Source organism: Eublepharis macularius, chromosome 5, assembly GCF_028583425.1.
Source record: "Eublepharis macularius isolate TG4126 chromosome 5, MPM_Emac_v1.0, whole genome shotgun sequence".
Taxonomy (NCBI): domain Eukaryota; kingdom Metazoa; phylum Chordata; class Lepidosauria; order Squamata; family Eublepharidae; genus Eublepharis; species Eublepharis macularius.
In genome coordinates this window covers 143,059,017-143,131,105 of record NC_072794.1, presented here as the reverse complement: position 1 = coordinate 143,131,105, position 72,089 = coordinate 143,059,017, and the positions used below count along the sequence as shown (strand labels likewise).

At 44.1% G+C, this 72,089-nt stretch overlaps 1 protein-coding gene across 1 annotated transcript; it reads right to left on the bottom strand.

Moving 5' to 3' along the window:
• Positions 1 to 40,882: 40,882 nt before the first annotated feature.
• On the bottom strand, positions 40,883 to 68,900 carry SDC4 (syndecan 4). The gene is made up of 5 exons (XM_054980849.1): positions 68,738 to 68,900; positions 47,996 to 48,137; positions 46,870 to 46,910; positions 45,255 to 45,438; positions 40,883 to 43,777 (listed from the first exon to the last, which is right to left on the bottom strand). Exons 1-5 carry the CDS (start codon positions 68,810 to 68,812, stop codon positions 43,626 to 43,628), a joined length of 594 nt encoding a protein of 197 aa, XP_054836824.1. The 5' UTR covers positions 68,813 to 68,900; the 3' UTR covers positions 40,883 to 43,625.
• Positions 68,901 to 72,089: the final 3,189 nt, after the last annotated feature.

Genomic DNA, 72,089 nt, shown 5'->3' with positions numbered 1-72,089 from the left:
ATAAAACATTGTTCAGGTGAGATAGATGGAGAAAAAGGCTCTCCTTTGTGCCCAGGCAAAGGGAAGCTACTCAGTTGCTTGTTTATGCAGAAAGATGAGTCAGAAGTTCAAGGCTGACCATTCCAGTAACTGCGAACAGTAATTCCCTCTACGGAAATGTGAAGCTGACAGTAATAAGAAGGGGCTTGGCCTAATTTATCAGGTACTTTCCAAAAGAGATGAGTGGGATGCATCTCTCCAGCTCATATCTGCACAGGTTTATGTATGTTGTTTATCTGTTGGGCTCAGTCCTCACAGTTCCTCCAAAGAGCTCAAAGCAGCTTACAAATGCCATACCTCCTTAGCTCCAGCCCTGGGCACTCATTCGCAAGCTTCTCCAATCGTCCATCTGCCTAGCCAATAAACGTGCAGAAAATAATAGGCCAGAAGGAGAGCTGTGGCCACAGTAGCAGATGGTGTGACACTTCTTCTTTTTCAGACATGCTGCTTCCTGTATGTCACTTCCATAAAATCGCTTCCATCTTTAAGGTAACACAAGACTCCTTTGGGTCCATGTTTCCATTGTGCATTCCGCTGGAGGTGTAGGCACGCTTGAGCAGAGGAAAGGAATTGCTCAGGATAAAAGAGGAGAAAGTAGTGCTGGGTCAAGTATTCGGGAGACTCTCGGAGAAGCCAGTCGCAATGTGCCCTCTTTAACCCAAAAGCAGTGAGCCGCACAGCCACAAACTCTCTTGCATTGCCTCTGATCTTCCTAGGTGCTTTGAGAATAGTGGGACTGCTGGAGACTAGTGGGGCTTTTGCCAGCCTTTGGGCACCAGTGAATGATCAGCTTCACAGCTCTGGGAAAAGAGAAGAGGCGGTTGCTCTGGTAAGTACAGAGGGAAAGTTAGTGGTATGCTGTCTCTATGACATGAATTCCCATTAAACTGATTTACCAAGAACACGCCGACTCACAGATGTCTTTAAGATCATTAAGACTCCGCTTTATTTTTTCCCATATTTCTGGTACTGATCCCTGGAAAACTGGAGTGGGGGTGGGTAGTGTAAAATGTCAGTACAATGCTAGAGCTGTCATTTTTCCGGGATCAGCTCCATCTCTAGAATTTCTGATACAGCAAGAGAAAGGTCCTCGATAGCTCCTTCTGAGGCACAGTGGAATGCGTTTTGTATTCATGCTTGTACATGAACATGGAGGCCCTGTGCAATGCACCATGTTCAATTACACACCTTGCTGCTGCAGAGTAGATTTTTAATTGCTGATAAGCTATGCTACGCTAGGAAAATTACCTTTCTCTAGTATATCTTTAACCAAAAGAACAGGCACGCTCTTGTCTGTTAAATCAACACAGGACAGGCTATTGCAGAATGAGTGAATGGAGCATTCGGCGAAATGCTGCCTTCAGAAAAGCGTAACAAGAGGAAGAGGCGGAAGCAGCAATCCTTGATGTGACAATACACGTATTACGAGCAGGTCCCTATTTTCATCTGTGCAATGTTGGAAAGCAAGCAATGGGTTTTTCCAGGAGATTATTTGCATCTCTATGTGCACACACACGCAAAATGGAGTAATCACTTCGCTACAGCAGAAGATCCAGGCATTTCCAAAAAAAGGTCCGCTCTGGATGGGATACACAAAATCTAGTAATAATCATAATTACTAGTGAATGGTGGACTTCCTGTTTGGGATCCATGGAGGTCTAACGCAGCTCCACTTGCGGAGCTGACCGGACTGCCGTTTTAACCGGCCGGCGGGGTGAAAATAGCCCGCGGCCGACTGCTCTCAGGCGGGGAGCAGGCAAAGAACACTCAAGACCCTAGGGTGAGCTAGATCTCGGACGAGGGGGGGCTCTACACAACGAGTCTCCCCCCGATCCTTGAGGTCCCACCTTGCGACGGGTCAGCTATAATCTCTGCGGCAGTTTTGGGGCCAATTCGGCTGGCATAAGACCTACATACCCAAGCATCGATTGGGGGAAGAAGCTGAGAGGAGAACTTAAAATCGAAACAGCGATTACAACCCGAGAAAAGTGAAGAGAAGGTAAAGATCATTATCTTCTGAGACGGGACAGATTGATAAAAACAGAGAGGAAAAAAAGTAGATTTTTAAACTGCAACAGACTAGTGAAAAGGAGGGGAAGACTCGGCAGGAATCGAATTTAAAAAGAGACTAAGTTTAAAGAAGTTATTAAAGAAATGGGACTATTGTTTTGAATACCTGTGGCTTTGGAGCTGTGAGAAAAAGACACCATCGCGAGATCTGCTGTGGGAAGACGGGAGACAGGAAGTGCGTAATAACAATAGAGTGGCTGGAGAGAAGCGGCCCTTGCTGGAGGGCAGGAAGTAGGGAATCGCCATTTTTGAAAGGGGAAGGGTCGCGGCTTCAGCGGAAAAGGAAGTAGGCCATCTTGGATTACAAAATCATAGAGAAACCATAGAGAAAAGACGCCCGACATTTTGGACTCTTTAAAATTTAATTTCTATAAGAAGACCGGGACATTTAAAATAGAAAAACGTTAAATTTTACGCCACGGAGTTAAGGAAGAGAGCGGATTCGTGGGAGCGAGCTAAAGCAAGCCCCACGATGTCAAAAAAAGAGTGGCAATCGGCAATAGAAAACCTGGATAAAAACCTGGACAAAAAACTTTTAGATATGATTAAAGAACTTAAGGACACGAAATTGGAGCTGATAAAAGAGGTTAAAGAGGTTACACAGACAGTAAAATCGGAGCTGTCAGAAGTGAAAAAAGGTATGGAAACAATACGAAGTGAATTACAAGGAACGCAGCAGAGAGTTAAAACAGTAGAAGACGCGATGGAGAATTTAGCAGACACGCAACAAACAGAGATGAGATTGGTGAAGGGGAGAATGTCAGTTGCAGAAACTAAACATATGGAGAAGCAGCTACGTTTTCGTGGCTTGCCAGAAGTGGAAGGAAAGTCAGCGCAAGAACAGATGACTGAGGTGTTGGCTGAGTACCTGGGGAAGGAGGAGGAGGAAGTTGTGGCTATCCTAGATGTGGCATACCGTGTGAATTCGAGAATAGCAACCCAGAGGAAACTACCAAGAGATGTGATTGTGCAGTTTACAACACGAAATATGAAAGAGAGGATTGTGACAAAACAGTTTCAAGATCCATTGGAGATTGATGGCAAGACGATTATTATAATGAAGGAACTGCCCAGATCAGTGTTACTGGACCGGAAAAAATATAAAGTGCTAATTCAGATTTTGAAGGACATGAAAATCAGGTACAGATGGGAGTTACCGGAAGGAGTGTCCTTTGAGTTTGGAGGGGCCAAAAAACGCATCAGATCTGAGCGAGAGATGGAGCGATTTATTAAGGACAATGAAAAAGACTTACCAACAAGATCATGAGTATGGAGTGTAAAGTATTATCTTGGAATGTAAATGGACTAAACTCAACGAATAAGAGGAAAAATACTTTTCACTGGCTACTAAAACAAAAATGTGACATTGTTTGTTTGCAAGAGACCCATATCAGAAAGCAGGATGTAAAATATTTAAAATCTGGAAAATTGGGCAAAGAATATGTAGCGGCCTCCAACAAGAAAAAAAGAGGAGTGGTGTTGTACATAAAAGAGGAGCTACAGCCAAAATTTGTTATGAGAGATGTGGAAGCTAGATTTGTAGCAGTGGAATGTATTTGGAATTTAAAGAGAGTGTTGGTAGTCGGACTTTATGCACCTAACGGTGCAAAAGAAAGCTTCTTTGAGGATTTAAGGAAGCATTTAGACGATCTTGCATACGATCAGATAATTCTTGCTGGAGACTTCAATGGAGTGACAGACTTGGAACTAGACAAAAAGACTACAACGGCACAAAAGAAAAGAGGACTATTACCAAAGCTTTTTTTTGAGTTGATTCAACAAGAGACTCTTGAAGATGTATGGAGGAGAGAATATCCTAAAAGCAGACAGTTTACTTTTTATTCTGCAAGGCATTCTACATTATCAAGAATTGATATGATCTGGGCCTCAAAAGACTTAGCATTATGGACTAAGGAGGTAGAAATAATGCCTATGGTAGGCTCAGATCACAACCCAATTATGTGGAAATTTGGAAAAAAGAGAAAAAGGAAAGCATGGAGAATAAATGAGGACTTGTTACAGGAAAGAGAGAATATGGAAATACTGAGAAGAGAGACAAAGTTTTTTATACAATACAACGTGAATAAAGAAGTACCAACCAATAAAGTTTGGGATGCTTACAAGGCGGTTGTAAGGGGCATACTAATGGACTTAAATGGTAGAGCAAGAAAGAAGAAAGAGGAGAAAAGACAAGAGATTGAGGAGAAAATAAAAGCCAAAGAAATACAGCTAAAAAAGAGACCAGGGAAAAAGAAGGTATACCAGGAAATTAAAATACTTCAAGAACAGCTAACAGCAATGAGCAATAAAGAATTGGAGTGGAATCTCAAAAGACTGAATCAAAAAGCGTTTGAGGGTGCTAATAAACCTGGGAAGTACCTGGCATGGCAATTGAAGAAGAAAAGGGAAAAGAAGATAATAAATAAAATTTGCGAAGATAACAAAACGTATTTGGAGCAGGCTACCATTAGTAGAGCCTTTTATAAATTTTACGCTAAGCTGTATAATAAAAAAGAAGTAAACAAAGAATCAATAGCGTCATATTTGGAGAAAACCAAACTTCCAGAAATCTCGGAAGCTTGGAGAAATAAGTTGAATAGTGAAGTAACTGACGAGGAAATAAGTAAGGCAATACAATCTGCAAATCTAGGAAAGGCGCCAGGGCCAGATGGACTTACGGCTAAATTCTATAAGACAATGGCTAATGAACTGGCACCATTCCTAAAAGAGGTGATGAATGGGGTTTTAAGGGATCAAAGGATTCCAGAAACTTGGAGTGAAGCGAATATATCATTGATCCCAAAAGAGGGCCAAGACCTGACTAATGTGAAAAATTATAGACCTATATCGCTACTCAACAATGACTACAAAATTTTTGCGAAGATATTGGCGGAGAGATTGAAGGGGTGGCTCTCGGAAGTCATAGAGGAGGAACAAGCAGGCTTTTTGCCAGACAGACAAATAAGAGACAACTTAAGGACAGTGATCAATGCTATTGAATATTATGACAAGCGTTGTGACAAAGAGGTTGGTTTCTTCTTTGTTGACGCTGAAAAAGCGTTTGACAATTTAAACTGGGACTTTATGTTTGCCACTATGGAAAAGCTACAATTGGGAGAAAGATTCATCAGAGCAATTAAGGAAATTTATAGAGACCAGACTGCAGCAATTGTGGTGAATGATGAATTGACCAAGAAATTGACGATAAGTAAAGGAACAAGACAAGGTTGCCCGTTATCTCCATTGTTGTTCATTTTAGTATTGGAGATTCTGATGATACAAATACGTCAAGATGATGAAATTCGTGGAATAAAAATAAAGGATTATTCATACAAGGTCAGAGCATTTGCGGATGACATAATGTTAATTGTAGAGGACCCATTGGAGAACATGCCAAGAGTGATAGATAAGATCAAGGAGTTTGGAGACTTGGCAGGTTTCTTCATTAACAAAAAGAAGTCAAAGATATTATGCAAAAATATGACTAAGCAGAAACAACAATTGTTAATGGAAACAACGGATTGTGAAGTAACAAGTAAAGTGAAATATTTGGGAGTCGAATTAACTGCAAAGAACATAGATCTATTCAAAAACAATTATGAAAAACTATGGACTCAGATAGAGAGAGACTTGATTAAATGGAATAGATTGAATTTGTCATGGTTGGGCAGGATTGCAGCAGTTAAGATGAATGTGTTACCAAGAGTAATGTTTTTGCTACAGACAATACCAATCATCAGAGACTCCAAACAATTTGAAAAATGGCAGAGGAAAATATCAGATTTTGTTTGGGCAGGCAAGAAGCCTCGAGTGAAAGTGAAAGTTTTACAAGATGCAAAGGAAAGAGGCGTAATGCAACTGCCCAATCTGAGACTTTATCATGATGCAATCTGCCTAGTTTGGTTGAAAGAATGGATGACATTAAAGAACAAGAAACTATTAGCCCTAGAGGGATATAAAAAAATATTTGGATGGCACGCATATTTATGGCATGACAAAGTAAAGGTCAACTCGATGTTCCTGCATCACTTTGTTCGGAGAAGTCTATACATAATCTGGAAGAAGTACAGAATCTATCTACAAGAAGGAACCCCTTTGTGGGTGGTTCCATATGAGGTGATAGACCCGAGAGCTGTTGATAATGAACAACAATGTTTAACGTATAAAGAAATAACTAAAACTGAAGCATCCAAACTTAGAATAAAGACACAAGAGGAACTATCACCTAACTACGATTGGTTCCAGTATAGACAGATCAGAGACTTATATAATTCGGACTCTGTAAAGGGAGGTATACGAATAGAGAATTCGGAACTAGAGCAGACCCTTCTTAAAGAAGATAAGAAAAGAATATCCAAGGTATACCAAGTACTGTTGAAGTGGTATACCGAGGATGAGATAGTTAAAACACAAATGGTGAAATGGGCTATAAACTTTAATAAAGAAATAACAATGGAGGCATGGGAATACTTGTGGAAAACTACAATGAAGACAACGACATGTATTAATATCAAAGAGAACATTTATAAAATGATCTATCGTTGGTACATGACACCAAAGAAGATTGCGCTAGGGAATTTGAATACTTCTAATAAATGCTGGAAATGTAAGAAGCATGAGGGCTCCCTCTATCATATGTGGTGGTCGTGTGAGGTAGCCAGGCAGTACTGGGGGGAAATAATAAGAGAAATGAGTGAAATTTTACAACTTCAAATTAATAAGAACCCAGAACTCCTGCTACTGAACTTGGGAATGGAGGGAATCCCAGCCCAACACAGGACGTTGATATTTTATATGACAGCAGCAGCTAGACTTTTGTATGCGCAAAAATGGAAAGTACAAGAAGTGCCAACTATTGAAGATTGGACTTACAAATTGCTGTATATGGCTGAAATGGACAAGATGACAAGAAAATTGAGAGATCTGGACTCAGGGCAGTTCAACACAGACTGGGAGAAGCTGAAACAATACCTGGAGAAGAAATGGGAGGTGGGAGGAAAACTGTGGCAGTTTGAGAACTACTGAAGTATTGAAGTAGAGGGGGGAGACTTTACCGGGGGGAGAAGAGATAAATGTGAATTAATAAGCAGTCAGATTAATAGATTGACATATATATAGATATATATAGGTTAACAAACAGAACATAGAGAAAATAATTAATTATAAGGACTAAATATAAGGAGCGATTAACTAACAATATTTTCTTTTTTTTTCTGACAAGTTTTGTACCAAACTGAATGTCTGAAGATATAGATGGGTCAAATTGATTGACTACGTGAGGAGAGATATATAGAACTATTATAAAAAGATAGAATGAGTAATATATATAGAGAATAAGTCAAATTGTTTGATATAAACGAATGTATGATCTATATGGTTTATGATATATAGAAATACCTGAAATTGAAAAATTGGGATAAATTGTTTATCTAAGATGGAAACAAAGGCTTACAGTTTGGGCATATAATGTTAAAAATAGTTAAGGATGTACTGCTTAGAATAATGGAGAATATATATTTGTTTTAGATAGAGGAAGCTAATAAAAGTAAGGGAAAGGGGACAAAGGGTTGGAAAGCTGTTGGAAGTCAACAAAAAGGGGGGGGAAAGGGAGGGGGTTAGAGATGAAAAAATTGGGGAAAATTGAATGTAAATGTGGAAATAATGGAGTCTAACCCAATAAAAATTTTTCAAAAAAAATAATAATAATCATAATTACTAGTAATAATAGTAATAATCATTAGTAATAATAATAATTACTAGTAATAACTACTAGTAATAATAATTACTAGTAATAATTACTAGCAATAATAATAATTACTAGTAATAATAGTAATTGTAATGCTCTAGTAATAATAACCACCACAGTGTATAACCACCGCTCCAGGAACAATAATTACTAGAGCGGTGGTTATACACCGCTCTTCTAGACAGATTAGTGACCCACTCAGAGTGGTGTCATTATTATCCCCACAATACAACTGGAGCTGAAAGGAGTGGCTTACCCAAGGCCGCCTACTGAGATCGTGGCAATAATGGGATTTGAACCAGCAGAGTGCTGACTCACAGTCCAACCACATAACCACTATGCTACAGCAAGTAATTTTAAAAACAAAGTTCACACATCAATTAAAACATTAACACCAAATGCAAAAAAACAAAATTTAAGAAACTCTCCCAAATTACTGCTTGTCAAAAATCTTGGTAAATTAAATAATTTTAACCTGGTATGTAAAAGATGTCAAGGAAGGTGTCCAGTGAGTACCTCTGCAGCAGGCATGTCACAACTGAGGGCTGCAGTGGAGAAATGTGGTCTATCCACCTTGCCTCCTGATCAGGGCTTCCCCAGAAAGTCTTAACAATCAGGCAGGTTCATTTGGAAAAGGGCTGCCCTTCCCACAGGTAAAGCCAGTGTTTACAACCTGCCATGTTTGCAAGTAATTTGCGGCATGTAGCTGTGCAAGAGAATGTAGTTTTGCAAGCATCATCGCCCCCGTGACATCACATCTGTAAAGAGTGACTGACCCCTCATGCCATTAGCCTTTTGTAACCTTCCAAAATATTTGTCGTTTTTAGAGATTGTGCAATCCTCTTTTGCGGGTGAAAAAAGTGGTTAATGAACAGGGATGATATACTTACCCTTGCTGAATACAGGAACTTATTATCCAGGTGGTTCTGTGACATCTGTGAAGAAAAAGTACTGGACAGCTTGATTTTATATTTTCTGGCCAGGTAGTACTGTATTTTATGGATTGTGTATTTACTCATATTTATTGATGGTACTCATATTTATTGTGGACTGTGTATTTATTAATAACTCTGTATACTATTGGTATTCATGTATGTATTCCTGTATGTATTGTTGTGCGGTTTGATCAAGTTGTTTAACAAGTTGTTTAGAAACTTTTGTTATTGTGTACATTGTATTTGTTTCCATTCCTCGGTGAGGTTCTCTCTCGTTTGTGTTTCAGTTAAGTGGCCAAGACAGGACTGTAAATGTCCTTGTTGCCTAACAGAATAATACTTCCCTGTGAATTCTATAGGATATATCTATATGTCACCTTTTTAAAAAAATCTGCCCTTCCTCCGAGGAAATCAGCTCCCCATTTTATCCATACAATCACCCTGTGAGGCAAGTTAGGCTGAATGGTCCAAAGTCACCCAATGAACTTCATGGCAGAATGGGAACTTTAACCCAGGTCTCTCAGGGCCTTGTTCAACATAAAAAAGCCACATGGGTTCTCACAGTAACAAACGAACAAACAAAAACACCCCGTATCTTTATCCCCAAGGCCCTTTCAGGTTTAATAGTGGAAAGAGGTGTACGGAAGAAGGAGGCAGGTGTCTTGGTTTGGGGGAAATGGATGGAAGACTCTCTAATCTTCAGCAAGTCCTACAGGTGCCTCTAGGTTCAGAAGAGGGGGGACAACAGGGGGCACTTTGGCCTCTATGTTTGCTTTCCAGGGAGCATCTGGTTAGCAGTTGTGAAATCCTGCAGGTTTCTTCTTACCATCTTTAGCAATCATATCACTGGTGCTAAATGGAACCTCCATGTTCAGAGGCAGTATATCCTTGAAGTCAAGCAGAGGGAGCAATAATAGGAGGCTCTGGTTTGAGTTTCTAACTGTGGGCCTGGCACACGTGAAGCTGTCTTATACTGAATCAGATGATCGGTCCATCAATGTCAGTATTTTCTACTCAACATCAGTACTGTCTACTCAGGGACTTTCTCATCACCTACAACCTGAGCTTTTTAATGGGGGAAATTCAGAGGGGTTGAACCCAAGTCTCTCTGCATACAAAGCAGATGCTCTGCCACAGGCCACCTTCCCCCATCCCAGGTTGGTCACTGTGGAAAACAGGACGCTGGAATAAATAGTCTGATCTTGTTGCAGGCTAGTTCAAGGGCCAGACGGTGCTTTTCTTCGGGTTTTTACCGTAGGGAAAGGCCCTCCGTCATGCCCAGTGTTCTCTGAAACAGAAAAGGAAAGCCAGCATTTCTGCATTTCCACCAGTCTTCCTCATTTGCAAAGGGCATAGCTGAGATGTTCATTAGCCGCAGCCTGGAAAGCCCCCACATACCCCACCTTCTCCTTCTTCCTGTTTTTTAGAGGTTGGAGAGGGAAGAGGGAAACAGACCGCTCGTTTGCAAAACATGTGGGACAAAGGAATTTGCGTGTAGAAGCAAGCCGTGCCAGGACGTTGTTGCATTCTTATCAGGGGTGATCTGGATCCCTCCAGGTCGGCGGAATAATTGGCCACTCCCGTCCCCGCCCCCCCCCTCCGCCCCCTCCGAAGATGACGTTAGGAGCAAGAGTAGAAACCAGACACTTTTCCCGGAACATCTCCCGCGTTGGGATGCAATTCGAGAGTCCGACCGGCAGGTGGCAGCAGATTACAAAACGAGCCCCCGGGACTAGTTCAGTCCAGCAAAGGTTTAGAATTCGCAAATAAATCTTTTTTAAAATCTTTCTTTTTGTTTGCTACTCTTTAAAATCCTGCGCTGTGAGTCTACCATGTGCCCAGTGCGGTTTCTAGAAGCACAGGGTCAGAACTACAAGTTCTAATTGTTTGTTGAAATGGTTTTGAAAGTGACTATACTGGCTCACGCTGTGTAATCCACCTTGAATCTCAGTGAGAAAGGCGAACTATAAGTAAGGTAAGTAATAAAAAAATGATCATAAATAATAGCATATCTCATCAGCATCTGCTGGCTTGCCTAGAAAACACTTGCAAGAATGTATAAAGCTAAATAAAGTAGTTTGGGGAAGGCTCAGATCTTTCCCTGCTGCTACTCTTTCTTCCAACAGCATCTCTCTCTCTCTCTCCCCCCCCTCCACACACACCGTTTTTTTCCTAGCAGACTTCTATTTATGATGAACAGACGTATCTGAAGCTCAGCAAGACACTTTGCAGAGAAGGTGCTGCCCTCCCATTTCCTTAGCTACATTTTTGTAGCAACTCAAAGAAAGACAAGAAGCAGTTTGGTCAAGCAGCTAACTTTTGGAACTCATTGCCACAAGATGTGATAGCCGTTAGCTTCTATAGGTTTGAAGGGGATTGGACAAAATCTCAAAGCATCTATCAATTACTAATTGGGGCCTCCATGAATAAAGACAGTGTCCCACTGAATCCCAGGAACAAGAGAGGAAAACTGTTGCCTTCATGCTCTGTTTATAGGAACCCCAGAGGCATCTTGTTGATGTGGGAAACTGTGATCCAGCTTAGCATCTTCTTATGTTAATATTTATTTCAGCCTTAAAGGAAAGGTGCTGGTATTCAAACTCATAACCCTTCTTCCAAATTGTGGATGAGTAGGGGCTGAATGGTCAAGACTGGATTCAGATACTTTGAGGCCTAAACTATGTCCAGTTTGAGACCCCATAGCCCATATGTCTAGTTTGAGACCCCATAAATGGTAATTTAGTCATTTTTCTTGGGGATGTTTTTGTATATTAGAGGCCCCTCATAATCTGCACCCCTAAATTGTAGCTTTCTTTGGTAACAACAACAATGATTTCCTGGACACCACAGTACAAATACATGAGGGACACATAAGTACCACATTATATGGGAAATCAACAGATTGGCAAACATCTCTCGAATTGGCAAACATGCCTCGAGCCACCACCTCAGCCACATCAACCAATCCATTGTGTATAGCCAAACCCTACACTATAGTCGGATCTGCTCCAACCCCTCAGAGAGAGAGAGTGCCTTGAAGGATCTCAGCAGACATTTTTGCAATTACAGTATCCCCCTGACATAGTGAGAAAGATGATTGGGAAGGCCGGAATGACACCCAGGGGCAGCTTGCTACAAGACAAGCCCAAAGAAAATAACAACAGAACACCCTTGGTTGTCACCTACACCCCACACCTCAAGCCAGTCCAACACATTATTAATGACCAGCAACCTATGCTGGATTGTAACACTTTCCTCACACAGGCACTGGGGGGGGGGGGCGGGTGTGACCTTTTCTTGCTTACAGACAGCCTGGTAACCTGAAGCAACTACTCACCCACAATGATAAACTACTTAACACTAATACGGACTCTGGTACCAAGGCCTACAACAAACCAAAATGCCAACTTTGCTCTTATATCAATTGGAGCAACATCATCAGTGGACCCAACATCAGCCACACTATCTCGGGTTCATACTCCTGCTCATCCTCCAATGTGATTTACGCCATCACAAGCCAGCAATGTCCCTCCACTCTCTACGTTGGACAAACTGGCCAGTCCCTTCGACAAAGAATTGATGGACATAAGTCTGACATCAGGAACCAAAACATTCAAAAACCAGTGGGGGGTTATTTTAACCTTCCAGGACATTCAGTTGCTGACCTAAAAGTAACAGTTCTCCTGCAGAGAAATTTCAAAGGGAGATCAGAAAGACAGACTGCTGAATTGCAACTGATAACAAAGCTCAAGTCTATGCATCCACCTGGACTGAATCAAGACAAAGGCTTCCTGTCTCATTACCAATGCTAATTTCTCTACACCCACTACCTCTCTGCATACCCCACCCTACTCAATCACGCCTGCCTTTGTCAATGGCTATTGTCATTTGGCTTTTGTAATCACTCCACTCTCCAAGATATAAGGACAGATGGACTCACTTTCTAGCTGTATCTGAACAAGTGAGCTGTGGCTCATGAAATCTCATACCCTACCACTAAATGTTGTTAGTCTTATAGGTGCTACTGGACTTCTGCTCTTTTCCACAACAACAACAACATTCGATTTATATACCACCCTTCAGAACAACTTAATGCCCACTCTGAGCAGTTTACAAAGTATATTATTATTATCCTCATGACAATCACCCTGCGAGGTGGGTGGGGCTGAGAGATCTCTGAGAAGCTGTGACTGACCCAAGGTCATCCAGCTGGTTTCAAGCAGAGGAGTGGGCACTCAAACCCGGCTCTCCAGATTAGAGTCCTGCCGCTCTTAACCACTACACCAAACTGGCTCCCGAAAGCCATTCTGCACATTTGGAAACACTCTTACCTATCCTCATTTCACATACTGCAGGTCTGATTGAGCTCTCAACATTGAATATGTGTTCTGGGTCTCCCAAGTTCTACCTCTAGTTAAGTGCTGCTAGTACAGGACACCGATTAAGCCTCATTTACAGGCCTATAAAAGTCTGCAGCGGGGATGAGCTGTTCAAGTGTAAGGGCAAAGACTACAGCGCAGCTCTTTCCCAGAGACTTGGGTGAAGGTATCTGATGCAGACTCCAGCTAAACATCTCTGGATTTGGCTGCTATCTGGATGCGACTGGCTGGAGAACACAGCCGGAGTCTGACAGTAATGGCTGTTGAACCACACTAGATCTCTATCAAACAGTGAACAATTTGATTCCAGATGCTTCCCTGGCAACAGCTGTGGGGAGGGAACAATCAGGTGAGATGTTGGGCCTGCTTTCTTTTTCCAGTTGAACAGTTTCCAGCAGGGCAGCCGTATTAGGCCATTGCACCACACACAAGAGGGATGTGGCACCCTAAAGCCATTGATTGCAGCACAAGCTTTCAGGGGTTTGAGCCGTCATCACCCGATATGGTGAAAGGAATCTTCAAGCAGAGAGAGGTTTATACTGAATGACAAAAATAACGCATTGTGAACCTTCACTTTAACAGCTTTGATTACTTGTCTTGTTTTATTTACTTCATTTATGCCCTGCCTTCCTCCCCCATATGCTACTTCTACGCAAAACTGAAAAGTATCCGGATATGCACACGGGTCGTTCACAGCCACTGCAACTAGGGATAATAGACTGGTTCAATGTAATGCAGATAAAGGCTAAGCAAGTTATCAAATCTTTTGAGTCCTGGCCAAGGCAATCATACCTGCCGATAAATTCTAATCCAGCCATTTCCTGTCGGGGTCTCCCTTTGAAGTCCCTTTACTGAAGAATGCTGACTTTGAGATATCCAGGCCTACAGTGCAATCCTAAGCAGAGTCACTCCACTCTAAGCCCATTGATTTCAATGGGCTTAGACTGGAGTAACTCTCCTTAGGATATTGTGCTGATGCTTGTACATTTTTACTACGTAACCCCTAGAATAGGCTCCACCCAAGAACCTGCTTGCAGTACGACCATGAGGAGGGACATCGCAAGGGCATCGATCCCTAGACCCAGCCCTCAATAAGGCGGGAAGGAAAAGGTGTCCTCTAGGCTGAAGGGAATTGGCTTGGATTCTGCCAGTGACCATGCAGGCCTAAGACAGAATGGGTGTCCTCGTTCGGTGGAGACAAAGTGCCTCGAACCAGCCCTGCCTGCCATTCTCTCCATGGGTACGGTTGTCAGTAGGGATGCCAGACCCCCGGTGGGAGCAGGGGATCCCTCGCCCCTGCCCCTTACACCCTGCCCCACTTACCTGGCCAGCGGGTGGGGGGGCGCACCTTCTGTGTTCGCTCCTCTGCATCGCTCCGCAGCGGCTCAAAACAGGCCCGATGCACGCCCAAACAGGGCCATTTCGGCCGCTGCAGAGCACAGGAGCGCTCCTGAGCTCTGCAGTGGCTCAAAACGGGCCCGTTTCAGGTGCTGCGGAACACAGGAGCTCTGCGCTCCACATCACCCAAAACGGGCCCGTTTGGGCACAGATCAGGCTCCTTCGTGGTTCTATGTGGCCCTGAGGATAGGAATGGGATATAGCAACGACAGCTACACTGGGATATAACAAAACAAAAATAAACTTTTATTTAGTCAAGAAGCGTATCGGTTTCATAAATGTAGTTCTTGGTTCTTAAAGTTACTTCATTTACTCTCATTCACACAGATCTCTTCTAAGGCTTCACACACAGTTAGCTTCTTTCTCTAACTCAATATTTGTCTCACAGAAATGCTTAAAACTCCTCAGGCAGCACACAGCTAGCCTCTCTGACTCCTATTCACAGGAATATTAAACCTGCTCAGGCAGCACACAGCTGGCCTCTCTTTCCCTGACTGAGTGTCCTTTCACAAACACGCTCAGTTCAGGTTCCACACGGTATATTTCTCTCATGAATATTTCAATATACTCAAGCAGCACAAGTGACAACATCATGCTTGCAGGACCCCCCATCCTCACAGCTTAGTGCCAGGGCCTAATCCCGTGCCGGGAGGCTGAGAGTTGTGTGATGGTATCACTTCTGGAAGTGACATCATTGCACCTGGCGGGAGCATGCCTACTACATACTGGCCCAAGAGGTTTTTTTACCTCCTGGGCCCATTCCTCAGGGAATGAAAGTTCTCCACCATACCTGCTCCCAGACCTTGTTGGACTCCCCCCCCCCCCCAATCTTTTTTGTGGCTGCTTTCCACTGAGAGAGAGAGAGAGAGAGAGAGAGAGAGAGAGAGTAGCTGCCTGCTTTATCCCAGATGAGGCAGCCAGCTGGGAGGGGGGTGCTTGAGGCAGGACAGGCAAAGCAACTCTTCAACTGAGGAGAAAGGGGGGGGATCACAACACCAATGAGCAAAAGTTAACTGTCCACCTTGCAGCACAGCAGAAAGCCTCCATACATGGACATTAAAACTGTACTTACTCCTTTCAGGGAGGGAGAGAAATAGGGTTGCTAACTCTAGGTTGGGAAAGTCCTGGAGATTTAGGGGTGGAGCATGGAGATGGCGGAGTTTGGGGAGGTGAGTATTTCAGTGGAGTACAATGCCATAGAAACCACACTCCATTTTCTCTAGGGGAACTGATCTCTGTTGTCTGGTAATCAATTGTAATTCTGGGAGATCGTCAGCCACCACCTGGAGGCTTGCAACCCTGAAGAGAAACCACTCTGTTGCTTGAGGAGGGGGAGCGTCATTTTTTCCCTCCCACGCAGGAAATGCTAGCACCAGCTACAGTTTGCCTTCCACCAGCCCACCCTCTACAGCCAAGCCCAAGGGTCTGATTATTTTTTTGCTCCTTTAGTTTTCACCTCCTTTCTATTTTAACTCTTGAGTTTCCTTCCTCCAACTCTGCTCCTCTGGAACTGCCTATTTCTTGGAACTCTTAATTAGAAAAAAAAACAGGCATTTGTACGTCCATTTTTTTTCTCAGTTTCTTTCCCAGGCAGCAAGCACAAATACTGGACTGCCCAGTCAAAACTGGACATCTGGCAACCTTAGGTCAGAGAATTCTTTGTGATGAGCCAGATAAAGGTGTTTTGCCTAAGAGATCCTAAGTCCTGAATCTGGCACATCCATGACCTCTCCAAGGTTCCTTCTCATTATTGAGGTTTACCTGACAGCCAGAATGGTGTAGTAGTAAGGCTAGGATCTGAGAGACCTGGGTTCAAGTCCCCACTGCCATGAAAGCTTGCTGATTGATCTTTGGCCAGTCACACACTTGCAGACTAACCTACCTCGCAGGGATGTTGCTGTGAGGATAAAATGGAGGAGGGAAGAATGATCTTGCAAGCTGCTTGTGGTCCTTGCTGGGTACATAAAATAAATACATTGTTCTTCAGTTTTTGAGTTTGTTCCTTTGCTGCTTGCTAGTGCCCTTGGGAAAAGTCCTTGCATGTGTTCCTTTCGGTTCCTCTCTCTTTATCCACCACTGTCTCAAATGGCTACGAGATACTACTGTGATGCCTTCCAAAGTTAACAAAGTTGCAAATGGAGAGCCAGGGTGATGTAGTACCCATTCTGCCATGACCCCATACCCAGTCGCACACCCTTGGGCTCGCCTACCCCACAGGCTGGTGGTGATGTTAAAACAGACCCTGGGAGGACCAAGTATGACCGCAGCACCCTGACCTCTTTGGAGAAAGGACAGTATGTTTTTTAAAAAGTGATAAAAACTTTATTGCTTTGAATCTATCCCACTTAATGTGAAACGTAGCCCTGCTGCTCTTCCTCTCCCCCTTACTTTTATCAAGTAAAATAGTGTCTTATGATGGAGCGGAGGAACAATGGGAGGGAGTGCTTTACCTTCTCCATCCCAGCTGTTTGCCCAGTCAAATATCTCCCTCCTCCGGGCTCCGTTGTTCTGGTTGCAGAGCAAAGAGGGGAAGCAGCCAGCCCAGCGAGTGGTCTTAGAGCCAAACTACAAGTGACGTCTTACACAGGTTGGACACTAGTCGGCTTCCCTCAAGTTTTGATGGGAAATGTAGGCATCCTGGTCTTGCAGCTGTAATGGAGAGCCAAGCTGTAAAACCAGGATGCCTACATTTCCCATCAAAACTTGAGGGAAGCCGACTAGTGTCCAACCTGTGTAAGACGTCACTTGTAGTTTGGCTCTTAGACAGCAGCGCAGCTGGTACAAACAAGTGGAACCGCTTCATGCCGCCTCCCTGCTTTTGTATGGTGCAATCTGCCACGCCCCTCACTTCACCCTACTGCTCTTAGTAATATGCTTCTCCTTCTGAGAGATCTTTTGGTTATTTTCCACCTTCCCGGGATAAGCTGGAGATTTTTTTGTAGCCCAAGGTATAAAGCCTAAACTCAGATGAATTCTCTATGTCTATGGCCAGTTCATTGTATGGTGACTGGGGATGGTGTTGCAGATGCTGTTGGACATGTGCATAAGCAACCTAGAGCATTTGCAAAGAGGAATACATAAAGTTGTTTTATTCTGGGTTGGACCATTGGACTGTGAAGATCAATGTTGATGTCTTGGTATTGTGGTGGCTCTCCAGGTCTCATGCAGAGTTCACCTGCTAACAGATCTTTTTATCTGGATATGCCAGGAACTAAATCTGAGACCTTCTACATACAAACCAGATGATCTGCCCCTGAGCCACAGCCACGCCTCTGCTGATGCAAGCTTGGAACTAACACCAAGGCCGATTCCAGATGGGCACAAATAAAGCGAGTGCTTTCGCTTTTCAAGCGACAGCACTCGTAAAAACCCGCAATTTCCCGTCCCGGCTTACCTGCGGTCCATGGCGCTCGGTTGCGCTATAAAAGCAGACGGTGTGAACATGGTATGGCGGGTTTGGCCACTTCATGACGATTCATCGCGGCGGAGAGGCACTCCCCTTTCCAGACCTTTGCTGGGTGGCCAGCCACAATATCGCCATTTAAAAAAAAAAAAAAAAAACAGGCGCCATTTGCGGACTCGCACATCTGCGAACATAGAACTGCGCAAATGCGCACAGATGCATAATCACCATCAGGACGCGTGGCCAAGGTTTTTTTCGATCCATTTTCTGCATGTGCGCAATTGCATTGGTGTGGCCCTCCTGAAATGCGCACTTGAGGCTTTACTATCGGCCGCCATTTTGTCACCCTCAGAGAATCCAACCCTGAGACGTATCGCTGACCTTTGCCCTGCAGACTTGTGCGCCGATTGCAGGGGCATTTGGGGGGGGGCAATCTCGGTTGCCAAGAAATCACAGCACGCAGGCACAGGCACACACGCTTGTGCTCGTGCAATATCGGCTTGTCGGGAGCAGCATGGCCGGCGGAGGGGAAGTGGCTGGGAAGCGGGGGGTGTCCTGGCGGCATAGAGAGATAATGGATCTGCTACACTTCTGGGGGGAGGACAAGATACAGGAAGCTCTCCGAAGCACCCATAGGAACCTGGACTACTTCCAAAAAATCTCGAGGCAGATGGCTGAGAGGGGCCACATCGTCAACCAATGTACCTTGCGAGACGCTCCCAACCAATCATCGAGAGCATCATCGACGCCGTGTTTTCGCACACATGCGCATTTGCGCATTTGCGCAAAACAAGAAAAAAGACCAAAAAAAACCACCCCGAGATGTGAACCAATGAAGGCCCCCGACGTCAGTTGTGGCGGGGAGGAAAGAACCAATCTCGGGTCCCTCAGTTGGCCGTGCGAACATCCGGAAGCGGGACGGCACGGCACAAAGTGGATGGAGACGAGACAAAGCGGATGGAGGCGAAAATACACGCGTGGCCGGTAAGCGATTATTCCCGCGGAAAAAACGCTATTTCTGGCCGTCTGGAATCGGCCCAAATCAGTTCAGCTACCATAGTCATCTGGAGCTGCCCATTACTCAACAGGGAATTCCATAACATAGTATGCTCTATGAACATTCGGGCTTCCCTGCCTGACTTAAGCACACCGTAGCTAATGACCTTGCATAAGCCCCGAAAGCTGTCAGATCCAAACTCTTTCTATTTTCTTTTCAGATCCATCTTGCCCTATCGAGACCTTCAAAACAAGACTGCTTGAAAAGCCTCACAGCTGATGACAAGTGGAACAGACTAATTGCCCAGCCTGGCATCTTCCCTCAAGATGCTCCAGTGAAGGCAGGCCAAGCAGAGCACTTAACCATTTCAGGAGCCACCTCCCTTTGACTCACAGTTACTTCTGCAGCACTCACTGCCCCAGCAGCAAAATGGAGACGAATAAGAGGAGGTCAGGTCTGAAGCAGGCCAGAAGAACAAAGGACTCGGCAGAAGCAGGGAAATTTGCAAGGTAGCTGGACAGGAGGAAAAAGGAGTACAGGGGCCAATTACGCCTTTGGATAAAAATGGGATTATAAAAACAAGGTTTGCCTCTTGTGATTTATGGCTCCGTCACACCCAAAGGCAGCCTGCCCAGTTCCTTGCCGGAGTAGGAGTTAAACCCACAGAGTATTCGATCTCACCTAATCCCCATCACTGGAAATGTCCCAGGCTTATAGCACTGTTGAAAAGAGATTGTCAAATCCACCCAGCAAGAATAACTGGACGGAGACCGTCAGCTTGAAGCCGGCTGACGGTACAGACTGAGAAATTCTGCACACATCAGACATCACACTTACCAAAGAGTCAATGCTCTGTTTACCACAGTCATCATCCCAGAGGGGGTATCCATGTTAGCCTGTTGCAGCAAAAGTAAACAGGAGCCACGTGGCACTTTGAAAACTAACATGATTTTATTCTGGCATAAGTTTTCATGGTCTAGAGCCCACATGGTCTAGAGCCCAGATGCAGCAGATCCTCACTGTTTTTTATTTTTCATAATCTGGTATGTAAATGTCAGTCTCATTCGTACCCTCTATGCATCTGATGAAGTGAGTTCCAGTTCAGCAAAGTTTGCTTGCTTATTTATTTACTTGTTTATTTTATTTATATCCCCAGTTTCCTCCCCACTGGGGCTCCAAAGTGGCCAACAACATTCTCCTCCTCTCCAGTTTGTCCTCACAACATCCTTGTGAAGTATATTAGGTTGAGAGTGTGTCAATGGCCCCATGGCTGGAATGCTGGAATAAAACCTTCTTGTTATTGTCATCATCATTTTCAATGCTGAAATAAAACCTTGTTAATCTTTAAACTATCACCAGATTTCTGTTTATTTTTGTTCCTTTTACCTCCAGGTTGCAGCAAGTTCACCTCCAAGCATTGTGATCTCTGAACTCTGTCCCAAGGCACAATTGTGTGTTGCAATGACCAGTACACCTATCTGAAGAAGTGAGCTATGACTCATGAAAGCTCATACCCTGCCACAAATTTTGTTAGTCTTATAGGTGCTGCTGGACTCTTGCTCTTTTCTACCGTACACTTAAGTCACCATGTTGCACATATCACCCGCTCTGAAGCAATGGGATGCCCCTTACAGCATCCATCTTCCTTCTCTGCACAAATGTGAGGGCAGAGGCTTCACACCAAAATGGAGATGACTTCCACATGGGTTATGTGCCCCACGTTCAATGCTTTGGGGAGCATTTCCCGACCCCACTGCTTCCTCACAGCATCATGCTACAGTTGTATACCTCCAGGAGGGGATAGATTCCCCAGGTTTTCTCTGATCTTTCTTAAACCTGCTTTGCTCCAAAGTTTTAGGAAAGACTGCAGTAAAGCCTGGGTGACTGCTTTGTGAGTAGGAAAATCCAGATTTTCTAACCCACATGGCAGCCATTTTCCTTGTTCCTGTCCCCACAGAAGCCAGTTTCTTCCTCCTCCCCGCCCCGCCCCGCCTCACATACACACCAAGTTGTAGCAAGTTCTCTCAATATGCAGCTTTCATTTTAAGAAGAACTCTAGCCCCTTTCCTCACAGAACTATAAGGGAAAAGGAATATTTTTGCAAGAGAAGAGGCTAGAGAATTATTTCTTTTTAAATGAAAGCTGGGAATGCAGAGAACTTGCCACATCTATATTTACAATTGCACATCAATATAATGATATTCTAGTGGTGATTTTCTTTTTTTTAAAAAACGTGGTGCCCCAGGGGATGGGGGGGGCTGCTGTTGGGAGATTGGAGCAGGGAAACTGCAGGGAAGCCTGCCGTGTGGAAGGCCCGCTGTGGCTGCATTTTTTCTGCGGCTGCACCATCAACGGGGAAAACACAAAGTCCTTTCCCCATGTGAAAGACACCAGAGAGTAAGGATGTACCTCTATTCCCTGGCAAACCTAGCACCACAGCTAACCATTGTGGGGGAATCCTAGAAATATTGCCATTACTCAGAAAGCAGGGTACCTTCCCTGAGCACCGGCAAGACACAATTGGGCTATCCTAGAGTTGCAAGAAGGATGCTTCCCCTATTGGGGGAGCTGTCCAAGAAGAGAATTTTTTAAAAAAATAAGAAATGTAAGCATGACTCGAGATTTATTCCAACATCAACAACACACACACAGACACACAAAAAAAACCCTGTGCCTCAAATGTTTGAGAGAGACACTGCATGTTAGGGCATGAGCTGTACCGGTCTCTGTGCACCGCTCAATCTGCAGGCCTACGTACGTCTTTGCCCAGGAATGTCCCTGCCACCTCCCATAGCCTCTGGCTCCTTTAATCGAGCTCTGGACCTGAGTGGCCTCTTCTTTGGACAGAGAACCCACCAAGTCCTGCCTACCAGCTCAGAAAGCCAGGGCATGAGCGAGGCCTCTCTCTTCATTCCCTCGTTCAGAGCAGTTCCTCCTTTTGATTGGAGCGTCATCTCCGTAGTTTCCATCTCAGAGGAGATGAGAAGGGAGTACAGCTTGGCAGTTGTGAAACTGACTAAGGAGAAGATCCTAATCTGACGTCTCCCTGGGCTATTTCCCCACACGGAGGCCTGATTCTGGCACCATCGTGAACTTGATTGAGCCACTCTTTTAGAAGCTTGGGAATTTGCTGCGGGGCTCACAGACTCGCTCCTTCCCTCCACTTCCTGCTGATATTGGAACGGGCCGACTAAGGGGAATGCAAATCATTAGTTGAAACTTGGGGCTTTGATGGGGATGTAGGAGCAAGCACAGGCACTAGCTTTTCGATTCAGATATGAAAGGTGAATATTAAGGAGGAGGGAGGATCCAGGAAGTGGAGAAAGGAGCCCATGAGAAAGACGGGAGGAAGGAGCAGGTGAGTTTTTGACACATTGTTTGCGGTGTCCAAATTGAGTCCAACCCTACAGGGGACTGCAGTCAATTAAAGCTCCCTGGCAAATGCACCTGTGTGGTTTGCAAGCACGTCCGGTTCACATGTTACCCTTTTGGTGTGCGTCAGAAAAATGTAAGGTGTGAAGTGATGCTTGCTTTCCCTCCCTGAAAGCCTAGTAAGTCCTCGGCTTTTTATTTTTAAAGAAAGAAATTGAAGTACAAGATCTTAATTTACGGATGCTTAGCTGAAATTTCTGTACTGATAGTTAAGGAACAAAAAAGGAACCCCTCGCAAGGAACAGCCAGTAAGTGAAGAGAGCCCATAAAGGAAGGCAGTGAAGAGCAACAAAAATCCTGCCAAACAATAAGCAGCCAGTGTGATGCAGTGGTTCGAGTGCTGGACTCGGATCTGGGAGAGCCAGGTTCGAATCCCTGCTCTGCCACAGAAGCTTGCTGGGTGACCTTGGGCCAGTGACACACTCTCTGCCTAATCTACCTCATAGGGTTGTTGCTAGGATAAAATAGGCAAGAGGAGAATGCTATTGTAAGCCTCTTTGGGTCCCCATTGGGGGGAAAAGGGTATACCTAAATACATTTTTAACACAGGAAGTTCTAAGAGAGTATTCACACTAAATACTTAAACTGTTTTAATGGTTATTATTCTCTGTAAGAAACCCAGGGATGTGGCTAGGAATGTCTAACAGGGAATTCTTTGGAAGCCTTGCCAAATTGCTCCTCTCAGGATCCTTTGGAGAAACCATGATAGTTCCCGGTGTGAAGATTGTGCTCTAGTTTGTAGAACAGTTATGCCCTGATTCTCCAACTGAGCCAGTCAAACCAATTCAAATGACAACCCTTTAAGTATGGACTCCTGCATGTTATTTCACTTACTCGTTGTTCACAAAGGGCCAAACTAGACGTGATGGCATCCTCGTGGCTGCCACGAGTACGACACCAGCATTTAAAATGGCGTTTGAAAGTCCGTAGGCCCCCAGTGTGGTATTCTTGTTTTCTTCCTGCGTGCCTTTCCAAGTGCTCAAACAGCCACGTGGGTTGGGGGGATGCCATTTCTGTACTTAATAAAACACAGCGGGGTTGAGCCACCTTAGCCCACCATACTGCAGGCTGCATTTTAAACGACTTTAAAATGGCGTCAGTGTCCCTGTGGCAGCCACGAGGATGCCTCCATGTCCAGTCTGGCCCCGAGTGATTTCCTTAATGCTATTCTTTTGTGCACAGTTATGCATGCGTAGATAGGACAGCTCTCCCAGTGTTCAGGCAGCCAACACTTCAGTGATCCCAAACCCTGGGAGTTGTTTTCAACCTCCAGTTAAACAAGACTGGCAACAATCTTACTCATCACTTTACAGTTTTTCCACCTAGATTTTTTTCTCCCCCACCCTCCCAATATTGCTGATTGCTGTTGCATTTCTGTGGTATTGGGAGGTACATTCACTGACGTCTACCCATCCCACTGCAAACCCTATGATTATGTATTATTAGGGCAGTGCCCATAGTCCCCATCCAATATATTAAAACTTTGTTTTGGTCAGTATCAGTCAAAGAAAGAGGCAGTCAGTGCTCTGAGTGGACTTGACAAATAGTAGGAGTAGTTGGGGACAAACTTAAGTAATCAGTAAAGAGTCAGGCAGCAGAATCAGCTGACTGCAGAGGTAGAACTTTGTATGTATGTATGTGCCATTAAGTTGCAACCAGTTTATGGTGACCCCAGCAAGGTGCTTTCAAGGCAAGTGAGAAGCAGAGGTGGTTTGCCATTGTCTTTCTTTGCAAACTCTTCCTTGGTGGTCCCCCATTCAAGTACCAACCCTGCTTAGCTTCCAAGATCTGACAAGATCGAGTTAGATGGTCTCTTCTTCCTTGAAGTAGAACTGGGGACTCCTTAATCCCTGCCAGTAGTCTAAAGCAACCATGTGGACTCTCATTCCCACAGTATCCTCAGAGAGGGGAATAAAGGCTATATGTATGTGCTATATGTCATCAAGTCACTTTTGACTTATGGTGACTCTCTCAATTAATGACCTCCAAAATGTCTGTCATTAACAGTCTTGCTAACTGGAGGACGTGGCTTCCTTTATTGAGTCAATCCATCTCATGGTGGGTCTTCCTCTTTTCCTATATCTTCAATTTTTCCTAGCATAACTGTATTTTTCAAGTTCTCTCCAAGTTCATTTCTTCTGCATCTGAAGAAAAGAACTGTCATTCTCAAAAGCTTATACTACAGTAAAGTTGGTTAGTCTTAAAGGTGCTACTGGACTCTTTTCTATTTTTGTCTTTTCCAATGAGTCTTATCTTTTCAGGATGTGACCAAAGTACTGTAGCCTCAGTTTAGTCATGTTAGCTTTTAGGGAGAATTCAGACTTGATTTGATTTAGAACCCACTTGTTTGTTTCTTTGGGCAGTCCACAGTATTCATAAAACCTCCTCCAACCCCACACTTCCAATGATTCAATTTTCTTCCTGCAGCGTTCTTCATTATCTTAACAGTATTTCCCATACCAATTTAAATTCTGTACCCAAGCAATCTAGATTCTGTCCACAGAGACACAGACTTCTGCATTTTGTATATGTTATGTAAATTGAGCAAATTTCCATAATGTATCTTCTTCTATATATTTATTCTGCTTTTTAAAAACTGTTTTGTCAATTTATTTAGAGAGCCAGTGTCAGATTACTATCTGGGAGTCTCAGGTTCAAATCTCAACCTTGCCCAGGGCACATTGGGCAACCTTGGGCCAGACACTTTTTCTCACCTTGAACTACCACCTAGGGTTATTGCAAAGATATAATGTCAAATGAGAACTATGTACACTTCTCCTCTGAACTCCTCAGTCGAAGGCTGAGGTAAAACTTGATAAACAGATTCTGGTTTTGCTAGTGATAGAGAAGTACAACATATGTAGACAACTGACAATCTTATCCCCTTATCTTTGATAGGCACTGCCTATCAATCATATCTTTGCAGTCCCAAGGACTAGATACTTGCTTCTTCTTTTTTTCAAATAAAAGCCAACAGTCTAACCAGACAATACACAGAGAAATCTATGTACAATCGTGTTTTTTAAAAAATTCACTTACAGGATTGTCAGGCAGAACAACCAGCAGGAAATGGGGGGCATGGGGGCAGCCATAACTGATGGTGTGATATCACTTCTGGGAAAACCTGGAAGTGACGTCACACCTCTCTGGGAATCACTGGAAACTCTGGGTCGAACCCACATTCACCCATTACCCACATGTTTATCGGATATCTTCCATTTGCCTCCAATCCGCGATTTTTTCCTCTTCGTTCACATTCCTGCTTCCAATCTGTCTTTCTCGCACATCCCTCTGGTCACACGGCCGCTCGAAAACCGCTTTTTTGGGCGGGACCTTTTTTTCCCGCCCATTTTTTTTTATTTTTTTGAGCGCACTTTTCCGTTATTTCGATCTTGCCTTATAAAGAAACATCATTGAAGATAATGATGCCTCTCTTTCCCCCACTGACAGCACTGATGGCTCTCTCCCGCTTCTTTTTTGGAAATTTGGAAGCATGTGGGAAGCTTTCGTGGGCATTTCCTATGCAGGACAGTTCAGTGCCTGAATTTTACTGAAGTTTCACTTCCTTGGAGTATCATTATTTCGATATTTCATAATTTCGATATTACAGTAATATAAAATAAAAAAAATAAAAAACAGTTAAAAAGGAAGTTTCGCGAGTCCGTTCTGAGGATGGATTCACCCCAAAATGATTTTTCAAACTACCAGATTTGATTCAGGAACAGCATAATCAATAAATCCAATGCTATGAAGTCAAAAACAGTCTTTTGCAGACTACGGAGCACTTGCAAGTTGAATCAGCCAATAGGAACTCTTGGAACGGCCGGAGAGACAGGAAGGGGGGTGGTTTTTAAAAAAAACGCGTAAATTGCGCATTGACCCATTCACGGCCACCGTGAAACTCCTGTTGAAAACCTGTGACCACATATTTGGGAGAAATGCGAATGAAATGCGTCTGTTTAATGAGGTAATGTGACCGGCACTCGGGATTGCGTGGGGAATGCGGGGAACATGCGATTTAGAATGAGTAATGTGGATTTGACCCTGTTGTAAAATCATAGATTTTCCAGCAATTCTTATGGAGGACTGACATTACTTTTGGGTTTCCCCTGGAAACAATGTCACACTGCCTGACTGCCAGTTTTTAGAAAAATTATTGTCCTACCAGTGTTCTGAGCCAGGGACAGGGGATTTGTCACCCTACTCACTTACCAAGTGTGCAGGGCCTGACTCAGGTTGAAGCGATGGGGGCTGGTTAAGCCTCCCCTCTGCCATTTTCTGAACTAAAATGAGCCCTGGGGAATATGCCATTTCTCTCTTAGGAAGTTGAATTCTGCACTCCTATACATTTTCTGCACTCCTAAAGAACATTTTCTGCATTCCTAAAGAATTGCAACATTATGTTCAGCCTTAGTCTGGATTGTAAGCAGAGGGACCTTAGGAGAAGTTTGGGAGCCTTGCTGTCAGTGTTCTTTGCACTGTATGAATTATACAAAGAGACCATCTGTGAGTAGTTTGGTTTGCTGATGGCTTGGCTTGTTTTAAAATATAGGAAGACCCTGACATGACACAGTGGGGGAAAAAAGGCCAAAGTAAATCTTCCCTGTTGTAACCTCTCCTCTTTCCTTGTTAGTCTCTACATGTTTTCTTTCCATCCTCAGATTGCAGCTGTTTTGTTTCATTTGGAACTTGCTTTGCAAATGAAAAGAAAAAGATTCCATTTGGACTCAGGTCTGCGCTCAGCCCCCTTCCTCTGAACAGCATACCTGCTGCACACCTGAGCAAGCCACCTCCTCTCCTCTACCAGCCCCCAGGGCTTGTTCCTTGCTGCAGTTTTAACTCCTTCATCCAGAGGCAAAACTGATTCCTTCTCAGATCCAATTTGCAGGAGCCTTAAAAGGGCTCATTCGCTCCAGGGAAGGGGAACAGACTGGCTGCATGGGGCAGAGAAGCAGAACACAAATGACATCACCCTCGGCTTAACATAAAGGAGCAGCCTTGAAAATCAGCTCAGCACCTGAAGAGATTTGTCAGGCCTGCACCCCTGGCTTTTCACACCCTGGCTCAGTTCCAGCAAGAACACCTACGCACTGTGCAATAAGGCAACACAGAGTTTCTGCCGGTCCATGAGGAACACAGCTGTGGATTCTATCAAGAGCAAAGTTATATTTATTATTTATTTTACTTATGTCATTTATAGTCCGCCTTTCTCACTGAGACTCAAGGCGGATTACACAGTATGAGATTAGTACAATCAGTATCAAGTACATTTCAATACAGTATCAAGGACATTTCATAAACAATAACATAAGGTAAATAGATACAAGTTTAAAAGACATAGTATTAGCAAGAATCCAATACAGAGTAGAAAAAATACTGAATCAGAACAATCAATTCTAGGACTAATATTAGACAACATGGAGCGCTGGTTGTACATAGGAGGACATATTGAAAGCAGCAGATAATATGTAAGGCAATACAGTGATGAAGTCTATGGTCCCTAACTCATTAGCAAAGCATCTCACCCCATCCCTACAATGCAGCCCTCCCATTTGAGTAAAAAGCCTTTTTGAATAGTTCAGTTTTGCATCGTTTACGAAAAGCCAGGAGAGTGGGGGCTCTTCTGACTTCCTCAGGCAGGTCATTCCGCAGGATAGGGGCCACCACAGAGAAAGCCCGAGTACAGGTTGCTGTTGACTTCACCTGTGTGCAGCCTGGCACCTGCAGGAGACTCTGTTCAGATGAGCGAAGCTGCCGTGGAGGAACACAGGGAGGGAGGCAGTCCCATAAGTATGCTGGACCAAAGGCATGAAGAGCTTTGTATGTAATAACTAATACCTTGAAGTGAGCACGGTAACTGATGGGTAGCCAATGGAGCAACCGTAGGATGGGAGTGATGTTCATGCTTCTACTCGCTCCTGATAACAGTTGAGCTGCAGCATTTTGCACTAATTGGAGCCTCCTAGTTAACTTAGATGGGAGACATTACAATACATTACAATAGTCAAGCCTTGTCAAGATAAGAAGCCATCTTCCAGGCTAGAGTGAGGTTGTAGTAAGCATTTTTTGCCACTGCCTTAACTTGTTTTTCTAGTAATAACGCTGGATCCAATATAACCCCTAGGCTCTTAACTGAGTCTGCAAGGGTCAGACGAACTCCATCGAAAGTGGGGAGCGCAATAGTGATTACAATGCACTAGAATGGCAAAGGTTTTTCCCACAGGCATTCTCAGCTTTAAAAGCAGAATCTGTAGAGTTGCTTGCATGTGGAGATGATTCCTCTTTCCACTCTCATTACCGCTGACACAATGGTGCTTCTGCACAACGATATTTCTTATGGTACCCATGCTACCCACCAATTTTCTCCTGTCATTGCCTGAGTGCTTTTTGCCTCCTTTGAAAAAAAAAATGGTGGCAGCACTATAGTGGAACAAGGCCATAGAGATGAATCTACTATTGATAATAGCTGGAAAAAAGTCTACCAGCAGTGTGGGTGGAGGGAAGGTGGGACAGTAAGCACAATGGGAAATGGAGTCATATGTGGTGCCAGATGGGGCAGGCAGGTGCAAAAATATATTTATTTTATTAATTAAATGTATATTCTGCTCTCCCCGCAAGTGGGCTCAGAGCGGATCACAGCAGTATAAAAAATACAATAATAAAACTTGGCAGCATAAAATATAAAATCAGCAAATAACAATACAGTATTTAAAACAGTTGCACATATATTGCACCACCTGTTCAGCCTAGACAAGCCCGTAGGGCAGGGTGGCCAGTTGCAGATAGACAGAGAGTCGAGGGGACATGTGCTCCGCCATGACAGGAAGCTGGTGTGGATGGTTTAGATGGCTCACCTGCCTCAGTCACCATATGCCTGGTGGAACAGCTCTGTCTTGCAGATAAATCCAAAGATAAATCCAAATGAGTGGCACCTTCCTGTCCACACATTTCCCAAACCCACTTTGGGTACATACTTTTATGAAAGATGGTACCAAAGAAGATTTGTTAAACCGGAGTGGAACTGAGGAAAACCCAGAAAGGAAACAATCCTATGATGAGATCACGTGGAAGCCCCAGACAGAACCGCTTTAGTTTGGAGGTGGGGTGTGTGAAAGCAACCTAGGAGAGGTCAACAGGTGATGAAGTGACAAGGAAAAACTCCAGAGCTCAAAGTAGTAAGAGCCAAGAGAGGACAGTGTGGTGTAATCTTAAGTGTTGGTTGGGGAGACCTGAGTTTAAATCTCCACTAGCCATGACGATGTCCCCTCTTGGTATACTTTACCTCAAAGGGTTGTTGCGAAGATAAAATGGCCAAATCCCCATGTATGCCTCACTGATCACCTTGAAAGAAAAGTGGGCTGTAAATGACATTAACAAAATAAAAATAAGACTTCACTTTGTACTAATTCCACGGCTTTGTTTCCTCTCTGTCAAGTACATCCCCTACCTGTTCTAGACTCAGGGCCAAGCTACAAGTGACAAATGACATTTGAACGGCAAGTGTATTTCTCCCTGTTCACTTGCCCTCCACTCAATCCACTTGCCAGGCAAGTGTCTTTCGTCATGTGTAGCTTGGCCCTCAGTGTTACAGTAGCTAAGATGTTGGATTTCCATATGGGCTGCACTCTAATCCTCCACTTGTTTACTGAGAGGTAAATCCTACTGAATTATGTGGGACTTGTTTCTGATGTTTAGAATGGCAGCCTTGTCTTCCAATCCCTGCTCAGCTCTGAAGTTCTCTGGGTGGCCCTTGGCAGGTTGCTGTCTCTCAGCCTACCTTTCTTGCAGGAATGTCGTGAGGGTAAAATGAGGTCAGGATACACTGCAACCTGCTCTGAACCCTCAGGCTAGGGCAGAAGGGAAAAAAACCCTAAGCTCCTAAACAAATAGCCTTCTGTCATCAGTCTGTGACAATAACGAAAAATGGGGACAAACAGGTCTGTAAAAGAACAACAGACAAGACAGCTAATCAAATACTTACATGTGTAACACAACGAGAAGGGTCTTAAGATGAGCTGATAACAGCCTCTGGGGGATATCCCTCAACTGGTAAGCCACCCAGAGCACAAAAAATGTTGTATACGTTGCTGTAACTGCCTTGCCTAGACTCTCTTATACTGGCCTGGCTTGGAGAAGCTGTGGCTCAGTGATAAACCATTTGCTTTCCTTGCAGAATGACCCAGGTTCAACCTCCCATTAAATGGAACCAGCAGTAAGTGGTGTGAAAAACCTTTACTTGAGAACCTGGTTAGTCACTGCCAGACAATACTGACCATGAAAGACCAATGGTCGAATTCAGTATAAGAAGATTACATGTGCTCAGTATGATCCCATGTTTATTCACATGTTGCATAAGACACAATTTGGTCTGCCTTCTACATGTTACCAGTGTGGTATAGTGTTTTAAGCAGAGATCACTAATATGTCTGCTTGGATGCTATTGTACCCACCAGGGTGTTTCTTGGGACCCACTTCCTTCTTCCCCTGTCCAAAGAGCCAGACTTGGCTTTCTTCCACCTCCCTTGAGCAGAAGGTGCTTCCAAAGAGCCCTGGAGACAACAGGTTGTGCCTACATGGGGAACATCTATTCAGAAACAGATGCCCGCATTGTAAGACAATGCTTCCCTTGAAACTTCCTCATATTCTCTGACTGGCCTCAGCCACCAGGCAGCCATTATGCAGTGGCCCTCACTGCATGGTCTTATAACTCCCAAAGTGTCCATAGGCTGAACAAGGTCAGAAACCTCTAGATTAGAGTGTTCAACTAGGCCCTGAGAAACCCACATTCCAACCCTTGCTTGCCCTGAAACCTGGTGAGTTTGGGCCAGCCGTCCTCTCTCTGCCTAATCTACCTCAGGATTCTTGGGAGGATCTCAGTGAGAAAAGTAGACTACAAATAAATAATAATAATACATGGAAGAGGAGAGAAAAACGCACATTGCCCTGAACTCCTTGGGGGGGAAAGCAGAATAAAAATGTTCTGAATTGTTTATTAATACAAAATGAAGCCGTGGCTACAGAGAAGTGGGTTTGGGTGGTTATCAGGAACTTATGAACTAGGTCACTCAAGGACCTTTGAGACTCTAAATGTTCATCATATGTAAGCTTTATGATTTATCTTCTAGAAATACTGTAAGATCTCCTTATTTGATTTATAGGGGACTGGGACAATTTGATAATTCTGTCAGTATTTTTTTAACGATTGCTCTCTCTCTCTCAAGACTTTGAGACTAAAAGTCTAAATAAATAAACCAAAGATTATTGAACTCTGACCTAGAGGGGGTAAGATTGGGGTGGGGGGATTTGGGACATCTCCAAGGATGGCTCACTTCTGTCGACATGATGGGAAAAAACCAGGGCTACCATCTGGTCTTCTCTGGCCTTGGGGGAGGGTGTTAAATGCTTGCTGAGACTAGGGTGAAGGGGGCGGTGGCCCTGTAACAAAGAAGGAATTTTCCTTTCCCTGGTGAGAGCAAGCTGTACAGGAGATAAACACCAACATTTGTTAACAGTCTGACCGGAAACCGCTCCTCCACCTTGTGATGGGTCATGTTTCAGTGTTGCAATCTTACTGTTTCTCCAGGGACGCAATTAAAAAAGGAGACTCCAAATGAGAAGTTTCTAATAAGAGAAAGGCAGAAGGGAGGGGGTAGCCTTATAGAGTTACACTTCAGTCTTCCTTTTTCTAATTAGGGTCACAGTTTGCTGCTTACCTGGGCTGCTATAAACTCATTGGAAAGAATGGCATAGCTAGGATTGCTGGGCTCCAGAACAAGGCACATTACTGAAAACCTCACTACACCCTCGGCCTTCCTTTGTACATATACAAAGCCAACACAATGCTTTAAATTGCATCCATACATAGATGCATAGCGAGTCTTCACTCATATCCCTCTCCTCTCTTGTCTCCATGAGATTGCAATCAAAATAGACATACTATACACTAAATGGGACACACACCAGTATCCTTGGGTAGATAGCTCTGTGACGCCTCTTTGGGTTGTAAGAGCTGGATGCTGCTTATTTGAGGGCCAAACCATATGAAGCACTGGAAGCTCCAGGTCTGGATAATTTTGGGTGGGTAGCCTCGTTGGTCTGCAGTAGAACAGCAGGATTTTAGTCCAGTGACCCCTCTGAGACCAGCAAGATTTTCAGTGTATAAGCTAAGGTTGCCAACCTCCAGGTGGATCCTGGCGATCTCCCTGAATTATGGCTGATCTCTGGACATCAGAGATCAGTTCACCTGGAGAAAAGTCTGCTTCGGAAAGTCGACTCTATGGCATTATATAGCCTGCTGAGCTCCAGCCCCTCCTCAAACCCTGCCCTCCCCAGACTCTACTCCCAGCAATCCAGAGCTGGCAACCTTTTTTCAAGAGTCAAAGCTCTCTTCTTCGAATTCAAATCCAGCAGGTCTGGATAACGGATCCCTGTTTCCATTTTAGATGAGGAAGCCTTCATCTTGGGAAGTCTGAAACCAACACATCCTTTCTGCCACAGTACCAGTCCAAGCTGTGTGCCTGGTAATGGAATTTAAAAATCACTGGGAGCTCAACAAGGCCAGAGAATATGGTACTTAACAAGGCACTTTGGTCTCACATGTGTTAGTTCTACTCAGGGTACTGTTTACAACCACCTTCTTGCCCCCAAAGAAGTCACTACTGTGTGCTGTCAGAAATGCTGGGATTTGTTACCCTAGTGCACTGCTCAAGCAAAAACAAAACAAACCTGCTTGAGCAGTGGAGGCTTAGACAACCCTTTGTGAAAAGGCCCCTGGAAGGTGCTTGAAGGGAATCTCCAAGATGGGCAACAAGCAAGGCAAGTGGGCTATGCAAGAGAAGGAGCAAAAGCCAACCCGCTCTCCTCACAAGAAGGGAACAGAAGTAGCAGCAGTTGAATCTCATGTTGGCAAGCCAGAACCCCAGGATGCTTCTGTGCACGCTGGAGAAAGCCCTACTTCCTTGGAGTCTGTGCAAGAAGGGCCATTAGCAGGTGATCTAACTAATACACAAGAGGCACCAACTGTTCCTCCAGACACTGGAGTCCACTCTGTTGGCCAGATGATGAAAGAACATCCCTTTGGGTTCCAGGACAGAGCCTGTGATAATAAGATGCTGGTCACTGCAGAAGATGTGCGAGATGAAATGCCCCAGAGTGGAGATGTGAAAGGCCCAGGCTTCCCTCAAGCAACTACTGAAGGGTATTATGTGGCACAGGTCCCCCAGGAACCTGAAATGATGGACAATGAAGTAAACACTAAACTGGAAGCCCAAACGGAAGAATCACTGTGATCTCTGCAGTGACAGGTACCTGAAGTCATGGAGGGTCTTCAGATTCTAATACCAATGAGCTCCACTCTGATGTAAAGTGAACTCTAAAAATTGAACTGTAATGCCAAGTGGAAACTACATATACTTGTCATGTTGCAGCTACTTACAAACAGGACTGCAAGACAGCTGTGTCTTGGGACACTGCTGCTGGAGACCTTATGCAGCATATCCATGAGATGTGTTGGGGCTCTGAGAGAACAGGAAGTGAAAAGGGGTGCATCTGTCAGAAGAGGGGAGGAACTTGATGTGCAGGTGCAAAGGGAAGTGCACTAAGGTAACACATCCCAGCATTTCTGACAGCACACAGTGACTTCTTTGGGAGCAAGAAGATGGTTGTAAACAGTACCCTGAGTAGAAGAGACTTCTTTTCCTGACACTCACATGTATTAGGACAGGTTATCCCCGTCACTTAGACCCATCCCTGGACTGATTTAGAACCCACAGCCCATGTGTATCAATGCATACTCTCGATGTCATAAATAACCCACAGTGTTCTACAGTTGTTTACTATTGTTATCGCTGCACCAGAAGATCATTTCAGAGGATGGAATGGCATGGGCTGCTTGCATAACGCTTGAGTTCTGGATGAAGAGAGATCAATACAGCTGCTTGATCATGCTGATTCATGTGCTGTAATGCTGCGTACCTCCCACACCATTTCTCAATGCCAAATCACTCCCTCAAGAAACAGCTTTTTCTGGAGGAGAGGAGGCCATAGGGAAAGGGGACAGACAAATATGCCTCTTTTCCCTTTCATATATTGTTTTGAAAACTGCTTCCATTGTTTGTGTTGATGTTTCATTGGATTCTCTTCTGCAGTTTTTATGTGCAACATTTATATACCTTACATTGTGTATATCTACTGATGCACGTAACGGTGGGAGTGAGGGAAGAGTGCATTTTACAAGGAAAAAATCAACAGCAGGGGGAAATGATATTAAATTAGACCTACAAGCTCGATTCATGAAAACAAGAAGCAAAATCAAAAGTGGGGATTTTCAAGTCTAATCAGCAGGGATGAGAAATTCAATAATATTCTTAGGATAAAGAAAATTTTCCATTCAGTTTTGAGCAGTCCAAGATAATGAAGGAAGACTTTAAAAAAAAAAAACATCGTAATGGTACCTCTGCATGGATATTTTCTCTTCCTTTGCTTCCAAACAGGAGTGCTGTTTTGTGGAGAAACTGCATACTTGATTCTTCCCAGATATTCCCCACCCTCAATATATTCTCCCTCAAACCTGATTTACTATTATCTTTTCAGAAATAACTCAGTCCGAGCTGGTTCACATGCCATCTGGATGGAAAAGTTTGCATTTTTGAAGGTCTCACCCCCCTCATCAGCCCCATTTTTCTCAGATTAGCCCCTGAACACCATGGTTTTCCCTAATTCACCAACAGAGGGCTTTTAAAAAAACACAATAATTGTTAATGCATTGTAGCAGACAGCCCCCCAGTGGCATGGTGTATGGGGGGGTGGGGATGCAGGAAAAATGGTAACTGATGGAGGAAAATGCACAGAAAACTCCTGTGAGGATGCTCCATTGCCAAGGCGAATGCTTCTGTATTTGCAGTGGTTAGGAATGCAAAACAATTGCTTTGTAGATGCAGCCTCAGATGCAGAGGAAGCAGCATGAAGTCTTTGGTATCCAGAGTTAGGAAGGGAGATACAAGAATACAGGAAGCTGAATCAGAGCATTGGTCTAGCATGGACAGTACGGTCGATTCAGACTTGCAGTAACTCTCCAAGGTCTCAGGTAAAGGTCTTTCACATCACCTATTACCTGATCCTTTTTAACGGGGGCCCTCTGTGGGCCAAACAGATGCTCTGCCACTGAGCCATGGGGAGGAAAAGAATGGCAGCCTGGCCAGAAACAAGAACCAAAGCAACAGTGGGAAATAAGTGGTGCAGGGGAAGGGGGATTCGTGGACATTCTTGGCCGCGCATCATTTCTCATCCAGAGTTAAAGAAATGTGCAGCGGTGGCCAATCCACAGTCCTCTCCTTATACTTGTGTCAACAGAGCCTCAAGTGGGTGTTAAGTTATGTGGAAAATCCTGCTGGGTTTTGTGAATATTCAGCATTTTTCATAAAGACTCATGTCTGGGAATAAGCGCAGCTTGACTCTGCATCAGCCCCTGTCAGATGATGCTTTCAGGACTGCAGCCCTAAATGTCACTGTAGCTTCTTTTGCAGTAGGACAACAGGCATCAGCATTCATCCTGCACCCTTAAGGATTCAAGCATGTCCTATGCATTTTGTAAGCAGTCTTTACAATCCTATAAGGAAGGTCAACCCCGTTTGGCAGATAAGACCAGGACTCGTGCAAGGCATTTTGTTGCCCGAAGCAAGGTACACCTGTGATGGTTTTCCTGGTGAGCTAAACCCCACCTCAAAGGACTTTCCCTGTCACTAATATTTCCTGCCTAGCTCAGTATACTGGAGAAGGAAAAAAGTTTGAGGGAATAGGATGTGAGCCTGGCCTAAACCCATCCAGGCCTGGAATGATGACTGAAGGATAGTACAGTAAACTGACAGGCACAAGTTGGTTTGCTTGTCAAAGGAAACAAGAACAGCATTTATTCAGAAAGAATCACAAAACAGGAGTTGTAGGCTGTTAAGTTTCAAACAGTGCAGTATGTGGAAAACCTTCTCTTAGGCATTAAATATAGCGTTCTGCTGCAACTAAGTTATACTCTAGGCTCAGCACATGGTCTTGGGTCTGCTTTAACACCTCAGTATACTCCGTTCCCAAAGCATGGGGACCTTAAACAAAGCTCTGATCTCTCCAAAGACCTTTAGTTCACACTCATGTTAAACTAACCCCTCTCCTTCACAGCTTCCAGCCCCTCTCTTCCAGCTCTCAAAACCTGCCTAAACTGACTCCCCCTATCAAATTTTAACCTTTCCCCATACATAGATCCCATTGGTTGATTGGTCGAAGGCACAACTCTCATTGGCTCCTGTGTTTTTGGGGTCCATCTCTGTGCTTTTCCTGTCACTACACGCAACACCTCTTTGGCCTACCCTGCTGTTACCTATATTCAGGCTGCAGGGGTCTGGCTTGGATCCAGCTGGGGAGGACATGGAAGAATCCAGGGGAAATATGCTGATCACCTCCCCTACCGCTGATGACTAGATGCCAGCCAGTCCCTGAGGTACTTTGCTGATCCCTGAGCAGGATGTCCCCCCAACTTTTAAGCGACTGTGATTAGGGAGAGGCATGCTTTCCTCATACCATTTGCCCAGGCTAAGTTGTCCACCAGGAAAACAACAATTCTATGCCCTTGCATGCACAGCCACATAAGGAAATAGCAAGTGTGTGTGAGAGTGGGTTGCTAAGACTGGTTCGGGAAATTCCTGGTGATTGTAGGTGATGTTTGTGCAAAAGAGGGAGCAATTCCGCAGCATCGAGGCTCCGAAGCCTCCCGAGGAAATGATCTCTATAGTCTGGAGATCACCTGTAATCCAGGCCCTACCTGGAAATTGGTAACTGTGTGTGTGTATGCGCACGCACGTGCGCACGCACATGCATACATGGCTTTAAGCAAAAGAACAGCATAGAGAGAACATGGTTAAATCCACCTCGGCCAAGATTCTCCTTTAAGCCTTTAAATACATTGCATGAGATCGAGTGTTTTTCACTTTGGCTCCCTGGCATGTCACACCAATTCTCAAGCATCTACATAAGTCCAGCAGGGTATCCCATATCTCAGGGGAGGTTCCGTAGCCCAGTGATAGAACATCATGTCTGAATACAGAAGGTCCCAGGTGATGTGAAAGAAACTCTGGAAAGCCAGTCAGTGTAGATAGTACTAACGCTGATAGACCAACACTCTAATTCTGTATAAAGCTGCTTTATATGTTCTATATACTTACTTAAGGTAAGTAAAGGTGATTATTTGGGTTACTAAAAAAAAATCCTAAGTATTTTACTGTTATAATCTCTTCTCCATCCACCTTGCACCCATGGATAACCACACTTTGCACAGGGCCACATCATAGCTCTGCTCGTGTTTCTGTCTCCTATAACCAAACCAATACTGGTGACCAACCACATAATCACCAGGTTGCACCAATAGCTACCCAAATGCTATCTGTTTGTGGGGGCCTGCAGTGATAATGCACTTAAGAGAAAAAAAACTCTACTGCCCTAGATGCTGGAACCAGTGCCTCTGTTTTGATTGCAATGCAATTTTGAAATGGCTGCTTACAGTTATTTTCTGCAGAATGGGAAGATGCCATGCATGTTCTTCTGAAAGGGGCTGATCCATGCTAGTTCAAATGCCAGCTGGTAAGAATGACGTTATCTTCTGTCCCACAGGTTAGTGGAGGGGAAACCAGGCTTTGCAATGCAGAGGCACAAGCAGCCTGAACGCACAGCTAGCATATAGGATACAGTTTGCAAAACAGCAGCGCAGAAGCTGAAAAGGGCTTTGCTGGTTGGATTGTGGCAAGACAATCAGAGTTGGTCTCAACTTGCCGAAATGTCCCCTAGCAGTCCAAGATACCCGGGGCTTTCTTTGCAAACCAACATGCCTTTGTGCTTCTGTCTCTCTGTTACTTTGGAGCATTCAGACAATTTCTTTGGCTCAAAAGCAGAGCTAAACCCGAATGGGAAGCTGCTTTATTCAGAAAAACTCCACACTGTAAAATAAGGTCTTGGCTTTCCCAGACCTCCTGAGGTACCAATCAGAGCCAGTGCTATTCACAAGATTTGGGGGGAGGTCTATCTCAAATGATCGTGTTGTTTAAAAAAGATTCATGAGACCAGAACTCGAGGCCTGTGTGTTTTTAATGGAAATAAGGCACCAACACTTGCTTTTGACTGCAGAGGTGTCTGAGAAAACCATTTGCATAATATGCTGATATGGGGGCAGCTGTTCATATGTCAGTTTAAGATTAAGAAGTTGGGCCAGTCTTTTGTTTTTGGTAAATGACCAGTGCCCTTCTCCCATCACAGAACCGCTGATCCAGAGGCACAGTGACCCGGCACACTTGGACATCCCATTAAACCCCATTTTCCACAAAGCTTACTGAACCAATATTGACATATCTGCAGGGTGGTTCCAGATCTCACTCTTATTAAGCATATTAAATGGCGGCTATTAATCTTCATCAAAATCTAAACATCTGCAATAGCAGTCCTCATAGGATCCAGATGTAGATTGCATGCCACACAAAGGGGTTGCTCGGGATTGAATTTGACTGGCTGCTATCCACTTTGTTTGCCAAATTGTTCTTCAGCAAGGAGTATGAAGTGCATTTTTAACCACTCTGAGTGTACAAGGACTGGCACGGCACAAATGTGACATTCTGGTTGATGGCCGTATACTGGACAGAGCCCAAGGTGCCAGGCGCAATTTAAACATAATAATGCTGGTGCTTATATACTACTCTTCTAGACAATTAGTGCCCCACTCAGAGCGGTGAACAAGGTCAGTGTTGCTATTATCTCCACAAATATAGCTGGGGCTGAGCAACCAACTTTTAAGATCCCACTGATTTGAGAACCACTGGATAGGATACCCCAAGCCATATACTAATTCCTTATGGAGGGATGGGGGTGGGGCAAGAGAGTCACAAGACAGCCGGTGTGGTTCAGTGGTTTGTACTGTACAAGGAGACCCAAGCTGGAATCCCCACGCTGCCATGGAAGCTCACCAGGTGCCTTTGGGCTAGTTATACATTCTCAGCATAATCTCACAGGGTTGTTGTGAAGATAAAATGGAGAATTATGTATACCTCTTTGGTTGCCCACTGGGGAGAAAAATAGGGTACATATGAAGTAAATATAGCTGAAGATGGTGGGTAACTAAAAAGTAGGTTGGCAGGTAGGTGAGAAAGAAAGAAGTAGGAAAGGGGGAGAGGCTATTGGGGATGCACCAGGGCAAGGAGAGGAAAAATAGGCCGGGGGGGGGAGTCGAAAATGAGATGCCTCTGGAAGTCTGTGCTGCACGGATGCTTGTACCGGGTTTTAGGCCCGCTACATTTCAATATTTTTATCAATGATCTGGATGAAGGGGTAAACAGGCTACTCATTAAATTTGCTGATGATACCAAATTGGGAGGAGTGGCAAACACCTAAGAAGATAAAGTTAAAATTCAACAAGACCTGAACACTCTGGAGAAGTGGGCGGTTGTGAACAGGATGCAATTCAACATAGATAAGTGCACAGTATTATATCTGGGCCACAAAAATGTGAAGCACAAATACAGGATGGGGGATACACTTCTGGGTAGTAGTGTATGCGAAAGATCTTGGGGTAAGTGGACTGTAAACTAAATATGAGCAGTCAGTGTGATGCGGTGGCAAAAAAGGCAAACTCAGTCTTGGGTTGTATCAAAAGGGCCATGGCATCGAAATCGCAGGAGGTCATAGTCCCTCTCTATACTGCCTTGGTCAGGCCGCACCTGGAGTACTGCGTGCAGTTCTGGAGGCCTCACTTCAAAAAGGATGTGGACAAAATCGAGGGTGCAGAGGAGAGCGATGAGGATGATCAGGGGTCTGGAGACTGAGCCCTACGAGAAAAGGCTGAGGGCCTTGGGAATGTTTAGTTTGGAGAAGAGGAGGTTGAGGGGGGACATGATTGCTCTCTTTAAATATTTGAAAGGCTGTCATTTGGAGGAGGGCAAGGAGCTGTTCCAGTTGGCAGCAGAGGGTAGGACCCAAAGCAATGGGCTTAAATTACATGCACAAAGGTACCGGCTGGATATAAGGAAAAACTTTTTCACGGTCAGAGTAGTTCAAAAGTGGAATCAGCTGCCTAAGGAGGTGGTGAGCTCCCCCTCACTGGCAGTTTTCAAGAAGAGGCTGGATGAATACTTGTCAGAGATGCTTTAGACTCATTCCTGCATTGGGCAGGGGGTTGGAGTAGAAGGTCTGTATGGCCCCTTCCAACTCTGTGATTCTGTAAGTTTCTCTAAGAACCATCCCATATACCAGCGAATGTGATGTTTCTCTTACAGGCACCTCAGTCTCAGCTTCCCTTGTCAAATTCAGCATAGGCATTTTATGGGCACAAGAATGGGGCTGTCTCTGGGCTACTACAAGGGTAGAGTTTTTAGGACCTTCTTTATTGATATAGGGTGGCAATTCCATCCACCCACCCTATTATTCAGTAGTGGAGTTTAAATTAGTCCAAACAGAAACCAGTTTTAGAAAGTACCAGTTTATTTTATCAAATCAGTGACTGTGAAAACAAAGAGCAAATATACAGGAAATTTCATCCGAGCAACCGGAGGCAGATATAGGATTCCTGTTTTCCAAGTGTTCAATATATTATTCCTCCACCAAACCACTGGACTGTTCCAGAAGCTAAGCTTTAAAAATCTGTGCTTATGCCAAAGTAGGGTCCTTCACACAATTTTCACTCCTCACCCCATTTTTCCTAGCAGGCTTACAAAAAGCAGATCGAGTCATGGTACAACTTTACTGAGACTAAAATGAGCATGCTTCTAGGGTAATATTGGTAAAGAGCTTTTATAGACTCCTTTAAGTAAAAACACAAGGGCAACGAAGCTATACAATGTCAACTTTTAAAAAGCTTCATCTCAAGGGAGGGTGCCATAAGAGAAATTCAAGACTAGGTCAGGATCTGTGTGGTTAAAGTTTCTCGTGCAATGCAAGGCTTGGTTTGTTTAACTCAGAGTTCACACCTCCTGTTGTATGGTCATGCCCTATTTAAAAAAAAAAGTTGGGGGGGAACATGAGAGGATTCAGCAGTGTCAAGTTGGACCCTCAAAGGGAAGTTCGGAAGTGACTAATATTTCCTAGGATACTCAACTGTAACTGCATCACACACACACACACACCCCATATGATCCTGTGAATCACTGCACTGACACAGCAGTTGCCATGATGCAATGTAAAGGTCACAACTGAAGCACCAAGCTGCATTCCCTACATCCCAGCCCAGGACATTAAATCTTCTCTGATGTAGCAACAGTAAGCTGACCCCTGCATAATACAAGCATGCCGTCCAAAGGCTTCCATACCGTTCTGACACGGGCAAGTAAATTGAAACTATGGAGGCAATGTGAACATGCACCAGCCATAGCCAATGAGGAATCATGATTCCCTCCAATGTGCACAAGCACCATCAGCAGGGTGGGTTTTTTTTTTTTAAAAAAAGAGAACCCTACTTGTTCCCAGAGCCTTTCTGTACAACATGCCATTTTGAACTATGAAAGCCAATGTCTCAACTAATTCTAAAAAGTAAGCAAGAAGCATAAATACAGTATCGATTCTTTTTTTAAGTTAATGCTCAGAGTACCGTAACATTTCATTGCAGGTGCTTCCAAGTTTGTTTTCTTGTCATCGCCTCTTGAGCTGGCTCAGATACGTGGAAAATAATAACCATGGCACATGGCCCAGCTGTACCCAAGCTCCAAACAAGGGAATTAATCCTGCCCATGAAGCAAGCACAGGTACAAGGACTAGACCTCATCCTTAAACCCAATCTAGTGGAATTGCTCAGCTGCCATTAATTAGCATTAATTAACATATATACTGTGATGACTACATAATGAACAGGAAGACATTAGAAAAAAAGTCCAGAGATCAGAGACAGAATATCCATTACCCATGCACAAAACCCATTCTGATATTTACTTTTATAAAAATTGTGTACTTTTTACTGAAAAAATATAATTCTATAGCACTGATAATATATTACAAAGCTAAAAAATGAACCCCCCAATTATTTTAGTCGTGTTCAGAGAAAATCTGATTTTGCATATAAACATTAATTCTAGCAGAGGTTATTGCCTTCGGAGTATAATACACAGAATAAAGCTTAAATAGTTTTCACAATCATTAGGAGTCTCATTATATTAGTGTTTTACATATTAAAAAAAAGAAGGTACCAAAAAACAGAGCAGCCATCTTAGAAACTATAAATAGTTCTATAAAAAATTAACACACACATCTTTGCTTTTATTCTGGAAAAAAATATAAATATTTTCTTCGCAACTGCCTAGGGTAACCAGTGATTGGAGCTTAGAAACCTGTAACAAACTGCAGTTGCTACTCGAGTTCTGGCAATGAGCAATATAAAATACACTATTTATCTAGAGATATCTCCAGCGAGAAGAAATAAGGGATCAAAAATCAAGGTTTTATGAAAATTACAAAAAAAGAATATTTTGTTTAAGAATGTTTTCTACAACCTTGTATAGGCAAGCTATTATTCTTAATGAAACCCTCCATTTAAAAAAGTTCTTCAGCTAGAGAGTGGGTTACAATTTGCCTCCCCTTCCCAGCCAGCCAAAGAATGTTCTGCTTTAGCGGGCTCCTCCTGGGCCCGGCTCCCAATCAAAGAAGGGTCTGCTTCCTCCCGCACAGCCATCCCTTCCAATTAAACCCTGATGCTATGTAGAGAGATGTTCAACTCGGCTCTCTACCAGGACAAAGTTACACTGTAGTGTAGGAGATTGCACAAATAAATTCTTTACAAAAAATGCCTTGCACAACCAGCCCGCTGCAAGACCGCCTTAAAAAAAAAAAAACAGTCAAACTGAATTTATAACTTTTACAAAGCAAGGCAAGTTGGATCACAGCAACCAGATGCAATCAGTTTCGTGCTATCTGTTTCCTACTTCCAGCTGGCTCCAGCCAACCAAATATAACTATCTGGCCAATTTGCTTTGCATTTTAAGAACACATATGTACCACCGACCCTTCATGCGGTTCTCTTTTTATATACTGCCTTTTTGCTTTGCTTCCTCATTAGTTAGTGGGATGGGAAGGGCCACAAAAGAGAGATTTTTTTTTAAAAAAATCACTTTGACATTACATCCAAGGAGAGGCATTTGTTCAGAGCTTCTTGTCTGTGGTCCAAAAGCTTTTTACAAAGTCTGTCTCTGTCTCCCAAGTGGGCATGTGGCATTGGCAAGCCTTAGGCGTAGAATTCATTTGTGGGCGCTTTCTTGTAGATTGGCTTCTTGCCAAGGTCGTAACTGCCCTCATCCTTTTTCTTCATGCGATAGACCAGGAGAAGGACCAGGAAGACAGCAAACAATAACCCGACTGCCCCACCTGCAATAAGAGCTGTGGCGAGAGAGGGGGGGGGGTTGAAATAGAGTTAATTCAAGGAGAGCCTTTTTACTCATACTTCAAAAAAGACCTATACCACTTAACGTCCACATCTTAACTTCTGAATAGTTTTGAGCCTCCTGCTGTTGACTTGCTGACAACTGCTGGGCCTAGAAGCAATTTTCCATCCTGCTTTGTTCTGTTCTTTATCTGATTTTATATTGCTGGACAGTATTTAACACAGTCCCTACCAATTAAGGCAGGGAGAGATGTTCCCTGATTATTTCTATAATGCTTCCAACTGAAGTGGACAAAACCCAGCTGTTCAGTTCTAAAGGGAGTCAGCGTTGGAAAGCCTCAAGATAAATAAGAAATTAATAAGCAATGCTTATTTTTTTAAAAAAAAATCCTAATATTTGGTAGTACAAAACAGAATGGATTAGCATTCCTACTATAGATGGGCATTAGCACCAAAATCCAGATTTGGAATTCAGATGCTTCAGATTCAGAATTTAGAAAATCTGGAATTTCCCAAACGCCATTAAAACCAGTAAGAATTGCCATTTTCCATTTTTAAAAACAGGTTTTTAAAAGGTTTCCCTCAGCCTGCAGACACTTTCCCAGTGCCTGTGCCAACCCCAAAGAGTTCAGATGTGGCAAGTGCGTGCAGCAACAGCCACTACTGCTGGTCAGCAGAGCCAGACATCAGAAAATCAATCCAAGCACAAACCCCAAACAGTGCAAATGCCACCAGTGAGACAGGCGTGCCCTCAAAAAGCAAGCTCTTCTGACTGTACTGTACTGTACTGTACTCCCTCAGCCCACTAGGCTTTGAATATCGCTGCCCACAAGTAGAATCAGCAGGGTCAAGGAGTTGCAAGGTCATAACCAGAGAACGATCCCAGCACAGCAAGGCACAGGTGTTCTCTTTGTATACCGAGGTTCAAGGCACAAACTGCACATTCAGGGTCTTCTCTCACAGGCCAACAGGGAAACTTTCAGACTAAAATGCAGAAGTCAGTGGTGTACAGGGTCCATTGACACAAGTACAGCCCTCTTTCAACACACACCTGAACTACTGCACAGGTCTTTAAAATAACACCCTTCTCCAACTTTGTATGTGTGGTGATGAAGAAACGTAAACTGTAGTAATCTAACGGAGGCAGATTTAGAACGAAGCAGCTGCTCATATTCTTATTTTTTAATCATAGGACATCAAGTTCTGTAGCGGTGTTCCTATCCTGCTTTCCTTATGACAATTTTGGCCAGGTTTAAGATGGCGTAAGTGTGCCAGTTGCTGCTTAGAGGTGCTTTTAGCAGGACCCTCCCTCCCCTCTGCATCTTCCTCAAATAAGAGTTCTCGTGTAACACTCATCTTTGACCCAACTCCAGTGACCTTCACATTCTTGAAGAAAGTTTCTCCTTACACGGCCATTCATCCCATTTTGTGGCCACACCATTTTAGGGAGCACGAAGGGTTTAGGGTGTTTACCTGCAAGAACTTCAGTTCTCTCGAAGACGCTGCCGGTGGCTGTGCTGGCCATCGATATCTTGTTGGAAACGTCTCCTTCAGAGTTTACAGCTTTGTTGGGAATTATTTCATTTTCCACTACAGATGGTTCACCATTATCCTTGCTCTCTTCCTTCATATCAGGGATATAATTGTCCATAGAGTCCTGAATAAAAGGGAAAAGGAGAATTGGCCTTTTTAGTATGCAGCCGAGGGCAGCATGCCAAAGTAGAAAGAAAGAAGATGGAGCTGTTGGGCCCATTTAGGAGTCAGTGGATATTCCCGCTTGCACTGAAGTGGTGACTGTTGGCAGCTTCTACAGGCACTGTGGCAAAACAGACCTGCAGTTGCAGACTTGGCTGAAGGGCAACTCTACGTTTGAATGAGTGGACAGATTTCTATGGCACATCAGCATCTACACCATATCCACCAAGTACATATGGGGTCAGAGACTAACAGGTTTCCCAGTGCCTCTTGTCCAGTTTCCCTCCTTGCTGAAGCACCTGCCTCGCATGCCTTTTGCCCTCTCAGGTCCCTTGATCCTCAACATTGCCCTTTTAGTGGTCAAAAGGGATGTCTGCCTGCTTTGCCAATGGAAAACAGAGAATTCACTCTATGGTGCGCTGGAAAATGGAGAGTGCTTAAATGCTCCTAAACGGTACTGCTGGATGGCATACCATTTCTCTTCATTTTGTGGAATACAACTAAAAAACAGCCCAAAACGTGACCTAGGGGTCTTTGACATGTATCACTTGTTCATCCCAAGAATTAGATACTGCGTATAAATTTAACCACAACTTCATTTCCAGTTTTCAAAGTTGTATAGAGATCTGATAACACGTTTTGGTTGGTATAACTTCTAGCCTCTTGAGTCAAGAAACTATAAAAACATACTGTCTAGATGTATACAGATAGACTTGTTTGCTATGGCAGGTGTGGCCAAAAGACCAGTCACTCTCTGTCTTTTGCCCACACCTACAGAGGAGGAAGGGTGGTAGCTCCTCCTCCTTTATAGCAGCATCCCTCCTCCGGTGCTGCTATAATCACTTTGTTAACCTCCCCTTTAAAGCTACTGCAACAACTCTTCTTTTTCCTCTTATGTGAGAAAGAAGGAGACGCGTGCATATGCCTTTGCTTTCAATAGGAAAATGAAAGCGCCCGCACCCTTTCCCATCTGCCTCTCCTCCTCCAGGTGCATACACATGCACACTTGCTGTGGACAGGAAAGGAGAATGCTACTGACTCTTTCTCCCTTCAATCAAAGCTGCTATTTGCCTCTTCTAGGGAAAACATACAGGTAACTGTATATTCTTCCCCTGCAGGGCAAGATACAATTTGGGGTAGTGGTGGTTTGCGCTGGAAAAAATACTAGAGTTTCTGCACCCAAGCACTGCAGACCAGCTCGGAAACGCCACAGTTTTTGTACAAGCTGCCACTTTATGACTGGCTCAACCTATCAAGCTACCATTTTGTAGCTCCCAAGTCTCTTTAAAAAAATTGCTACCAGCAACCAAGTTTTACTTTCTCTGTTCTGCAGTAATTTATGACACTTCACTGATGCTGATTTACCATGTCAAATGCAACTGTAAGTACTTACATCAGGATGGGCAGGGACTGAAGGCAAGGCATCCTCTGTATCTGTGTAACCAATAGAAAAAGCAATATTAGACCAAAATGAGTATGAAATGCAGCATTTAACACCAACGTTAGCTTGATTTACTGTATTTCTATGGATTTTTTTTGGCCAGGTTACGTCAAACTGCACAAACTGCACGCAAGCTCCTTCCCCCACTCCAACCTACTGGAGGTTGCACCCAGCAGCTGGTAACAAGGACCTGCACTGCAAGTCTATACTGAGTGCAGTTTTACTTGCTTTTAAGAGGAGCTGCCCTCTTTTCAAACACCCATACCTTGGGGGTAATTGGCTCATAAAAAACCACCAGATCTGCCTCAACTTGTTGTGTGCTAGTTTCAGAGCTTGTTTCCCGCCCCCACTTGAGAACATGATGTGCAAGAGGGCAACAAGTGGCTGAATGAGCCTTTGCTAGAATAATACAAAAAACCCCAGAGTGCATAATGTTGACTATCCTAGAATGAAGAATACGAGGAGGAGGGGAGCAGAATAGAGCTTTGGGTAAGATACATCAACCTGAAAGTTCACCACTGAATACCACCCTGAAATATCGGATTTCTTAATAGGGGTAGGGGTTTCTGTCTTTCAGTTCTTGACAACTTGCTGTTAAATTTTCAGGCCCATGTCCAGTTTCTCCAGTTAACTAAAAATGCGTGTCCTAAGGCTAGTTGCTTCAGACCTGCTTGAGGCATATTCCCCAGTGCTAGGATTATGTAGAAGAGGAGCACTTGCTTTCCTTTAAGGCACACATGCGAATCAGAAAGTTCTGTGTGTCACTTCTCCACTAACCCAACAACCACTCCCACCCACATCCCCCTAGCTAAAGAGCTATTCTTCTCACCACACACCCACCACAAAACTAGAACTCTTGCTCTTATGCCCTGAACTTAGAGTTGACCTGATAATGTTCAGCAAGATATTCAATAGGAAAAACAAACATTGTGAATGAGAGAGGTATTCATCTCAGATGTATCAGCTGTGGTCTACTACAAGTTCAGGCAAGATCATCACAGACTGGTAACATATAAAAAAAGGCTGCTTGGCTTGAATTAGCAAGTTAAGAAACAAAGGAGCCCCTTTCTTAATGTACCTTCCTCATCTCCTGAACCCGATAATTCATCGCCTCCTTCGTCAATTATGAAGTCAGGCCAAGAGTCTTCATCATCTGGCAAGTCACCCGATGAAAATTCCTCTAGATAAGGGTGCGGGTCCATCGTCTCCGTTTCTCTCACCTGAGAAAGAAAAAGCAGAGTCAGAGATTACCAGATCTGAGTGATCAGAGGGCAGGCACTTTGTTCCCAAGCAAAAAGAGGCAAGAGATTCAGGGTTGCAGCCGCCATAGCCATAGCCATGCATGACCCAGTGTCACTGTATCTGTTGCTTCTTGTGTGACTGCAGCAGAACAGAGTCAGGGGAGCTGCAATTATCCAATAGATACTGGGGGGTGGCCAAGCAAATAATTGGTAGTGCACATTGTTCTGCTCTTGCAGATAATTAAGATTTGATTGCCAGATTATCATCTGAAGGTAGCACCTGCCTTTCCAGGAGCCAACAGGCAGCTGGAGAGAACAACACAGATGCTTCCTGTGAGACCTTGCATGAGACCAGGGTACTACAGCAGGCAGCAGGAGAAGGTGGGTTAAGGGCAACAACTGGAAGAGGAAGGGAATGACAGGGGTTCTGTCTTTTCCACTCTATGCAGACTTTTATTATGCCCACACTGTCCATGAATTGGGTCAATCGTTCCCACCCTGCTGATGCTTCAAGCCAGCCATGTTTAAAGTGGCATTGTTTGCTTCACTAAGGCCTTTGAATTCAAATACCATCATTATACAAAGGCTCAAACTGATAGATTTGTTTGCTTCCCCATCTGAAAATTCTGCTGACAGAGGATCAAAGGGTTTGGGGGGGGGTAATAAACACTAACTCACTTGAATTAAGTGCTCCATCAAGAACATACAATTTAAAAAGCAAACTCAGCAGCTGCTCTTTGGAAATAAAAAACCCTCAGTGCTGGGGCCCAATACAACCACAGATATGGGCATTAGTTACACCACCAGCGGCAACAGATAAGCTGCTCTATAGTACATAAAAGCCAAAGTGACTTTGCTGTGGGTCAGATGTCAGACTGCATGATTTCATCAGAGCACGTTTACCCCAAGCCTTCAAAGAACCAGAGCTTAAATCCAAGATCCAGACGGCTCCCCATTTCAGTTCAGTACATCTAGGTATATGCTCACCATTCCAGAACCACTAAGCTGCTTGCTAATTTAGGGACTTGGTTCTAACCAGCAACACAAGGCTGAGGAACTATCATAACACACTGACTGAATAGCAGCAGCCAATTAATTAGAGCTTGCTGAGAACACAGAGTAAAGCTGCACAAGCCAATTTTGTGCACGAAGAGCTGGGGGACCAGTGTGGCTTGCCTGAATCTCAAAAGGTTGGGTTGCCTGAATCAGAGTGGTACTAGTAAGGAAGGAGTTACACAGGGAACCTGGGAGGGGAAGTCAGAAAAGCTTCAGGTACTCCTGCAGTCTTATTACGTAGCTCTAAAAGATGAGAGGCAATGCAAGTTCTGCACTAATTTCAGAAGGTCTGAAGCAGATCAGACAATAGTAATTGGCTGGAGTAAGGTGCCCAAACCCCCAGTTCCTGCCCATGCTCCCCAGAGGCTTCTTTGCTTTGGCCGGTCCTCTTTACAGCCTTGACAAAAGATTCCAGATTTGTCAACCATGCCTGTGCAGCAAGTTCTAGAGACCTGATGCAGAACTCTTGTGGAAAACTCTTGCAAGCCGGATAAAAGTCAAAGAAAACAGGTGTTGGATTGAGAGCGGAGAAAAGAGAACGGGATATGAGTCCACATACTGCGGTTGTCTTTTGTTCTCTTTTATAGAGCAAACTAAAACAAATGGGTTGACTGCTGAGACACACCTACATGCCAGCTCAGACTGCATTCACTGCAATGAATCACAGATAACTACTTTCCTTTGTGCCCGTGCTGTCCAACAACAGGACTGAGAGACCAAGCGGGAGGGCTAGTAAACGGCGGAAAAGGAATGGGTGGCATGCATTATCAGATCAGAGGATGAGCAAGACAAGAGGCAGCCATGCAGAGTCACTCTCTTGCTTGCTTTCATGAGCTATTGTAGGAGTACAGTCATCAGAACATAGAGGTACTTTTATGGCTGAATGCTGTATCAACAAAAGGTTTTGCCGGGGTGGGGGTGGGGGGGTGCTAATATACTTAGTCATTAACAAGTGAAGAATCAGTGTCCTCTTTGAGAACCTGGTTCTCCTAGATACACTCAAATCAAATCACTCTCAGCTTTCCTGTTCCCCCATCTGCACTTTTTAGCTATTAAGACTGAATTTTAATAGATGGAGGCTACAATGAGCGCTGCAGAGAACATGCAGAAATGCCACTCAACTGTTAGGGCTCATCTGAGAAATCACCAATGGGAAAATAAGGCAGTCTGAAAGGACTCAAGGATTAACCGTGATAGGAAACAAGATCACTGCGTACCATTCACAAGCCAGGAGTTCATTCTGAATCTCTCCCCTAGCTGGGGCCTCAACCACAGCTCCCAAGGAAAGAAAGCCTTGCCATGCCCTCAGGGTGGGGCAAGTCTAGCCTTGCAGAGGAGCCTGCTTTCCTTGCTCACTCAAGGCACAGCCTGCTCTTTAATGCAGGCTCGCTTCCAGAGAGTGCTTCTTCACTAGGTTAAGCTGTCCTGCAATGGGTTCATGCGTAGTTCTTTCAAGTGCAGCTGCAGATCTGGCTCATTACTGTAGACCCAGTCAATGAAACTATTGGAGAGTTTATTTCATACAAATGTGCTCCGATGCGCACTAACGCTTTGTGCGAGACGACCCATGTTCCTCCGTGAGCAGGTATGGCTTACAAAAAAAGGCTGTAAACAGGCAATTTCCATCCCATGCCCAAGTAGACTTTTAGTCCCTGCTGCCTCCCCACCCCCCCACCAAGAACTGTCTCTCCCTGCCCTAAATACAGCCCTAATTATGTTATCATTTGAAGACAGATGTGTACACATACACACACACAAACACTTGATACAATGTAAATTTCACAGGGATCTGGACCTAGGCAAGGAATTGGAGGGGGGGCAGTGATTTGCATGGTAGAGGGGCTGAGCAGCTGCAGGGCCTGCTGGCCATGATCGAGTTCATCTTTAAAGCTCAGTTTCAGGCTACTGTATCAAGGACGCCAACTTCTAAGTTTTACTTTTCCCTGCATTATTCCCACACTTTAGTTGAACCAGAATAGGTCGAAAATCCTTCATATCCTGGACAGATTTTTGACCATGAAATTATGGCAGTGTACACAAGCCCTGCTATTAATATGCTCTCTTTGGCAGAATCCTTTAACTACAGGAGCCTGTCACTTTGACATTTAATCCATTTGTAGTGTGTTTTCTGAGTGCTAAGCAGCTTTTTATCCAGAATAAGTGTCAAGAGGGATTTTTTTTAAAAAATCATTAGGAGGAAAAGGAAGTGGGAGAAGCATCTTTTCTAGTCTGCAAATTGCTGAAAGGTTTGACTTCTCGGCTGCTGGTCACAGAGAGTACACAAGCACACACACACACACCTGTGGCACTGCTAGCCTGATGCACTATTGCAGCAAGCTGCTCAAGTATTTTGAATAGTGTGGCAGTTAGCACGAAAACATGCCAAGACATTGGCAGGGATTGCTAGCAAAAACTACATCTGGCAGGGAAAAAAATCCAGCAGAATGAACAACTGGTTCCTTTAACATTGGCAGCCAACCATTTGTTGCTTTTCAGAGTGAGCTTTTCACCTAGCCCAACAAACACACCTGCACAGTCCACAGCAGACAACCAGATGAATTTACTTTTAGCCCTAACCAGAGTCACGTGGTCCTGAGCTGGATAGCCCAGGCAAGCCTGATCTCGGAAGCTAGGCAGGGTTGACCAGGGTTAGTAACTGGATGAGAGATGTTCAAGGAAGACAAGGGTTGCTATGCAGAGGCAGGCAATGGTGAACCAACTCTATTAGTCTCTTGCCTTGAAAACCCCAGCAGGGGATCACCATAAGCCAGCTGTGACTTGACATCACGTTCTACCACCAGGGTCATGTAATCAGCTTTTACTGTAAGCTACCACTGCAGATGCAAGTCCCATAGCCTAAATTCCTTCCAGACTTCTCCAAGACCAGCGGGCTTTGGTCTTTGCTATTCATGCAGACTGACAGGGTTTCTTATGGGAGTTCAGCATAACTTGCCCTTGGCATAATATACATGAAGTATTGGGAGTCCACAGCCACAGCAGCCAAACTGGTTATCTTCAAGGTGAGAGAAACAGAGATGATGGACCCGCACCTCTGTCCAGAGGAACTTAGTCCAAGATGACTGGTGGCAGAAATGGTGGTCCAACATTTGCACCCTATATAGGGACAAACGAAAAGGATCCCTTTCACACTGAATCCCTCAAGGGGGATACTATGAGTCTCAGAAGACAGCAGCCTATAAACAGTCTTCTCAAGAAGTCTACCCTAAACATATGGCAAGTATGCATGCCAGATCAACACATCCTTCACCTTGGAGTGAAATCCATATTCAGGAGGCGTATTTTTTTGTGCTCAGTGAGAAACTGGCATAATTGCCATTGCAGTCTGGCCTTGGGCCCTGCTTTATATGGCAGGAGTGACCCAAATGTGCAAGCAACTCCAAAGGGGCATGGAAAATGTTCGGCCAATTTTCTGTGGGACCAAGCCGCTTTAAGGGCCATTCAGTAAAGAATATTGATTTTAATGGCTTTATGACTTTTGCCAGACTCAATCTTCTGCATGCTTGTTCTTGTCTCTTTTCTGACTCATACAGAAGGGTGTCTGGAAAGGAGGAGCGGCACCTATTGGCTTCCAAGTCAACACCCCTGGCTTCTCCCAAGAACTGCCCCATGATACATGCACCCTTCATTTGACTAGTTCTCAAGTGTACAAAATCTTTGCAAAAATTCTAGTAGCCAGTAGCCAAGACTAGTAGCCAATACTCCTGCTAGCCTGTGCTGCTTACACCCAATACTGCATCCTAACCTAGTATGATTTGGCTGGGGAGTTATCTTAGTGCTAAAACAAGTGTATGTTCCTGTGCTGCGCTGGGGCCAATTTTGGTCCCAAATGGGCCAGAATTAGTTCCATGTAAAGCACAGGAGCAAGCCTGTGGTCAGTGTGATGACATCACTTCAGGAAGTGACATCATCATGCAAGCACTGGTAGAACATGAATGCGAAAAGAAGCAGGCACCAGGCACAAGTTAAGTGCCAGGTGTCCCTCCCCACCGCCAGGAGGGTATAGGGACGTGGCAACCCTAAGAGACCTGCTTGGAATTCCTCTCAATAATGACCAATTAGAGAAAGATTCACATTTTCACACAGTTATCATGCTAAAGTGACAAGAAAAAATTATTATTTCTTGTAGGCTAGAGAACAGTTCTCTTTCAATTTGTGGTAATGCTACTTGAGTTAATTTTCACATTGTTTTATACCACTGGAGTTAGTTAATAGGGGTGTGTGCACTGAGAAGATTTCTGTTTCAGAGCTGGGATTTCTGAATAAGCTATGTACCATTGTTGGTTTTCTCTGGGTGAGGTGCTGCTGGTTCAGATCTAATCTGTTTGGTTTTCCCGTTATCATGAGTTTCAACCCTGTTCTTTGCAAGGAGACCTTTGAGGCTCTTTGGGGCAGCTGTTTTTGCAGTTAACAGCACCAAAATTGCACAGAACACAGATCCCCCACTGAGTTTGAGCACACAGACAGAACAATGGGGCTCAGTGTTCACAGACCCCGAAGAATGCTTGGGGAAGGCATCAAGTTGAGTGTTAACTGCAGAGTGTTCTCTTCATGGAGGGGGTTGAGAAAAAGAGGATCTGGGGCAGCTGTTTTCACACTTAGCCAAAAACTGCATCCACGGTTAGTCCTCCTCCCTCTAAAGCATTGATCCATCAAATTTAATTTGACTCAGAAAAAGAGAGAGCCCTGAAAGACTATGGAAGCAATCCTATACAGGTCTACGCACATGTAAATTCTATGTTATTCAATAGCGCTTACTCCTAGGGAAGCATCTTTAGGATTGCAGCCTATAACTGAAGTCTTCCAGGACCTTTATCTAGGTGGATTGATTGAACAGACCACTTGCACTCTACCCAGCAGTACTTTTCCTCACAGTAACCAACCATTCAAGTGCCCTGATGGGGTTGGAAGAGACAGACTGGTGCCCGGGTAGCAATTAAAAAAAACCCAAATATGTACCTTTCCTCCAACAATTAGTTAAACTAGTGGAATGTTTCTGCAGCCAGCAGGCGAAGAGGGGGCAATGCTCCTAAGACCCAACTGGCAGGGAGACAATGCCATTGCCTGGCTACCGACTTAAAAAAATGCACTCATGCATACTCTACACCTCCCTGCCAATGAATTGCCCAGTTAGCAACAGAAAAAATGCACTCATGCACATTACGCACATTACCCTTTTCTGCCAATGGAGTTCGTTAATCATTTAAGGACTCTCTCCCCCTGGGATCTGATTGGTGAATGATGTTAAGGAAACCAAGATGTTGCCAGTGCCTGCCTGCTGCTGCCACTGCTGTACGGTAAGAATTGAAATAAAACACACAGACTTTTCAATGGGAGGGTGCCATTGTAATTTGGTTTTCTGAATTGGCCTCACTATTCTGGATGCTGCTTTAGCAATATGATGAATTCTGGGCGTATTTCTGGCTCATTTATTTTGTTTTGTACAACCCTAATATTTAGGTCCTGCAAAACACTGTTGCATAATCAAGCAGTGAAGTGCCTGATGCTAAATTACATTTACAGCAGTGTAAGAGAACCTACTGGGAGTCAACACCAATTAAACACACCATGCGTTATGAACACCTGTCAATACGGATGTTTGCTCTTTGGTCAGAAATTCAGTACTACACACGGACTTTTCATGAATCCCACCTGGCTTTTCAATTTCAAGTCCTTATACATTTAAGATGGAACACTGCATCATATAATCCTGCTTCAATAATGTAGACTAAGCTTCTACTCTAGGATCTAGCAGATCACCAATTTGCCTTTGGGTTGAACTGCAGTTCAACTGCAGTCCGTAGTTTCCTTACCTTCTCCTAATGTGGCTACTGCAAGAGAAGTAAAGTAGGTGCATTATTAAATCACACATATAACTTGGGCCACCAGCGCTCTTGGCCAAGACATGTGGAACAGTTTAGCACAAGCATTACCATCAGCACCAAACTGACTCACTCCATCTGAGAATCAGGGACTGAAGAGCTCTTGTAAATCCCAGCATGAGTTTGTAATGACTTCACCTTGGGCAAACTGGATAGTGTCTGCAGTCGTAATGCACGTCTGTAAGGTAAAATATTTTCTCATGGTAGTTGCACATTAACATGCTCATGAGCACAGGGGAGGGGAGCAAATGAATTACCTGCATAGTGCGGGAGGTTGGACTAGATGACACTTAGGATCCCTTCCAGCTCTATGTCTAAATTCTAGCTGTCAAGTTATTCTGTATGTACGCATTTGCCCCTTTTGTTACTGTACGTTCTGAGAAACTCTAAATCCCTTAAATGCTTAAAAGGTCCCTCAATAAGATTATTAGTAACTGCACACAACTATCTCCAAGAACATCTGGCCCGGAAGCACTGGTTTCCAGTTGCAGAGTTGGCCAGAAGAAGCACATTGAGTATGTTCTAGGCTTCACTGCCAGTTCATCCAGAGCGACAGTGGCACCAGATAGGATTGCATGAATAGTGTACACACACCTAGAATATGACCCAGAATTGGCTGTAATGTATAGATATCACAGACAAGTAGATCAGGAAAGAATTTTTCGAAGAGTTTGAATGTCACTGTTGGCATGTGGTGCCTTCATATCCATTATAACAGGAACCTCGTCATAAAGAAAATAAGCCATTTCCCTCCTTCCTAGACCTTATTTGCCTTCTCTGCATGAAGAAGAGTGTTACTTTTAGCTTGGAGCGCACTAGAAGCAACAGCCTGCATATAAAGTCCAAGTCAAACATTTTCAAATTATCTTCCATCAGGCACAGCAAGGTGGTAAGCTTTTGGGAAAATTAGACAGATTCACCCCCAGCCCCTCTGTATTTCTCTACTTTAACAACTGTACTTGATTCATCTTAGCCACTTGTGACTCTTTAGCTATTTGTGCATCATATTCTCCTATCTTGCTCATGTTCTGCACAGGCCAAGACTATTCCAGGAGCTACAGCCAGAGACTTCAAGCACGCATCACATAACGGAAAGCATTCCTTCATCTCAACATTTTAAAAGGAGAACAACTCAAGAATATTTAAGAGAGCAGGATGCTGCAAACAAAACACAGATGGTAGAAGAACATACACATTATTATTTGTACAAACAAAACCGAAGTCAGGCTACGATATTTTAAATAAGAATGCTCTCTCCCTGACACATACACACACACACACAAACAGGAAGAAGAAAAGACGTGCAGGTTGATCACTAAGGAGCATTACAAGTGTAGAATGAAAAAGGGGTCAGAAGTCGGCTTTCCAGGTTTGAGATTTAAGAAACTTATTTGCTCTCTGCCACCAAAAGGACTAGACACTTGATTTAAAACAATCAAAGTCAAGACTCTGATGTGTACACAGGCACAAGAAACAGTTATATGATGCTACATAATATATAACCACAGCACTGGTAGTGACTAGACTCCTGACCATAGTGCCGAGGTGCCCCAGTAACAGTGGCACAGTTCAAGATTTTAGTTATAGACTAATGACTAGTATCTTGCCTTCATTGGTGAAGTTTTAAAATATAGGCAATGTATTTAGAAGGGACATAGCAGCTGTTTTAGCTCATCCTTTGGGGTAATTTCTTTTGCCTTTAGCTATGAGACAAGACCTCTGAACTGGCTGTGTACAAACTTACCTAGCAGCATTCTCTCCCCCTACAGGACTTTAAAACATATTAGTCCATGTTAACAAGCTTTAGTTCAGCCTTACAATTGCCCTAAGCTCCCTAGATTTACCTAATGTGACTTAAGTAAACAAAACGTGCTGTTTAGACAGGTCCCTATTGACCAATCTGTAAAGGCAATCCTTACAGACCAGAGCTGGCACTCCCTGCCATTCCCTCCCCCCTCCGCAAACGGGTGTCACGTAACCACTTGGACCATATGGGCTGCCAAGTTAAACTTAATGCTTCTCAGATTCTGAAGTCTCTGCTCAGAAGACTGCCACTTAAGACTTGCAGAGCGTTTGGGAAGTTTGTACCAAGCAAAGCAAGTTAGAATTCTGACTCAAACTTCCTCCAAACACCCTGTGCAGGGGGTGGAGGGCAATGGCAGGACAGAGACAAGGGCATGACTTACAAGAGCAGCCGAGAAGGAAAAGAGAAGTATCACTTGATTCAATCTCATGACTTGCCAGTTCCAGGGAAGTTTAGGGATTCCTCCTGTCAGCAGACCCACTGGTGAAATTACAGTCATGCACTTACTTCAGACATGTTTAAGTATCTGATACAAGGCTTGCTGTGCCGAACGCTGAAGGTACTAAAGAAGAACATTAACTACATTTTGAAACAGCAACGCTCTTAGTCAAATGAAACCTGTGCAATGCTCCAATCTAAACAGCTGACTTTGTTCTGTACTCCTATGCCAGGTTGCTAACGCCGTATCTGGGCCAAGAGAGAGGTTTTTCTACCCCTGACAAATTTTTTGAGTGTGTGACCGTCAGCTGGACGTCAAGAGGCTAAACTGTAGCTGCTCTGAGCACTTCAGCATGGAAATGGAGCAAGCCGATACCAACTTCTCTCATTGTGGAAAGGCAGTAAGACAACATCTTCACGGCCAGGGCTGGGGCCATGGTTTTAAAGGGGTTTTCTGAGCGGGGGAGTTATTTGTCAACAGGTGGAATAACCACACTTTTTAAAAAAACACAGGCAATTCATCGCTGCTTGTGACAATCGTCTACAATTCTTCCCAACAGACATGAAGGTACTGTCTATCTCCATGTTTTATCTATTGCTTCATGTTCACCACTCTGAACCGGTTTCTCACACTGAATAACATTCCAAGGCCAAGATAGCTAAGTTTAATTGTTCATGTGTCTGGCACCCCCATAGTTAACAAACTCAAGACAAGCAAGGAGATCAGACTTGCTAGAGAGATTTTAGGCAGTAATTTGGCAGCTTCAGAGTAGATCTGACCTGCAGGCAACCTAGGCTTGTTTATACTGCTGAGCTCCTTCACAATCCTGTAGAGATGCTTATTTAATATAACACACATTAATCTGATCAAGAGACCTAGAGATTCAGTAGAACTTCCCTCATCTTGACTCAGTTAAGACACACCCTGTGACCATTCCAGGCAATTCTGTGTTCAGGATTATAAAATTGGACAGGTATGGCTTTTCTGTTCACAAGGTCTAAGGACCATTGACCTACTGCTACTGCATCCCAACAGCATGATAAATGATGTACCTGCCACAGAAGTATGCAACTTTGAAGATGATGGGACAAAAATCACAGAGTTTCATTAACATTGAATAAGGGAACAGGTGGGGGGTGGGGGAGAACAGCAGGTAATATAGAATATGAGGCCAAAGTGGTCCGAGATAGACTTTGTTAAAGTAGTGGGTTGTAGAAGCTCCTGTAAGGGCTTGTATAAAGTTAAGACAATAACTGAAGGAGCTAGCTTTGCTGGTTTGGGCCTTACGAAAGGCTTGATGGCTATAAAAATGAAATGTCACTGAAAAAACCCAAAGGTTCATTTTACTAAGATTCAAAGTTTCTGAGAAGAATTGTGTTTTTGGAAGGTTTAAAAAAAAAAAAAAAACCTCAGAGGTACTTTACCTAAGCGCCATTTGGTTTTGATTCCGCAAAGCTACAACATTTTCACTATAGGTGTTTAGTGGAATGCTACCCTTTTGGTTAAGTAAGTGCCATCCAAGGAAGTCTATAACTGAACAGTAGCCCAAACAAGACCTTTTAACAAAAATGATGACCACTCACATTTAAAAGTGACTAATTTCGAGTGTTTTCATTGTGCTCAGAAAAGGAAACCTTGCAACGTCAAACAGTCTGTTGTCTTGTACGGCAAGGCTGAATAGGAGGCGCCAACAGATAGCAGAGGCTCTCATAGACCCCAGACCACGAGACACTGCCGGAGGGAATCAGTAAATCATGTTCTAGTTTCAGGGTCACCAGTGTTGCCACACTTTATCGGTCCGGTTGTTAGAAACATTTCCTGCAAGCTTACTTATCTGCATAACACAGCATCAGTAGCTAATACTGCAGAAGCAGAAAATTAAGGGCATCTTACCGATTACAAAATGCTGATTAAGTCTGAGACCATCTCAGCCTAGGATTTTAAGCAGTCACTGCAGTCAATGCTAAAAACTGTCACCCACCCACAGATGATAAGGTTTTCCAGACACAGGTGGTCACCTGCTTTGGTTTTAAGTAGGTTCCTGGGACAAAGGAAGAAGTCCCAACTCTTCACAGGAACTGTTGGTAGTGAGTGACATGAAGTATTTTTTATTGCCAGCAATTATAGATGCACTAGTGAGCCACTATATTATAAAGGTTTAATCTCAGACTAGGAACAGCTGCCAAGAGATTAGCCACATTGTCTGAAGTTTCTCTCCCCACCCCCTTCACTCCTCAACTGTATCCCTGGGAGCATTGCTACTGCACAGGCAGCTTTTCACTGATGCGCTAGTTAGAGGAGAGGTTTTTTTAAAGTGGAGCATGTGGCCCTCCAATGTAAGCCATCTTCATTTGCCCAAATATCTCTTGCTGTCAAATAAATCCCAAACCCTAAGCATCTCCAGTTAAAAGGATCTGGTAGCAGCTCTCCAAGATCTCTGGTAGAAACAGGGCTTTTCACATCACCTGCTACCAGATCCTTTTAACTGGAGATTCTAAGGGCTTAGGGCACAATTGGACATTAAGGCATCCATGGGTCAGACCTGTGGACACCACAGCTATTTTAGATCCAAACTCGGGCCATTTAAATGTGAAAAGCTGTGTTTCCACCAGAGATCTTGGAGAGCTGCTGCCAGTCAGAGTAGACAATACAGACCTTGATAGACTAATGGTCTGACTTAGCAGAAGGCAACTTCATGTGTTCATGAAACTCCATTCCCACATGTATGTGGCACCGCTTCTTTCAAATTCTGTCCTCACTTGCAGCTAAAGCAACCTTGAAATACATGCATCTGCCCCCATTCATTCCGTGATAATCTTGCTTTTCCTCCCAAAGGAACCTGAAGCACTTACCACTTTTCGCTGCATTACAGTAGATTTATTTCAATGAGTTTAAAGAAGGGACAAGGATGAAAAGAAATAATAAGCAAGTAGGCCCCAGATGAATGGGCAGAATACAGTACTAGGTAGCAATTTGGGACCCAAACCCAACATACGAAGGTGTGGGGACCTGTGCACTACGGTCTACTTCTTTGCCACTTTCCCCTCTTTTAAATGCTTATCTTCTATGATCACATGCTAGAATAGCAACATCAAGCCACAATGAATCAGCAGCTCCACTTGTATTATATATGAAAAAAATCATTCACATATAGTGTAGCTTAAGAGACCCGTGGCACAGACTGGTAAGCTGCAATACTGCAGCCCAAGCTCTGCTCACAACCTGAGTTAAATCCTGCCGGAAGCCAGGTTCAGATAGCCGGCTCAAGGTTGACTCTGCCTTCCATCCTTCCGAGTTTGGTAAAATGAGTACCTAGTTTCCTGGGGGTAAAATGTAGCTACTGAATCAAAGAGTTTCCAAACATGTACTTCTCACTTCTGTATTACATTCACAGATCTCTTCTACTGTGAAGGGCAAACACATACTTCAGCATGACATTCAGCTAGCCCCCATGACTAATCCTACACACCACCTGGTCACTGCAGATTTGAACCTGCGTGAACTTATACCCAAGTTCTGCCAAGTACAAGCTCATACACACCTTAGCTAAGTATACACATAATTACAATTTTCTACTCACTAAACTGCTTTGCTTTTATAACAAAATTTCAGCAAATCATCACCTTGTGGCGATAAAACACTTTTCTAAAAAGTTTTAGATAACAAACTCAGTCCCAGACAGCTGTTTCTACTAGAGTTCCTACTGTCAAGGAGGGTCGTAGAAGAGGAAAACACGGAAAATGGGGGAGGAAGCCATAGAAAACGAAAACAAAACATCTGTCTGCCAGACTTACACATTAATCTGCAAACAGGTGAACACTTGGAAGGAACACAGCTTTCCCCCGTATTAACTTGGACAGCACACGCAAACAGTGTCAAAAGAGACCACAGTGTATTTCCTGACTTCCCCGCAAGTAATACAGTGTAAATTTCACTGCATGCCCAAAGCAGCATTCAGGTTCCCTGAGAAAGACAAGCACTGCCATTTCCATTTTATTGACTCCAAAAAGGGAGCACTGGTTATTCCTTTAGGGACTACTGCATGCCTTGCCTTATTTCGGTGATGTCTACATACATTAACATCAATTAATAAGAGGGGTCATCTTTAATGAAGTAATGTAGGGATGTCCCAGAGCTGTTCTTGGCTTTGCTTCCAAAACTGCAAAAGGCAATACTTTCTTGGATAGACAGAAGCAACCTAAGAAGCAGAACAGCACATTCTACTGAAGGGAGAGCCAAGTTAAAGCTGTAAACCTAGCATCTACCCCTGTTCCTTATTCACCTTTGTGAACTGTTAAGACTTCAGTGCTTTTATTATACTGAATTTACCTTGCATGAAGATGGCCAGATTGGGCTGCTTCCTCCAGTGGCATGTTCACCTGCAACTAGTCGTGTAAACAAGTCTGTTAACAGAGTTAGCTTAGTTCATGCTGTGAGTCCTTAGAGTATGTTTTTCTTATTCATCAAGTGGCATTTTGCTAGGATTACAAGACCTAGAATTAAATTCTCATACTGTATACTAAAGCCTTCAAGTCAGACCTTGCGTACCTTGGTGCAATAACTATTGCCACAACTTTGTGTGACATATCTCACATCCATCCAGGAGCAGCCCTGTCTTATCACAATCAGTTTTTATGCAACCCACTTCAAGCTTGCACTTACTGTAGGCCAAAGCAAATGGCTAAAACGGCATCAAAAGCAAGCACCAGGAGGTCCAGCTCAGTCAGAAAAGCTGTCTTGCCAGTTTGCAATAATGAACATATAGGGAAAGGGAAAGGGGCATGCGTTCTCAGAATACGCGGACAGTCTAGATGTACACAAAATGTATTCAAACATGCACATGTCCCTCTTGTCTCAATTCCTTGCTATTGTTGGCAGAACAAGAGTTGCACAATTAGATTAACCCTCCCACAGTACTACACAAAAAGGGGTGGAGGCCAAACAGAAACAGGGTGCCTGTACTTCAAAGCTCATTTCCAATTATGTTGCAATGTAGTCTCTCCCCCCGCCCCGTTACTTATGTGACAAAAGGAAAGCACTTGGGGGCAGTATCCACCCCCAGGAGCAAGTTTCCACTAATTCACCTTTGCTTCTCATGTAGCAACTTGCCAGCAGTGCCAATAAACTACAGTATTGTGTCATACTGTTTTCCACATGTTTAATCCTTCCCTGCCCAGTTTGATGTACTAGGTAGAGACAACCAGGTGTATCATGCCGAACAAGTTGGATAAGAACGTTCTATCAGCCATCATCATTTTCCTCTTAAGCTACCATTTCACTCACAGCACTACGTATGACAACTCAAGAAATGTGCACATTTTGTTTAAAAACGCAATGAGCAAGTTGTCGTGGCCAACAGCTGGACAGAAGCTCCTTGTTCTTCAGCGCAAAGTCTGATATATTAATGGCCTCCTGCCAGCATGAATGATGTAGCCATCTAGCTCCTTGTATTAACTTCTAGGATATAAGGTATGAATTTACTAGGCTCTGCTTTTTTAAAAAGCAAAGATGACAGTGTAACTTGCTCTGTCCTGGCACACTGCTAATGTTAGCAGGCTGAAACCAGCATAATGCTTGTAAACATTGATTTGAATTGCTTCTCTTTCACAGCACCCTCAGACCAGCTTAACACTAAGGGTATTATAAGAAACCCACTGAAAACAAGCAAGGTTCCAGCTCTGGGCTCCTAGCCATGAAAATCTCGGCAGTGGCTTGAAAGGAATTTGAATTTAGCAGCTAAGTAGCCCCAGAAATTCAGCACAGCCACTAGTCAGCTGCCAACCCATTCAGCTTTTCCTCTAGACCTTGAGAAGTTTGTCACAATCACACATACACCACCGGTGTCATGAGCTGCTTATGGGGGAAGAAAATTTGCAAAGAGGCTCTGATAGGGCCAGCCTCCCTACAATATGCCACATCAAAGTGACTATAAATTGACAGCTTATTGAGAGGTTAGTAAGGTTTGCTTGGTCATCTGTATTACTACACTCTACATAGGTCTCCCCTCAAAGTCAACTCAGAGACTACAGATGGTACAGAATGCTGCAGCTCGATTGTTACCTGAAAGCTAAGTGGAGCATGCATAGCACTCCCATTCTACAGTCACTCCACTGACTACCAATCAGTTACGAGGCTCAGTTCAAGGTTTTGGCTATCACTTACACAGTCCTTCCAAGCCTGGGCCCTTCATATCTGCAGAGCCGCCTCTCTCCCTATGCTCCACCACAGTGGCTTTGCTCATCTGAACAGGACTTTGCAACTGTATAAAACTGGCTGCTGCCCTTAACATGCACATTCACTGTGGTAGCCCTACACTGTGGAATGCTTGCCTGAAGAGGTCAGGAGAGCTCCCACTCTCTTGGTTTTCTGCAAACTATGCAAAACTCAATTATTCAGGAGGGCTTTTTCACTCAGGTAATAGGACTGAGCTGTAAAAAAAACAGCTCAGAGGGACGCTTTGCTAAAGGGACAGAGACTGTAGACTATATTACTGGGTACTGTGCTGATGTAGACATGTTCCTGTTGGGTAATATCCGTGTCATTTAACATGTCATGTCAAATTACTTATGTTTTTGGTTCAGCAATGTTTCATCTCTGCATCCAGAATTATGCTGGTTTTCAAAGTTCTGCAATCCATAGCCTATGGTATTGTTTACTGAATGTTCCAGCCAATGATAGCATGAGTCACAGTGAGAAAGGTGGACTATAAATAACATACAAACAAATTACTACAAATAAGGTATTATTTCTCTCTCGCATATTTTTGTGTGGCAAAGATTAGGGTCTTTATCAAACGGAAAGGAGGTCATCTGAATTAATTGTGCCTGTCAGATGACACTGAATGGAGAATGTGTATCCATAAACTGTAGAGTTTGGGGGCTACCATCATTCCTCATGGAACAGTTTGTCTTCTTTACCGTCTTCATTTTTTTTAAAGATTCTATAATGTTAAATATTTGCAATAGTTAAACTCTTGGAATTTTTGAAGTATTTTGGGGTCTCTCTCACACACTCAAATGCAAAAGTATTTTTTTTAAAAGTGAACTAAAACCATACCCTGATCTCTAATATTATGGTTATTCATAAGTTGTGTAATAAGGGGATTGGGTAAGGCAGGACATAAATATACTAAATTTTAACATTTTCAAATAACCTTTGAGAGGATTTTTTTCTGTTCTGCAAAGGAGCAGATGAGTGCACACTGGAGGGAAAGGGAAATCCATGTGACTACAGATCACGTACAAATAATATATATGATCCATGTACAATGTGGACTTGTTTAACCTCCTATTCAATCACCTACTTCTGTAAACAAAGAACCAGGAAGTAGCAACAAAACACCGCTGCACTGCATGCAGGGATTGACAGAACCAGTATTGTCACTCTACAGCAACAGGACAAGAGAGTAACTAGGAGAGGGGCAACCAACAACAATTTTTAAAAAGTGACAACTAAACGTTTAGGATTTGTTTGAAATACAACCATACAGTTACCTATATTCATCTGGAGTTTCATCCCACTGTTGGCAGGCAAGGCTTAAGTTCAAACAGGGAAATAATACATCAATAGCTGCAGCCAACACATTCCATTCTCACCATGTAGCAAAGAAGCTGGTAGTGCATGACCCCACTACATCACTGACTGATCAGAGTGTGATCAAGGAGGAAAAACTACATTATTTGAATTGCAAGTTAAGTGCCTCCCCGCTCCCCCAGCCCAAGCAACGGCATTGTTGCTTTAGATCATGATCAGGTAACTTCTAAATCACTGTGACTCAAGAGCTGAAGTTAATTTACAGATTCAGAGAGCAGCCTTAAGCAGAGTTAACTCAGAATCTTACTCAGGTTTATTCAATGGGGCTTGCTCCTAGGAAAGCACCCTTAGGATGCTTTGTTAGCTGCCTGGAACCTGTGTATATTTTATGCCAGCTGCACAGGCCCAGCAGAGGCCACTGCATCACCAATGCAACTACCTACACTGTTTTTATTCTGAATCTATTCCCCACCTTAAGGCAGGTTAGTACACAAGCCTGTAGCAAATTAAAAAATGGAATTTTAATGGAACTTTACTTGCTATCACGACCCAATTTAATAATTTCTTCCATCTTGCAGAAAGCATGCAACCCACCCCCCTAATCGTGAGGACCAAATACTTTCACAAAAATTAAGTTGGGATTAGCAGAATTGCTGTAAAGACACACACACACACACACACACACAACTATACATTGCCTAGGTCTGTTCTAGAGTGTAGTTGCAATCAGACTTCATGAAGCTGGAGAAGACTTGGACAAATGTCAAAGCACTTATTTTACCATCTCTCTGTAGAGCAGGTAGTTATACCACATTTGCCAAATGAGGGCACAACTGAGCAACATTCAGCTGTCTGAGCTAGTTTAAATCATATGGTACAGGCTGAAAATAAAAGTTACATATTCAGGTTAACAACCCTGATTTGATTGGGAGAGACAGAAAAGAAAACTAGGCAAGAGCAGAAAGAACAAGCCTGAGGGATTCATGGCAGCAAGACAGGCTAAACCGGTTTGATCATTAATAATACTGCACTACTTTTCAAAAACACTAAACTCTGCCAATCTGATATTTATATATTTGGAAATTCTACTACTGTTTTAACACTGCATGAAAATTAAAAAGGAAAGCCAAACTGGCATGTTTCACTCAGGCACCTTTGTTTCTCATGATATGCAAGTCCTGGATATGATTTTACATGGCATACCTACATATATACAGAAAACTAAGAGTGACAGGAAATATCCACTAGTATTTGTTTCTGCGGCTTACATTTTTCTCCTCTCCTCCATTTCTATCCTCACAACAAACCTGTGAGGCAGGTTAAGGTTGTGTTTTTGTGTGTATGTGTCTTGAACAAGGTCACAAGGAAGTTTCCATGGCAGAGTGAGGATTTGAACCCAAGTCTCCCAGATCCCAGTCTGATACTCTTAGCCACTATACCACACCAGTCATCTAATGTTATTGTAGGTAGATCTAGCCAGGCATCTGAGCACAAGAGCTCAGCTAATGTAGGGCATTGCTTTAAAAATGAATCATAGTTATGTTTTCTTTGAAGCAACCTGACCATTTCAGAATTCCAGGTTTTAATTGCTACCATATGTGCTCAGCAGCAACCACTGCATGCAGACAGTTCCAATGCTGAATGTTTTGACACTCCATCCTCTTCAGACTAGCTAATTTAGAGAATTCCTGTCAAAAACAAGAGATTCTTCTAGTTACCATGGCCAATCACTTAGATAAGATTTCAGCAGCATGTCAATAATTCCTTACTGATAAGAAGCTGAGGAAATCTCAAAAATAAGGTTAATGGCCAGTATCTGAGCTAAAGCTGCTGATTTGGCCTGATTTTGAGAATTCCTTGATTTCTTGAAGGTCCCTCTAGTTTTTTAAAAAAAAAACATGGTAATTTGGGTGCCCCTTCTTAGCACAATTTTTGCACTGTCTTCCATGGTTCATCAGCTATGAGAAATTATTATTAATAATAATAAATAATAACAATAACTGCACTTATATACCACTCTTCTAGACAGATAAGTGCCCCACAAATTCAGTGTTGTTAATCTCCCCATAATACAGCTGGGGAGCTGGAGCTGAGAAGAGTTGCTTACCCAAGGTCACCTGCTGAGCTCATGGCAATAGCAGGATTTGAACCAGCAGAGTGCTGATTCACAGCCCAACCACTTGACCTCTATGCTACAGCAGCAGACAGAACTACCTACACAGCCCCCTCTTGTCAATGACAAAATTAGTTGGTCCTAACACCTGATTCAGTAGATTAAGTCTCTAAAGCCAACACACTAAGGGCAGTCAGGCAAAAGATGTCCAACAACATGCAAATAAACATTTTTCCACTGAAAAAATACTTCCAGCTCTGCCATTCCATTACAATTCTCGACCATTTGTTGTACCAGAATGAAGGGAAGATGGTGTATGGGAAGATCACAGAAAACTAGCTGCAAACAAGGGCTCATATATGACAGACAGGCATTAAGAAGCAGGACTAAAGTGATTAGGGGGGAAATGAATTGGTAAAGGGGGAGTGCAAACAGATCTGCAAAAAACTGGGGGGGGGTGTCAAACTCAAGCCCAGATTTATAGATAAAACCACCTCCAGAATGGCAGTCTTATTCAACCGGTCAAAATATTTCCAGGTCCTTTCTCAGTGCAAGACACTGGGGTCATAATTCATCCTGGATTATTCCTCTACTCCTCTCTATCTTGTTTTATGACCTCCCCACCCCTCTGGAAGCCAAGTTCCCCCCTGCTAGAACACATACAACACCATTAAATCAGTGGAGACAAAGCTCTCTCACCACCCGTCTCTGCCTTCCCATAGTGTTAGCAAGTCTGCTTTGGATCAACAATACACACACAGTGAGAGGAAATTTGGCATGGCCAAAGGTCGAGAGGCAAGGGTGTTTACCAGAGAAATAACTACCTGCACAAACAGCTAATGGTGTGGGGGGGGGGGTAGAGAAGGGGACGGGCAAAAGCCTCCTAAGAACGCCTGTTTACACAGAAGGGAAACTTATCATTAGGAGAGCTAGCAATCAAATCCAAATTTACAGGAAACCCCCAGATTTGTAACTTGCCAGAACCCTTGGGGATTTTGCTTAATAGGTTCTGTATGACGTTAGGGAATTGCACCAGAGCCAGCCTTTGGGTCAGCGGTTACTCATTCCACAGCTATGAGACTGAGGAAGTGCTAAATAAGGCAGCAGGGCACGTTATTTGCCAAATGTGCTGGTATTTGGAGATTTTAGGGGAAGGAGGGGGAAGGAACGGAGGGACTTACAAAGCAGGCAAGAGAATGACAAAGTTTTAGGTGGGGCGCCGCAAGATTTGAGTTCAGGGACACCTTAGAGAGCAAGAAGATTTTCCGGGGAGGGGGGCGTGCGAGTCTCTCCTCCATCAGCCCCTGCTCAGTAAGGGAAATACCCTCCAGCAGCACCTACAAGGATCAAAGTGGGGGCAATCTAAAAAGCCCCTTCAAGGGACAGGGGCACAAGAGCAGCCTGCTCATATAAAAGAATTCCATAAGAATTAGAAGGGGCTAATCGAATTTGCCCCTAAAGTCACACGTGCCTAAATTTGGGGAAGGAGAGAAGACACATTCAGCTTCTTGGGGAGGAAACGTCGTTTTTTCTTCTCTCCCCAAAAGGCAGCCCACTAGCCAAGCTCTGTAAAGGAGGGTGAGCGACAACCCGCACCCCCCCCCCCGGGTCCCTTCAGTCCCACCACACGCTTTCCTTCCGAGACGCAACCGCGCAGGCTTTCCCTCGGCGGCGGCCCCCATGACCACGCCGCCGACTCCAAGCGGGACATCCCAAAGCACGCCATCCACTCACCGACTCGGCAGCGACAGCAGCCGCCAGCAGCAGCAGGAGGGCGACACACAGGCCGGCGGGACAACGGGGCTGCATGGCGTTCGGGGCGGCGGAGTCTGTGCAGCGGCGGCGAAAAACGACAGACACGGTCTCGGCGTAACCAAGTTCCCCCGCACCGGAGCGCTGCTTTCTTATAAGCGTCCCGGCCCGGCCCTCAGAGAGGAGGAGCGCTCGGAAGGGGAGGCGGAGGAAACTCCCGCTTCTCGTCGTGCAGCTCGCTCGCTCGCCTCCCAGGCCCGGCTCGCCCCCCGGGGTGTTTCTGTTAGTCGGACGTCACGGCTGCCCTGTCGGCTGTTCTTTGGCCGCCTTTATCGGGCACGGCTCCTAGAGGGGTGGCCGCCGGCTTCGTCTCCTGGAAGCGAAAGGCCAAAACCAACGTCTCGGGGCGCTTTCGCAGAGATCTGTCAACTTCCCCGCCTGCTTCGACCAGAGGGCTTCTAACCCAGTTTTCCACAAGCCCTCATAAATCTTTACAGCGCTCCTTGCGGTTTTATTGGCTTTCACTCTTACCACAGTTTATACGGGTTTGGGAATTATCAGATGGGGAACAGTGGAAGGGAAATTTACATTTAACAACTTTTTTTTTTGCTTCCTCGGTACAACACATTTCTCTGGGATATTTCTCTGACTCGCTTCCCTAAGCGCCAGACCGTCTGGGTGCTACATAACTCTCTCTAAAGTATTTTCCAAGGATTTCACCCTGTTATTGTCGTGGACTGAACTGGAAGAGCACCTCAGAAGGTCAGTCTAGATGTTCTCAGGCGATCCTGAGTAGGGGTAGTTGATTCTCAGGGTGCTTTCCAGAGAAACCTTGGTCTAAGGAAGTTCCCAGCAAGAAAAGTCACTTTCTGCCCCCTTCCTAACTGGAAAAGTCCAAGATACTTATTTCGCTGCAACTCTGGAATTATCCACCCCCACCAAAGACTCAGTGCTAGCTGCAAGACAGGCATAAATTCAAGAGGTCCATGGCTTTCTGCCCGTGGCAATATAGTTCGGGCAGAAATATTGTTTGTCGATTTGTGCTTGTCTTGCCCTATGCATTAAAATAACAGTGGCAAAGGTAGCTGAAAGCATCTTTATATTGTAGATGCAGTTTCCAGTAATTCTGTGCATATTTCCCTGCAGGCTCTGAGTTGCACAGATGAATTTTTATTGTTTATTTACTTTTATACTCCCACCTTTCTCCCCAATGGGAAACCAACGTGGCTTACATAATTTCCCTCCATTTTATCCCCACAACAACCCTGTGAGGTAGGTTAGGCTGAAAGCATGTGCCTGGTCTAAGATCACCCAGCAAGCTTCCATGGCAGAGTTGGGATTCAAACCTATTCTCCCAGATTCTAGTCCAACACTCTAACCACTACACCATACATATCCCATACTGAGCCAAACCAGATCTATAATTTAGAAAAGTAAAAGGACACAAAAGTTTCAAAAGTTAGCAGTTAGTTGTGGATTCTGTCCAGGCACCTTGATGATGGATGACACCCTTATGCTATAATCTCTAGCAAATTTCTTTGGATATTTTCATGCCTGGTGCATAAAAGTGTGAAACAGTCCCGAGAGGGTTGTGCTAATACATCTTGGGGAAAAAGAGTAATTTGCTCAAGGCCACATTGAATGGCCTGTGGCAAAGCTAAAAACCAGATCATCCAGATCCAAATTCAGTTCAGTAACCATATTTCTCTCTCTCATCTCTCACACACTGCCTGTAATGGCAAAGATGCCACTGATATTTTAATAGTAATCTGTTATCCACTTGGGCATTTCACTCTGTTTTGCCAAACCCAGGTGAAGGCTAACCTGTGCTTACAACATCTTTGCAATAAAATAAAATAACTGTTATAATTATTACTCATTTATATAGTACTTTAATGTAAAAAATGTTGCCAAATTAATTTGTTTATCTGCATTTCCGTTCCAGTTTTACATATGTAGTGTGTGCAACTGAAGCAAAATTGCTTCTACAAGGATGCAATTATTATTAACATAATTCTCCTTGTTTCCATTTTTATCTTCACAACAATCCTGTGACGTAGGTTAGGCTGAGAGATCATGACTGGTCTAAGGCCCATCTGAGCTTTCATGATAGAATAAGGACTTAAACCTGAGTCTCCCAGTCAACGCTATCCACTGCACTATGCTGACTCAGTCTGTGATTTAGGAGAGATTTGAGTGCCAGGGTATATACTCAAGACCATTTAATTTCAATTAGTTACATTTTAACATCCTTTAGCCGCCGTATCATATTCACAGCCCACAGATCTCTTTCAGTGCATGCTTATACATACAATAGAGGTTCTAATCTGTGTTTGTAATTATGAGTATACCTAATGAGGAAGCATTAGTGATATGCACTGACAAGGTGTGGGGGGTTTCATGATTTTGTTTGGATTCTTTAATACCGTAATGACATGAGTTTGGTTTAGTTAATCCAAATGTCTAGTGAGGGTTTACTCCCATATGTTTGGTAGTGGCAGGGAAACAAAGAGACTAAGGCCAGGGCAGAATGAGAAGTCCCCCACCCCAGTCATAATACTGGCCAGCATAGCTCCTCTTGAAGGGGCCAGAGTGCAAAGATGCTCCACAAAACTGGAAGAGAACATCAGGGTGAAGCAGCTGGAGGGAGGGGAATGGAGAGCATCAACTGAGTTGCTGAGTCCCAGGTATGCCATACGGGCCTATGGCAACGTCACTTGGGCCCATGGCCATGCCTCCCTGCCATGGTACTGGGGGACCACGTCTCCATGGCTGACCTCCACTTCCTCCTGGTTTTCCACAATAGGATCAGCGGGCGACACTGCCAGCCAGGGGCTTGATGGAGTGCCCCACTGTGGTGGGCTCATAAGGCACCAACACCCTTGTCCTGTGGCCCTGCAGCGGAGCCCATGATCCCTGGGGCACCGATTGTCCCACCTACCTTCTTGGCCCCCACACCCAATGGCCGTCCAACAGTGTTATTGCTGACTGCAGAGGAGTTGCCTGCAGAGGAGAAGGGTGGGTGTGAGTGAGCACCAATGGGGGGAGTGGCAAGGGGGGGCCACACCACCACACACCTACTGGATAGGAACTCAGTGCCATGGCCGCCCACCACAATGGGTGGTATCTCCACATGCATAATGGCCTCAGCACCAGGAAGACCCTCCTCCATCACCAGCTCATTCAGGATGCCCCAGGCCATGAGGACACACATAGGCATCTGAGCCAGGCTTAAGAAGTCATTCCAGGGCTTCAGAGTGGACATCTCCATCTGGGTGGCATGTCCCAGGGCAGAGACCTGCTCCACTGCCATGTGCTAGAAGGCAGGTGAGCA

What these genes read in the sequence shown, in the direction of transcription:
- SDC4 (XM_054980849.1), bottom strand. Translation starts at nt 68,812, where the DNA reads ATGCAGCCCCGTTGTCCCGCCGGCCTGTGTGTCGCCCTCCTGCTGCTG. An exon ending in GGGTTCAGGAGATGAGGAAG is followed by an intron (nt 46,911 to 47,995) that starts GTACATTAAGAA and finishes TTGGTTACACAG; the next exon opens with ATACAGAGGATGCCTTGCCT. An exon ending in CAGTCCCTGCCCATCCTGAT is followed by an intron (nt 45,439 to 46,869) that starts GTAAGTACTTAC and finishes CCTTTTATTCAG; the next exon opens with GACTCTATGGACAATTATAT.